Consider the following 72,089-nt stretch of genomic DNA (forward strand, 5'->3'; position numbering starts at 1 on the left):
CCCCGGCAAACTCATGTTTTTGGCTCTCTCAAGTACAAAACAACTAAGGCCCTGTTTGGGGGAGCTGTTGGCAGTAGAGCTGTTGGAAGTAGAGCTGTCTGAAGTAGAGCTGTTATAAAAAGCTGTTTGCTGTTTGGTAACCACAATCGTAAAGTGCTGTGGTACTTTGTTTTGTGTTTGGTAAACAAACTGAGAAAGTACTTTTATATGACAAAATTACCATAAAGGACATTGCATAGTATTATACAACACAACATAATAAAATATAACATAAATTAATACATAAATATACGATATAGTATAATATTATTGTAATACAAAATAATATTATGTTAATATAGCATAATAGTAATATAATTATTAGAGTAAATTAATATTTGGTAATATAACATAATATTAAATTATTTAACATAACATATTAATGTATTATAATGTAATGTAATATAATACAATATTTATAGTATAATACAATAATAAAGGTATAAAATATTATAATTATTAGTATAAATTAATTTTCCATAATATAACATAATATTAAATTATTTAACATAACATATTAATGTATTATGATATAATATAATATGATATTATATTTATAGTATAATACAAAAATAAAGGTATAAAATATTATAATTATTAGTATAAATTAATTTTCCATAATATAACATAATATTAAATTATTTAACATAACATATTAATGTATTATGATATAATATAATATGATATTATATTTATAGTATAATACAAAAATAAAGGTATAAAATATTATAATTATTAGTATAAAATAATTTTCCACAATAATTTTTCATAATTTTTCTAAAATTAATTTCCTACGGTCCAGGGGTAATATATATTATATTTATAGTATAATACAATAATAAAAGTATAAAATATTATAATTATTAGTATAAATTAATTTCTCATAATATAACATAATATTAAATTATTTAAAATAACATATTAATGTATTATAATGTAATGTGATATAATACAATATTTATAGTATAATACAATAATAAAGGTATAAAATATTATAATTATTAGTATAAATTAATTTTCCATAATATAACATAATATTAAATTATTTAACATAACATATTAATGTATTATGATATAATATAATATGATATTATATTTATAGTATAATACAAAAATAAAGGTATAAAATATTATAATTATTAGTATAAATTAATTTTTCATAATATAACATAATATTAAATTATTTAACATAATATATTAATGTATTATGATATAATATAATGTGATATTATATTTATAGTATAATACAAAAATAAAGGTATAAAATATTATAATTATTAGTATAAAATAATTTTCCATAATAATTTTTTATAATTTTTCTAAAATTAATTTTCTGCGGTCCAGGGGCTCTTCTTTGTGGTCCACGCTCGAGGAGGACCTCAGCGTGGGCCGCGAGGTTGATGATAAAAAAAAAACAATAGATTGATTTTGGAAGGTATGGAAGAGGATTAAAATTTTTTTTTTCTAAAATATGGTTCAAGAGATGCATACAAAAATTGAAAAGAAAAATACCTTTCTTACGGAAGGGAGTCTGACGGCTTGGGTTCTTGGCTCCAGCAGATTTTTAGGTTCATACAGGGATAAACTATGTAATTATATTATTTTAATATGGGCATTTTTGTCAAAAATACAGTTCTCCGAAAAAGCTGAAACAGCTTCCTCCCAAAAGCTCCAAATTGGAGCTTCCTCCCAAAAGCTGTTTTCAGCTTCCCGCAAAAGCTGAAACAGTTTTTTGAAAAATTTACCAAACACAGTTTTTCATCTAAAAGTACTTTTGGAGGGCCAGAAAGTGCTTTCTGGCCCTTCAAAAGCTCTCCCAAACAGGGCCTAATTAGTTGAAGAGTACTAAGGCTAAGAAGTGTGGTGTGGGCAACATCTTTCAGCACATTGAGATAATTGAGTAGGAGATGGATGCCTTACAAAGAGGTTAAGGAGGAAGGGTTAAGCCCAACTGAATTACAGCTTTAAGAACCAAAATGGACAAATATTACAAGCTACTTAAAAAACAAGAGGTATTTGTAACCAAAAAAAAAAAAAAAGATAAGAATTCAAGGTTCCTTCACAAGAGTACTGTCATCAGGAGATGTAACCAAATTACTTAATTAATAGGCTATGGTGGTGAAACACTAGAATCAGATAGGGACATATGAATTGAAGAGCTTTTCTCAGGGCCGGTGGACTCAATTAAGTCAATGTAAGCCTCCTAACTTATCTCCAGCCAGAAATATATGGAATGCAGAGGATAGGACTCAGCCAATTGCGAAAGTGATTAGTAAAGAGATCTTGGCAGCTCTCTGCTCCAGATGGTTTTCACCAACTTTTTATAAAGGTTATTGGGATATTATTGGAGATCACATCTATAGGGCTATGAAGCAAGTCCTTGAGTGTGTTCAAATGGCACATGCATGGAAAGAAACCTTTATCATGTTAATTCCCAAATGGGGCTAATATTAGCCTGCCATCTCATTATAGACCTATAAGTTTGTGTGATACAATCTGTAAACTTTTTGCAAAGATTCCTAGGCTGTGCATCTGAAAGGTGACAAGTAGCCTGATGAGAGCATAAAAGTGCGATCTACACGCTACTTAAATTAGTATTACTGCTAACATATAACGATAAAATCGCTAAGTTAATATTATATTTTTGTTTGGCACAGGTTAGTATAAATTAAAGTTACAATACGCATTTAGTACAGATTGGGTGTAGAAAGATGCACAACCCAAGCCGCGCACACTCAACTTCGCCATGGTATGATCGAACCTACCATTCATCAAGCACACTTGCACTCGAGGGATACATAGCAGTCATCCGGCGACAGTTCCAAGTCCGTGATCCCGCGCCTCGTTGATCGTGATCTCCTAACGCTCCTAACCTGTCATAGCCCAAAGAAGGAAGCAGAGTCCGCATTCATCTTCCGCGTTCCAGCTTCCTTCCCAAATCAGCATCGCGTGATCCGTCTTCTTCCATCCGACTGCAAGCGTGATCCCAGCCTTCCGGATTCCCTCCGCGTCTTAGCCACTCGTGAAGCCCCGTTGATCGCGATCTCCCTGCATCGCGTCTGCCCTCTTCCTCCTTCTAGCGATCCCGAGAGATCACACGTGATCTCAGTATCCAACCTTCAACATCTCAGCAAGGCATGATCCCAGACACTATCCCCAGCTCCTTCCATTTTCGCATCCAAGCATCCGCGGCATCTTCTTCTTCCGCTCGTCCCAGTGCATTCACAGCAGTGGAACGGCAGCCCAATCATCTGGATCCACGTTTCAGCCTTCCCACGGATCCCGCGTCCGTTCCGAGTCCGTGTCCCAGTTAGCTTTCGGAGCTCCCGTAATCCAGTGATTCCGTGGCCAGCCGGATGGGCATTCTGCATCTCCTCCCTTCCCGGATCAGCCTCTCAGCATTCCGTAGCCAGCCAGATGGGCATCCACATTCTTCCTCCCGTCAACCTGCGATCAACTCTCCTCCGCATTCCCAGCCTCCCGCGCGTGATTCTAGCGCTCGTTCCCCCTCCTCTCCATGCGAAATCAAGGGACCCATGGTTGGCTTCAAGTGATGCGGGATGAAGGCGAGGAATTTAAACATAAGGATTATCAGTAAGTTATGTTGATTAACTAGCCTAATAGCAGCAGGAAATTCAGTCACATATGGGATAAGAAAACATTAACATGAGCATAGTAATTTCAAGACTAGTTACCCGCATGTACTAATTCATTTAGGACTTAGAAGAATGGACCGTTGTGGTTGAGAAACCACTTGATTAGGACACTTCCTTCAATAAATCAGACCTAGAGTTGAGGTTTACCAAACATTGAACTTCTGGAATTTTTTTGGAGGAGGATCCTTGATCTCACTCTCGAAGGTTGATGATTGGATGACCAAGCTTCATCTTCCGTTGCAACAGAGCCCTTTTGCTATTGGTTTGGAAGGATAATTGACCCAATGACATGGAGTACTTTAAGGATCTACAAAGAAACAGGGATTAGAATTTTGGCGTAAGAGGGGAATGGAAATCACAAAAGAAAAAGGAGGCAAGAGGAGGTAGGGCAGTGGTGGATGTGGTAGTGGCTTTAGGGCCTCACGCCCAACTTGGAACAAGGGCCTCACGCCCGACCTTCTCTCAAGGTGACGAAGCAAGATTGCTAAGGAAGAAAGAAGCACTTTTTATTCATTCATCAATTGACATTACAAGATGTCATGAGGAGGTATTTATAGACTTTCCTCATGATTTGAAATTTAAACACATAATGAATGGCGCCCCACATTTGAAGGCTTGATTGCTAGAGAAAAGGAAGAAAAGTTGGCCAGCTTTAAGGGGAAGGTTTGAAGAGTTGTTGACTCCCATTTGAAATTTTCTTGCATTTGAATTGTGGCCGACCTCTTGGACTTTGAATTTGGGTGACGTGTCAACTTGTATGAGGTGGCGTCCCAATAGGTGGCACATAGCATGTTGCATAGGGATTGGTTCTTCTGACGAGGTGGCGTGACGTTGCATTGGTTCCTTTGATGAGATGGCATGATGTGGTCGGCTCCTTATGCTTGACTTCATCCTAGTTGGCGTGCTTCCATTGGTTGGAGTAGTGGTGAGGTGGCTAGCTGATGTTGATGTGGATGCCGAGGTGGTGCTCCAAGGGTGTGCAAAGGTGGTGGTAGAAACCTGACTTGGCTTGCTTTCTGACTCAATGATTTTATTTACAGGACTCTATCAAATTTAAATTAGCCACAGTGACCTTGAGTTAATTGATAGGAGTCTTTTCCGAATTCTGGTGCCCGCACCAATTCTCCCGGGGTGGGAAGAATTCGACTCTGTCGAACAGGGGTTGGTTTGGCTGTGGTACTTTTCTAGTAGATCTGGGTTGAGTCTCTGTAGGTCCTCTCGAGTAATCCATGAATCATCATATTCTGGTCGACCCTCCCAGTGAACCAAATAGCGTTGGTACCCTTTGTTCCGGGTGGTGATAGCTTGATCATCCAAGACATGTTCAACCCTATCTCTCGGTTCTAGAAATGTGGCTGGAGGGCACTCAGGTGTGGGTTCACTCTCAATGGGAACATGATCAAAAGGCTCACTAGGTATCAATGTTGGTCCCTTATACTCTATAAGGTCTGAGATGTTGAAGGTTGAGCTAATACCAAAATCAAGGGGTAAGTCAACCACATAAGCGTTAGGTTTAATTTTCTTTAATATCCTAAATGGACCTGCACTGCGGGCATGCAATTTTTTCATAGTTCCCGGGGGAAACCTTTCAAGTTTTAGTCTAATCATTACATAGTCTCCTTCAATGAATTCCTTAGCCCGTTTGTGACGATTAGCTGCTTGCGCATAAGCTTTGTTACTCATGTCAATTTTTTTACTGATTTCCTTATGTAAATTCCTGACATGTTGTGCATATGATTCTGCTGTCTCTGAGACTCGTGCATGTGATGGTAATGGAATAAGATCTACAGGTTTCCTAGGTTTATATCCATGGACAATCTCAAAAGGACTCTTTCCTGTGGATCTATTGACTGGCTGTTATAAGCGAATTCAGCGCGTGATAATAAGAGATCCCAGTTTCCTAGGTTGTCACCGACAAGGCATCTCAATAAGTTCCCTAGACTCCGATTAACGACTTCGGTCTGACCATCAGTTTGAGGGTGGTAGGCAGTGGAGAATTTGAGTTTGGTTCCTAGCATATGCCAAAGGGTCTTCCAGAAATAGCTAGTGAACTTAACGTCTCTATCTAATACGATGGTCTTGGGTAAACCATGTAGCCTAACCACTTCATTTAGAAAAAGTTTAGCTATTTTTGAGGCATTATAAGTTTGGGAACAAGGTATGAAGTGTGCCATTTTGGAGAATCGGTCTACCACGACATATACTGAATCATGTTTTCTCAGGGTTTTGGGTAATCCTAACACAAAGTCCATGCTAATATCTTGCCAAGGGCATTCGGGGACTGGTAGGGGAGTGTATATACCGGTGTTTTGTCGTTGTTGCTTTGCTGTGGTGCAGGTTCGACATCGGGCTACTATTTGGGCAACGTTTTTCTTTAGACCTGGCCAAAAGAACTGGTCTTCGACTTCTAAGATGGTTTTGTTCCTACCAAAATGACCAGCTAGGCCTCCTGCGTGGATTTCCCAAACTAGAAAGTCTCGGGTGGAGGTGCGGGGAATGCACAACTTATTTCCTTTGAAGAGGAATCCGTCGTGAATGGTAAAATCGAGAAATTGGCTCGAGGGTCCTTGACGGATTGATTGGTAGGTTTCCTTAAAGTCGGGGCAATGTTCATACTCCTCCTTGAGCCTTTCAAAACCTATGACTTCGGTACTAACAGAAGTGAGGAGCATAGATCGTCTACTAAGGGCATCGGCAACACGATTTTCTTTTCCAGCCTTATGTTTCAGGACGAAGGTATAGGCCTGGATGTACTCTACCCATTTCGCATGTCTAGGGTTCAACTTTTTCTGAGAATTGAGGAAACGTAGAGCTTCATGATCGGAGTATAGGACAAACTCTAGTGGCAGAAGGTAGTGTCTCCAGTACCTTAGGGCTTGGACCACTGCATACAACTCTCTATCGTAGGTAGAATACCTTAGCTTGGCGTCGTTTAATTTCTCACTAAAGAATGCTACTGGGTGGTTTTTCTGACTTAGAATGCCTCCAATCCCGACTCCTGATGCGTCACAGGCAACCTCAAAAACTTTGGAAAAGTCGGGTAATCTCAATATAGGTGCTTGTGTCATCTTGTCTTTAATCTCTCTAAAGGCTTTCTCAGCTGCCTTGGTCCACTCAAAATTTCCTCTCTTAAGGCAATCAGTAATGGGGGTGACAATTGTGCTGAATCCTCTAATGAATCTCCTGTAGAATGTGGCTAGACCATGAAAGCTACGAACGTCATGAATGTTTTTAGGTACTGGCCACTCAACTATGGATTTGACCTTTTCGGGATCGGCAGATACTCCTTCAGTGGTCATGACAAATCCTAAAAAGATAATCCTAGGTGTCATGAATTCACATTTCTTTCGATTAGCATAGAGGCTATCTTGTCTAAGTGATTGACAAACTTGTCTAAGGTGATTCAAGTGGTCATCTTTTGTCTTGCTATATATGAGAATGTCATCAAAATAGACTACTACAAACTTTCCAATGAATGTCCTTAAAATTTGGGTCATGATCCTCATAAAGGTACTAGGTGCGTTGGATAAACCGAAAGGCATCACTACCCATTCAAATAAGCCGTCTTTAGTCTTAAAGGCAGTTTTCCATTCATCCCCCGGCCTAATTCTTACTTGATGATAGCCACTCTTAAGATCGATTTTGGAGAATACCGTGGCTCCGGCCATCATATCTAACATGTCGTCTAGACGGGGAATAGGGAAACGGTATTTGACGGTAATTTTATTGATGGCACGACTATCTACACACATTCTCCAAGTGCCATCTTTCTTAGGGGTCAGAAGGGCAGGTACTGCACAAGGACTTAAACTCTCCCTAATGAATCCTTTCCTAAGTAACTCGCCAACTTGCTTTTGCAATTCTTAGTGCTCCGAAGGATTCATCCTATAATGGGGTAGATTGGGCAAGGTGGCTCCTGGAACTAGGTCTATGGCATGCTGAATGTCCCTTAAAGGTGGTAGGTTGTCAGGAAGGTCTTTAGGAAATACATCTTTAAACTCTTCTAAGATTTCAACCACTTCTTGAGGCTGTGCTACTGGAATTTGGTACTGGGTCTCCTTAACAGTCAACATCCAAATGGGTGAACCGTTATTGATCTCTTGCTCTAATTCCTTAGCATTGATTAGGTTCAATCCAAGTTTCGTTTCCTTCAGACTACTACTAGCTCCCCTCTTAACGTTGTCCTTAGGTGGGGTAGGGTGAACTACAATTTTCTTTCCACTATGATTGAAGGAACATGAATTTGATCGTCCAAACAGGGTAGCATCATGATCGTATAGCCATGGTCTGCCTAGGATAATGCTGCTTACTCCCATAGGAAGGACATCACACCATACCTTCTCCTGATAGGATTGGAATTGTATCTGGACTTGGCATCTAAGTTTAATGGGTAGTGAGGTCGAATTTATCCAAGATACTTTATAGGGATGGGGATGGGGTACGGTAGGCAACCCTAAACTCTTGATGGTGTTGGTTGATATGACATTGACACAACTTCCACTATCTAAGATGATTTTGCAGGCTTTTTCTCTTATTTTGATAAAGGTTTGTAGGATGTTGGTCCTACGCCAATCTTCTTGTTCTTTAGCCTGGGTCAATATACATCTCACAACTCCTAGAAATTCAGACGTCTCAATGATTTCTTTCTTCTTCATATTCATCTACCAAATTGGTCTCTGCTTCGTAGACTTCTTCTCCATAATTCTCTAGAGTCTCAGGATCTTGTTCTTCTACTTCTCCTATGTGTAATGCTCTAGTGGGGCATTGGCTTGCATAATGTCCTATTTTATGACACCTAAAACAAGGGACATTGTTTTCCTTTCTACCTTCAAGGGCATTTCCTTTGTCGTCCCTACGAGCCTGTGGAGTGATAGGATTGGGTCTGTGTGATGGATTTGAACTTGGGTTTGGCCTGCTTCCAGGGTTGCTAATCTTATTGGGTTCAGGTCGTCGAAAAATGGGTCCCCTCTGGAATCGTTCGCAGTCTCTGGCAATCTGGTAGGCTTGGTCTAAATCATGAATTTCCCTTAAGAACAATTCCCTTTGAATGTCCTCCTTAAGACCAGCTCTAAACCTAGATAGGGTTACGGCTTCTGACTCGACTATGTTGCACCTCATAGCGAACTCATCAAATTTGGCAATGTACTCAGATACAGTTTTTCCTCCTTGATTTAATCTTTGCCATTGATCTAGTAATCTCTGTTCGTAGGATAATGGGACGTATTTCTCTCTTAGCTTAATTTTCATCTGTCTCCATGTATTGATAGGTAGTTCTTCTCTTTGCCTAGTGATCCTCTCAATATTTCTCCAGTATAACCTTGCATGTCGTGTCAACCTAAGCTTGGCAAATTTGAATTTTCTTTCTTCCGACATTTCATACCACTCAAAATATTGACCCATGTCATTTTCCCAATCAATGTATACCTTAGGGTCTAGACATCCTTCGAAGGAGGGTGCATCAAGTCTGATACTCCTAAGGGCTCGTTCATCCTGGTCTACATGATCCTGATGTGGTCGTCGCTGATTATGTTCAGGAGTGAAAAGGTGGCGATGGGTTGGGGTGTCAATTCAGGTTCCACGTGGGTCTGTTGATTTTCCTCTAGGGTTCCTAGCCTCTCCTCAACTTGATCAAACCTATTGTTCAATTGTTTGAACTGCTTAGTCATAGTCCTTAGGATGGTCTCAAGATTGGGGTCCATGGCTTCAATGGGTTGTGTATGTGATGGGTTGTAGGGTGATCCTGATCTAGTTGTCATACAAGGCTCAAGACAAAACAAAATGACTAGCCTATGCTAGGGTTTGCTAAATCTAAATCAAAGACTTATCTAATCAAAATTGGTTCACCACTTGCCCAGGCCAGTTAGACCAAGAGTTCGTGTAATCGCCATTAACCATACTTAGCTGACACCAACTGCTTAACGGGGCTTGGCAGATAAGATGGTAGCCACGACCCTGATCGAAACTTTTCTAGACAGTAAGGAATTAGCCAAATTCAATTAGCCTAAAGACTCGTTGTGGTTTCTAAGTTAAGTTGGCTAGTTGAGTTTTAAATTAGGCTTGGGTTCTACATTTATGAGGGTAGTTGTTTTGGGCTAAGGAAAGGTGATGAAATCCTTCCCTTATGTTGCAATTAGAGTGCCCTTAATATGATTTATGACGGATGCAACTATTTTAAATGTCCACACAAGTTGAGATTTAAAATTTCAAATTTCAAATTTCGAATTTAAACTTTTGAATTTTGAATTTCAGATTTGAATTTTAGTTTTCGGCTATTGAATTTCAAATTTCAAATTTCAAGTTTAAATTTCAAATTTAAATTTTGAATCTCAAATTTTTTTTCGGTTTCAATTTAAGTTCCCATTTTTAATTTTGAATTTCAAATTTGGATTTCAGATCTAATGTTTCAAAATTTCAAGTTTTGAAATTCGAATGCAAAATTCATATTGGAAATTTCAGATTTGGAAATTTTAGATTTGGAAATTTCAGATTTGGAGCCCAAACCTAGAATTTCAAATTTAACTTTGAAATTGTTAACTTCAAATCCTAAATTTGTGGAGATCAGATCTTAACTTTAATAACTAAAATTCGAAATTAAAATTTGAAATATTCAGATTTAATTCATAAACTTAATAAGGCATGCAAATTAGGATTTTGGCATCAATGGATTTCAGGAAAGTGCAGAAATTTCAGCAAGTGCAGAATTTCAGCATAATCAATGTGCGTGTCCTAGTTAACCTTGCTCTGATACCAAAAATGATGCGGGATGAATGCGAGGGATTTAAACATAAGGATTATCAGTAAGTTATGTTGATTAACTAGCCTAATAGCAGCAGAAAATTCAGTCACATATGGGATAAGAAAACATTAACATGAGCATAGTAATTTCAAGACTAGTTACCCGCATGTACTAATTCATTTAGGACTTAGAAGAATGGACCGTTGTGGTTGAGAAACCACTTGATTAGGACACTTCCTTCAATAAATCAGACCTAGAGTTGAGGTTTACCAAACATTGAACTTCTGGAATTTTTTTGGAGGAGGATCCTTGATCTCACTCTCGAAGGTTGATGATTGGATGACCAAGCTTCATCTTCCGTTGCAACAGAGCCCTTTTGCTATTGGTTTGGAAGGATAATTGACCCAATGACATGGAGTACTTTAAGGATCTACAAAGAAACAGGGATTAGAATTTTGGCGTAAGAGGGGAATGGAAATCACAAAAGAAAAAGGAGGCGAGAGGAGGTAGGGCAGTGGTGGATGTGGTAGTGGCTTTAGGGCCTCACGCCCAACTTGGAACAAGGGCCTCACGCCCGACCTTCTCTCAAGGTGACGAAGCAAGATTGCTAAGGAAGAAAGAAGCACTTTTTATTCATTCATCAATTGACATTACAAGATGTCATGAGGAGGTATTTATAGACTTTCCTCATGATTTGAAATTTAAACACATAATGAATGGCGCCCCACATTTGAAGGCTTGATTGCTAGAGAAAAGGAAGAAAAGTTGGCCAGCTTTAAGGGGAAGGTTTGAAGAGTTGTTGACTCCCATTTGAAATTTTCTTGCATTTGAATTGTGGCCGACCTCTTGGACTTTGAATTTGGGTGACGTGTCAACTTGTATGAGGTGGCGTCCCAATAGGTGGCACATAGCATGTTGCATAGGGATTGGTTCTTCTGACGAGGTGGCGTGACGTTGCATTGGTTCCTTTGATGAGATGGCATGATGTGGTCGGCTCCTTATGCTTGACTTCATCCTGGTTGGCGTGCTTCCATTGGTTGGAGTAGTGGTGAGGTGGCTAGCTGATGTTGATGTGGATGCCGAGGTGGTGCTCCAAGGGTGTGCAAAGGTGGTGGTAGAAACCTGACTTGGCTTGCTTTCTGACTCAATGATTTTATTTACAGGACTCGATCAAATTTAAATTAGCCACAGTGACCTTGAGTTAATTGATTGGAGTCTTTTCCGGATTCTGGTGCCCGCACCATCAAGACTTTGGCGATCTATAAGAGGACGGAAGGAGAAGGGGAGAAGGGGAGAAGGGGAGAAGGGAGAGAAGCTCACAGCCGGGGAAAAAAAAAATAGAGCCATGCTCTATTTTTGAAAGAAGGAAAAGAAAATCCGAGAAGAATAAAAAAAAAGAAAAAGAAAAAAATAATTTATTTTTTTTAGTTTTCCACCGTGAGGGGTTACTTGTTCCCTTGTTTTCTATTTTTTTTCCTTCTTACTTTTGTAAGTATTTTTCTTTTTATGCAATCTATTAAATTTTCTTTTATGCAATCCATGTTATAGGTTTTGTTAATTTCTGTTTTTTTTGCAATCTATCAATTTTTCTTTTATGCAATATGTGTCTGAATCTTAATTTAATATTCTGCAATTTATTTTATGCATTTTGAAATTCTTATTTTAATTGCAAAGTTTTCTTTCTTCCTTTTGTTTATCTTTGAATAGAAAACTAGATCTGGTTGGTTAGAAATTAATCAAATATCCTCAAGCAATTGTTTTAAAAAAAAGAAAAAAATATATCTTGCCATGAATCTTAATGGAGTTTATATTTTTTATTTGTGTGCTCCAATCGCCTTCCTGTGGATCGACCTCCTACAACTACTATTCATCGAATAGAGGATGGTAAGAGTAAAAAAAATAATATTTGTTTGTTGGTTAAGATTTTGACAACGACATCCTTTTTAAGTCATCCTCAAGTCTACAAGAGAATAACCGACAACATAGCCTTTCTTGCTGGTCGGAGTATATCAGTTAATATTATACTTGCATAAGAGACTATCCATTCCATGCATAAAGTGAATTCAACAAGTTCTTTGATGGCCATAAAGTAGATATGGAGCCTGCCTATGATCTGCTCAACCGAAATTGTGTTCGGACAGTTCTTCACTACTTTGAATTCTCGAGCAGGATGATTAAATCGATTAAAGGATGCATCCATAATCCATCATTTGCTATTAGTGAATGGAACTCCAACTGAATTCTTTCAATCTAAAATGGCCTTCGGCAAGGCTGTCCATTCTTCTCTTATTTATCCACAGAAGGGCTTATCTGTGGATGCAAACCTAACAGAAGATTCCCCCTTGTTGGTCATTTACTCTTCGCTAGCCATTGTTTGTTGCTATCCATGGCCCGAGCTAGAGACTATAATACCTTCTAGAAAGCAATATTAAACTACTGTGCTCAATTTGACCAAGCTATCAATCTCCGCAAAACAGTGGTCCTCTTCGGCCCCAAGATGTCAAAGGGGCTAGCTGTTGAGCTTATCTCAATCCTAGGTACCAGAGGAGTAGATAATTTGAAGCTGTATTTGCGAGAACCTAGACGAGATACAAGGTTGAAGCCCCTGACTTGATGCATGGAAGTGAAGGTCTCTATCCTTTGTAGGTAGAACCACTCATTGAATTCTATCTAGGCAACTAAGGATGAAGGTGGATTGGGCATCCTTAACGAGCACCTAATACTGATGAGAACAGCAATTTTAACAGCACATCCTAAGGAGTTTGGAATCTAAAGGCTCATTACCGAGCCCTATATTTCATATGAAAAATTGCGCAAAATGGCTTGTCTACTTCACACCTTTGCAAGGCGGATCCTCTCCATCACACCCCATTTTTGCTCGGTGTAACCTTGATGCTGAAACTGTGGACCATTTATTCTTTTAATGTTGCAGAATTAGGTTAGTATGATTGCCGATCCTTTCATTACTAGTCTTGGAATTGTTCAAGCTTTTAAATTTCTTATGTCTGCACCACATTCGAACGAAATGAGGCCGTCTCAAGCTTCACTAATCTATATATGAGGATCCATACAAGCATGTATTTAGTCTTATATTAATTATTCGCTGAGTAAATCTTGGATACTTATATAGGATCAAGAAAACTAAATAATACCTTCTAGCTAGCTATTTTGGATGAGATCCTAGATTGTTAAAAATGGTATTAGAGCAGACCCGGCCCACAACCTATAGGAACTAGGAAAACTGCCGCACGAATCCATGGGGGCTAACCACGGACAGATCGTGGTGCTTATGATTAGATTTGAATGGATTTAAACTTTTAGCTTGATGAGGACGTTAAGGCTTAAACAAAGAGAGCAAGTGAGGACCCGTATAGGCGTATGTTTAATCCCACATCGGTTATTCGCTAAGTAGATCCTGAGTGGTTATATAAAATCTAGAGGTTAACTTAGGTCTTATGATATGTTGTGATTGTCTACCTCTGGCATCTAGAATTACCTTGCAATTATGAGCTCTTCTTATCAAACAATAGTTTTTTGGCCTGTCCCACCAACTAGGGTCTATCAAACTCACTTTTGATGAATCTGTACATTTTGATTCTATAGAGCAAATTTTGTGATCCAAGATTGCCGGGTCAGGGCAGCGTATGCTGCAACGATTCCACAATCTTCGAGCTCTATTCCAAGGGTTGAGTTAACTGCTGCTGCATGACACGGCCTAAAGACTGCAACCGCCCTATTTCAAACCAGCAACATTATTTTGGAGGGTGAATCCTTGATGGTGGTGTCTTGGGTTCATGGGCACGATAGTTCCCAACGCCCCATCTTAAGAAGCGTCAGAATACCGTCTAGAGACTCCTATTATTTTCACCAACAGTATATCTACAGAGAAGACAATTAAGTTGCTGACTACTTGACTAACTTTGCCACTACACTCTCTGCTCCTCCTATTGGCCCATATATTGGAAGCCAATGTGAGAGGTGTCTCCTTTCTAAGGATCTAAAGGGCCCAAGGCTGCCAAAATATAATACAACTTATCAACCCGATCCATATTCGATCTGCCATAAGCAGGTTTGGGTTCGGGCTAAATATGTTCGGATCGAAAATAGATCGACCCATTTAACCTGTTTAATATTTAGGTCAGCTTTGAATTTCAGAAATCATGCAACTTATTTAACTTATTTAAGACCAGTTTAACATGCTTAACCTGTTTTTGTCATATTTAACCCGACCCACTGAAGCTGTTTAAATCTATTTAATTCGTTAAAAAATATTTAATCTAACTTTATCTGTTTAATAAATGAGTTATGCGTATCAGATCAGTTACCAGTATAATAAATAGGTTGAGTTCAAATATAAATTTTTAATCCGATCCACATTCAACCCAATCTATATCCAATCCGACTCGTTTTGGCCTGATTGCTACCTCTAAAAAGGCTTTTTGTTGTTAACAAGAAAATTTTTTAAAAAAATACCAAACATCAAAAATTCAAACTCACACTCCATATAATATATAAACTCTTCTCTCTTGTATTTTAAAATAATTATATAAAAAATAAATTCACCCTCCAAAGGTTCTTTTCTTTTTTAGTTAAAAAAAATTGATCTAGAGATGAAGAATACTCTCTATATATTTTTCTCCATCTCTCGCATGTCACAACTATTCAGCCAAACAACTTGGCAGCGAGGGTTCACCAAAATCATGGTTCTCTCTGTTTCTATCCTATGCACCGTTCTGATTAAAAGAGATCAATCAATATGATGAACGTTACACGTAATAATAAATCTTCCATACACCGAATCCGGATCTCGTCACCATTCACAACAGCGTAAGCGCCTCTTGTTTCTACGTGGCCGGCAGCGGAAGTGGCATATCCGCGTTGGCCTGGAGATTGGGCGGTGACGGGATCCACTCATCTAAATTTTGTGCCATTAGCTTCCCTTTTCCTCCATTTCCAAAAAGAGGAGAGCTTCTCGAAACACCACTGAGAATTTTAGGGCGCCCCCAAAAAGTCATTTCCCTCAATATTTCTTGCCTTAATCTCACTCATAGAGATCGAAAGGGAGGTACTATTTTCTCCATATGAGATCGAATCTCGTCTCTGTTTCCTACTCCATGATGCATTTTTTATGTTTTTAGGCTTATTTTCACTATATTTCTCCGATTCGTTTTCGGTTTTGGAAATCTCGAGTTGCAGAGCCGCAGAGGTGTGGATTTATAATCTCTTTAAAAAAATATTTCTGTTGTTATATATCCATGAAAGAATCTGAATGGGATGAAATATGGTTATTCTTTTTTATTTTTTTTCGAATGAGGATTAAGGTTTTGATATGGGTTCGTTGATGGTTTCGTTTCTTGTTATTCGAAATTGGGCGCCGATAGAAACTTGATTCTGATTTTTTTTTTGGTTGTTTTTTTGAGTGATTTCGTCGATCTGGGATGTGAGTTTCTCCCCGATTTGAACTCTCATTTGACATGCATTCATGGTGTGTTGATTGGAGATAAGGGAATTCGTATTCAGATGGATGTTTGGTTTTGATTTGCAGCTGTCATGGTTTTCTTCTACCGCGGTGGAATTGAAATATCAGTGCTTTCCCTGATTAGGGTTACATTGGAGTATTTAGTGTAAAAGGTTTAGTTTTCTAGGGTAAAGTTGTGATCAGGTATTCATAGGAAGATTGCCTTATTCTTTCTGTGATCCTGAAGAAAGTGGGTGAAAGTTTTCGGTTGAACTCAGCTATGGATATCAGAATTTATAAATTGTAGAATTTTCGGGGCACGTTAGAAACTTTTGTGAGATTTATTGGTTTTTTAATTTTCCCAATTTATTACCTGTAACATTTGACGTATTAATTGAAGGGATTATTATTTTAAGGTGGTTTTCGTAGGCTACTAAGTTGCGAATGCCATTAAGATAGCATATTCTAGTTTTCCATTTTATTTTCATTTTTCTTTTGCTGATTTCAAAGAAAATCAGTGCTTGGAGTATTCCCAATTGGGACGGTGGTAAGGACTAGGGTGAATGTATTGCATACATAATGAGATTTTTGTTTTGGATTTTTTTTTTTTTGCAAGGTGAGGTTGCTCTTAGATCATTCTTTGTATAGATAATAGATCTTTGAGTTGGTAAGTATTTAGTGTGATTTCATAAGTTACCAGCAGCTTGGTTTTGAAACATCATTCGCCATTGATGTGTTTAATTCATGGTGGCAAGTTGAGCGGTTACATTTAGACTCTAGGAGTTGTGCAAAAGCAAAATGCATTGGCTGTTTAAGCTTATTTAAGGGTTTGGTGAAGAGTAAATGCTAGACCTTGGGGCAGGAAAAGCAGAGAACCTTTTTTTATAAAAAATGAGTTCTCTATTTTATAAGTGAAATAAATATTCTTTATGTAGATTCGGCTGTTTTTAGCAGTTCCACTAATGATTAATTAGAAAAAGGTTAGCTGGACTTTCTTTCTTAACTTCTTTTTCTTTTTTCATTCTTTTTTTTTTTTTTGGTCTAAATGTGCACTATTTTGCTATTTTATCTCCTTGAAGTTGACAAATTTTTAAATTTTGGGATGGGTGGGTAGGGTTTTGATGGTTGATTCCATATAATACAAGTCAAATGAGAAGTATGCATTAGTGTCATTTTCTCAAATGTAGACTGTAGAGAGTCAGAGACAGGTAGAATTTAGTTATATATTGTTATCATTTGATTACTTGACAAATAATTGCTTTATCTTGATTTTTCCGTCCTGTCCGGTATATTATGTAGGGATGGATTTTGGTTCACCCGATAAGAGTTTAGAAGAGACCAGCAAAGAGGAAGGGCCTCCATATATTGGAGAGCTAGACCTTAACTTACTTGGCAACAAGGATGAAAAGGGTGGAAAGAGTTTTCAAGATGAAACTGAAGCATTGGATGATAACATGCAAGGTCATGCATATCAGGAGCAAGCTGGATCACCTCTTTTACCTGGTAATTCAGCTGTTCTATCATCTTCCTCAAAGAAAGCTGAAGAATCTTGCTTGCCAATTGAGCCAGATATGCAAGATGACAACATGGAGAGGAAAATTTCAGACTATACTGATGAGGGATTGATGTCCACAGTTGAGGATTATGAAAACCATGATAAAATGCAAGGGGCTGACCATGTCGATATTTCAGGTGAACAGCTTGATACCAGTGTTAATAAACTATCAAATGAACCGGAACGTAGAGATTCTTATCCATGCTTTGATAAGCCTGTTTTATCAGCTGATCAAAATGATAATTCTTATGAAGAAGTAGATAATGGAACCTATGACTATCAAAGTGCAAAGTCACCATCTTTGATTGCCACAGAGAATGGAGATGTTGGAAACATATCGGGGGATTCTCAATCTGGAAAGTTTGAGCTTAGCAATGAGGAGATGGATCATGAGAACTTTAGTCATGATACTAAAATGAAGGAAGGCGACTACCCTGAGGAGATGGTAGCTTCCGATAATAGCGGGATGGTAAGAGAGTGCTCTGGTCTGCATTCTCCAAAAATGCGAAATGGTACATCATCACCAGAGAGAAATCTGTCTGATTCTATGGAAAGGTCTCCCTACAGCAAGCCATCAGCAAGGCAAGAGCCTCTCCCTCCTAAAAATAACGACAAGAAATCAACTCCTTCTCCAAGTCCATCTAAAAGGAAACATTCACCTTCTCCAGAAAAGCATGGTGTGGGTCCCAAGAGAGCTTCTTCACATGATTGTCTATCTCCACCTGTAAGACAGAGATCTCCTCCAGGAAGGCCAGCACGACGAGATTCTCATCACAGAGATGATTCTCCGAGAAAACGCTTGTCTGTGTCACCTCGAAGGCGAGATTCACAGCGAAGGAGGGATAGGTCTGCATCTCGATCGCCTGTGAGGAGGAGGGATTCTTCTCGATCCAGAAGAGACCACCATGGTAAATCTCGATCAAGGTCTCCCTATGCAAGGGATCGTTATCAAAGATCACCAAGGTGATATTCTTTTTATATTTTTAAAAAATATTTCTATTGCTCCAGTTTATGTGATCTACCTTCTTGAACATTTAAGGTTTTTGGCTTTTGAAAAGTCTCTCTCCCTCCCTTCCACCACCTCCCCTAGAAAAGGGACTGTGTGAGGAAACTAGTCTAAAACCAATAATAGTTAATTGATTAAACATTGTCTATCCTTTTTTTATAATTTGTTAAACCTCTTGGTTGCGGTGTGCTAGGAGAAGGCATTCTCCAAGGCGCAGATCTCCTCCACCAAGTTATTATTCTCGTCGTCGCTCTCCAAAGAGGCCTTGGTCGCCACCTCCAAACCGCAACACTGGAATTGGCAGGCCTGGAAGGAATTTATTTGTTGCAGGTTTCAGCTATGTCACTACTGAGAGAGATTTGGAGAAGAAATTCTCAAGGTTTGGACGCGTAACAGATGTTCGGATAGTTCGGGATAAAAGGTAACTTTGTTTTCTTTAAATTAGTTCTAGCTGTTCATAGCCATCTCTGTAGCAAAAGGTTTGCACTGGCATCAATGTCATTGTGGTCCCAACTCTTTGAGATGTGATTTTTTTTATACCACATCTACCCAAATTTGGCTATAAACTGTGGATATTGAAAGTAGGTTCTCATTTGTGATTCATCGTTGTTTCTATGTGCATAATTAGCACATGATTTAGTATGAAGGATAGAAGACATGGAGAGTGAGCAAAGAAAGGGCAGAAGAAAAGATTAAAGAGAAGACTAAGTGGCAGAAAGGCGAGATAATAATAACTTGAATTCCTGTTTAATATTTCAAATAAAAATGCATACACTGGAGCTCCACAAAACTTCTGTCACATAGACTGAAAACCACTCTAAATCATTCTCGTAATAAACATAGGATGTTTCCAAGTAGTTGGGTCAAGGTTGATGCTTTTTGTTAGGAAATCTAGGACTTCCTCAGATCAACCTCTCACTAAAAAAATCATACAAAAACCTATTACCTCCTTATTGAGTCAATAGCCAAAATAGGACTGCTTCTTTCTAAAAGAAAATTATTCCAATACAAAATTAAATATCAAAGGTTGCTGAAACTCATCTATGGACCACTAAAACTATCCATCAAATTAAAATCTTAAACTTCAATTTAAAGACTCCGAATCTACCTTGAATCTTCAATATTTGTCATGATTTCTTTCTCCTCATAATTAAAAAAAATGAAAACTAAAAAATATATGTTCCTGCTATATTTTATTTTTTAAAAAAATATTCTGTGCATGCACAGCAAAGGCATATATTATGTGCTGGAACTTGAAGTAGGTATTCTTAGCAGTTGCTATTTATATTCTTGGGAATCTAAACCTTCAAATCAAGCTTTTGAATTTTGCTTTCCTTTCATTGACGCTGAAACTTGTCTGACATGTTACATTTGTTTTTAGCATTTTGTTGAGCAATCTTCAATTTTGTCAGTATTCAGGCTTGTGCTGTTTTGTACTTCTGTTGCTTAAATGTTTTCCTTCTGTATATAGATCAGGGGATTCTCGTGGCTTTGGATTTTTGTCCTTGGAAAGGGATGAGGATGCTGATGCTGCAATACGTGCTCTTGATCAGACAGAGTGGAATGGTAGAATTGTTCTGGTGGAGAAATCAAAGACATCTGCTCGTTAAACCTTCCATCTTGGATTTTACCATACTTGGAGAGAGAGGGAGATAGCTGTTTGTCAGCTCTATGTCATACCAATATTCCTTTCAGCCATATGACATTGATTGTAAGGATACGGCAAGTATTACTTGAAACTAGACTCTTGATGCTGTATAAGGTCTATCTTTGCTTGATTAATATAGACTAATTTCGACAGATTTCAAATAATCTTGGTTGTTTTGCGTATCTGTTTACAAAAGTGAATTATGTGTATAAATGAGGGCACTTGTTTCCTTCAGATGGTAGCTCATGTAAAATCTTCTTTCAGGGTTCAGCAGCAGTTAGAAATGAAAGTTATTGTACCTTTCTTGTTTGTCTGGGAACCTCTTCCTTAAACAGTACCATGCATTACAAACATTGTACATGATTTGAACTGCCAACTCGAAACAGATTATCGTGGGGCATCCTGCTTCTATAATATAATATCCAGTGCTTCTGTCATCACTTGCGTGAATTGGCTTGAAGAGTGTATTGGTGAAGACATACATTTTTGCAGCATGAATTTCTAATCAATATTTATGTGACTCATCCTATGTTTTAGTAGATATTTCTTTTGTTCTTCAGGTTATGTTTAAATTAGTCAAGTCAAGCTTGGTGTCTTGTACCCTTCTTTGTTTTGGGCACACAAATGCACCCCAAATGTTTTATCTCAACCATGGTGTCTTCCCCCACCTGACCGTGGTCAAGTTTGTGTGCACTTTCGGTTCCCTAGCATGGTTTCTGAAGCTTGCCTGCATGAAACATCAGCTAACTCAGTTATCCGAGCTTATGGTGAAGATATGCTTTTCTGCATCTTGATTCTTTAACATCTATTGGTTTTTGTAAGCACATCACATATTTTGGAGATTTTCTTTTGCTGCAGGGTTGTACTCGTACATAACAATACCATATTATCAAGCCTGATGACCCGAACCTTACTTTTGTTCAAGCACCGTTATCATCTCGAAATATCAGTATTATGTAGTACCAGTCATGGTTTCAAAACCAAGCATTGTGGAGATAAGTTACCATTTTAATCTGGATAGCTAATCTTGTAAACTGGCATGAGAATGTGTCAGTTGGTTGAGCAGTGCTTGGTCCAAACATTTTTTAGGATCTTAAGCCCAACAAGTATATCTTCTGAGGGTTTCTTTAGAATGGAACGGTACCTTGTAGAGCTTGGCAGAGCTAAACTCATTTTAAGAGATAATTTCTGATATTCATGGTGACAGCTAGGCTGCTTTTGCTAGGTGATTGAAGATGCTGCCACTATTGTTCTCTCTCGGATGTTGCATGAATGCTTTTGTCTATACAAAGAATGCAAAATTAGCATGACTGGGTTTTGTATCTTTTAAATTGTTTAAAATGTGATGTGAATCGTTCTTTTACTATGAATGAATGGATCAGTGTTCCTCTTGGTAGCATGTTTTGCTACCATTGCTGTGCTTAAGGTCATCGCAACATTTCAATAAGCCTTATATTATTACATCGAGCTGTAAAATAAGTGCATGCAGAAAAAGGTTTGCTTTAAATTTGATGTTGGGATTTTTATTGTTAACCAGAGAGGTAGCTTATTTTGGATGCAGTTCTTTATTTTATTGATTTCATATGACCTTCCATGCAAAATTAGTTTGCCAAATAAGCCATCTTCCTGGCATTTGTCAAAATGATTTAAATAAATCATGGGGTTTGTGTCTGAGAATGCAATCTTATTTGTCATGAATCCTGGGCGGCGCTGAATTTCTGTCCGATATTTTGGGCTTTGGCTGTATCTAGTGGCTAAGTTAACAAAGAATTAAGGTTTTTCTTACAATGATGCTTTGAGCTACAAGCAATATGCATTCTTGATGTGAAACAATATTATCATGAGATTTTAAAGAAGGATAGTGTGCTAATTTAGACTCCAAACTTATCTTAACTTGTAAGAAGAAACTATAGAAGATACTTTTTGTGGTTGGCCGGTGAAAGGCAAGAATCTCAAAAAGTTTGAGAAAAGTTGGAATTTGCCTTGTAGTTCTGCTCTCTTGACAACACGAAATGAAGATCTTTTATGGTTCCCTTGATGGTTCTATGTTCCATTTATAATTTTGTTTTTTTGAGAACTTTCAACTGCGGTATAGGCTTGAATATTTGATAAATTGTGGTTATCAAGGGAAGTATAGAATGATTAGATATCCATACAATGGCTATTTTGTGGTTTACAGGAATAATGAACTATGTCATCTGCAGTCTCTTATTTAACATCATCTGTTATGTAGCTATATCATTAATGTTCATCAAATTTGAACGTCAAATATCCATGGATGGTTAACAGATGACCCTGATGCTTTAGGCAGGCCATTCTGAGGAATTGTTGAAGATCTGTTTATACTGCAGGTAAATGCTCAAATCAGCTTTCAGGCTGACCTCCTGGGGTGCAGTTAATGCAGCCTCTGATCCTGGAGAGGAATCAAGTTTAATTCTCGTCACCTATCCGTAAATTCTTCTAACTAAACTAATTTCCCCTTGCTCCCTCTCTCCTTCTATGTACAACTTGTTTTGCTATCGAATCTTGTTCTGTCTTACTATTCCATCTCTCTGAAAACTCTTAATTCTTGTTTTGTGTTCTTTTTTCACAAACTGTAGACCCTTCTTTTCTCCCGCTACTGTTCAACTTGTCTTGCTATAAATCTAGTTCTCTTACATTGCTGAAAACTCTTAATTGTTTGTTTTTCTTATTATTTCTTTTCTTAACAAACCTGATCATATTGTTGTAACTTTATTAAAGAAGGTGGTTGATTTCTTTACCAGACAAATTGAACTGTATCTTCTTCATGGAGCTGCTCATCAATGTGCTTTGCTTTGGGTATATGTCGGGGTAATACTAGCAGCTCAGTGTCTTCATTGTAAAAATGTCGCACCACCAGGTGCACCTGCTCTCATTTTTGGGCTTATAATCTAATTTAGTTTGTATGAATTTTATGTTTCCTCCTAGCCACCGAAGTGCTTGAAAAGGTCATCAACAATTGCTTTTAGTTTATGCAACACCAAGCATGCATGCTAAAGCTTCTTTTCAGTTTCTTCTGCTTGACTGGTGTGAGTGCACTTCTTTATAGGAAAGCTTGCAGGGCTCTGCAGGCTACCATTAGCTTAATGTCAACCTTGTGAGCTTTTACCTTAAGATTGTGAGCTTTTACCCTCTCCTGTTGGTACAACTTTAAGGGCACTCCTTAAATGCATGGGATGAATGGTCTTTTTATACATACAATTTGATGGTGAGGAATAGGTCCCAGAAGCTGTCAAATGCCAGACTTTGTGATGTTGCAGTGCTATTTTGTTCTGGGCAAATAGTTTTGTTTCTGTACAACTTTCTTTCATTTTCTTCAGTGATTTTAAAGATTTTATTTTTCAGATAATTTTCAAAATATTTTTTTACAAATATCTAAAATCTATCTAATACATAGCCGATATGGAATCTGGATGGTTCATGAGAAAATATCATTTTTTATTATTTAAAGCACTAAAGTCAAAGATTATTATTATCAAAAACAAGTCTAAGATCTAGAAATAAATTTGTCTTTCATAATTGTTTCTTGCGGTTTCTCCAGGACTCAAACACTTCATTAATAAATTTATTTAAGAGAGAGAACCCCTTTTCCTAAAAATCCCTCTGAAACTACACTTACGCATAAAGGCCCCTCCAGAATTGCTCCAACGATCTGTGAACTTTCTTTGTTTGAAGGACTGCATTGATGTCCGTAGAAAACCTCTACGATTGGTTATATTGTTGAATCTGACCGTTGAAGGATGGAAGGCTACTAGAGTGAAGGAGCAAGGGAGGAGGTGATGCAGTCATAGGTCTAAGAGGCAGAGGATAGAAATGGAGGTTGGACTAGACCTGACCACGGTTCTGGAACCGCCGGTTCCGGTTCCACAAAAACCTAGAACCTCAATCGTAACCGAAAATAGTCGGTTCGATGCCGGTTCTAGAACCGCCGGTTCTGGTTTCGGTTCTAGACGGTTCCGGTTCCGATTTTAGACGGTTTCGGTTCCGGCTCTGATTTTTCAACATAAATTATAAAATTTTGAAAAAAAATAGATTGTGTAATTATTTTGGGGAAAAAATAGATTGTATAATTAATTTGAAAAAAAATAGATTGAAAAAGAAATTTAGATTGGTCATCATGACCATTTGAATTTTAAGGGAGAAGGCGCCATGTCTTTCATTTCTTTTTTTTTCGGGTTCGAATCGGAACCGAACCGCTGGTTCCGGTTCCGGTTCGGTTCCATCAAACCTGGAACCTTAACCGAACCATATTGCTCAAGGTTCCGGTTCGGTTAAGAACCGTGAGACACGGTTCCGGTTCCGGTCCGGTTCTTGCCGGTTCGGTTCCGGTCCGGTTTCTCGGTTAGAACGGGACCGTGATCAGGTCTAGGTTGGACAGAGGTGTGGTGGGATTGGGGTCGAATGCCAAGGGCTAGTCCAATGGCTTGGAGCGATAATCATGGCTCGAGGGTCATCGGCATCATGGAAGGGGAGAGAAAGAAAGAATGGACCTATAATTAGGGTCACCATCAAGGTCTCCATTTTCGAGGTCACCACCATCTAGGTCATTACCCATCAAGGTCATCACTAGCTTCTCCTCTGAGGTTACGATTTCAAGTGTTGGAAATAGGCTATACTCTAAAAATCATTTGATTATTTTAACAAAAAGAATAGTTGAGAAATTCTACCTAAAGGAAATTGTATAACAAAGACACTACAATAATGGAGGATTGAGTTGTAGGACATATCTTGTGCAGTAACAAAAAGACCAACTGACTTCATCCTACTTACGAAGATATTCGGTAATGCAATATGTGTTCAATATTCCCATGCTAGACCATATAGCTAATATGTGACTAAGAGGACCTAAAGAAGTAGTCTTTGGCAAGCGAAAACTTGAATTGACATATTCCAGCAAGATGCATCTAGTATGTTTTATTTATTTCCAAATTAATCGGAATAGAATTTCAATTGATTATTCTCTCACAAACTGAACCAATAAAGAATCAGATTTCATTAAAGAAGAAGATTGGGTCAGAAAAATAGTCTGCATATAAAGATTGGAGTAGGTCAGATCAAGCGAGACCGAACCTAAGCTACCCCAAGGTCCGCTTGGATGACCTTCAAATGGGTAGGGCCAACCAATTAGGAGACTAATGCCTTTGCCTTATATGCGCCTATGAGAAGGCACACCCATCAAGGCACATGCTTCTAGAAAGGGGTGGCCCCTAGGATTGACGCCCCTTAGTCCTTTTAAAATGAAGTCCAATTAGGACTCCTAGTAGGTGCCATCGACGAACATGCCACCACCTCAGTTTTATCTTTCTCAATATAGAGTCCGACTAGGACTCTTGGTCACTATCCAAGGAAACCTTAGCATCTCCCCTCCATAAATAGAGGAGGCGCCTTAGGGTTTCTTCACATAATTCACACATCACATAAAGAGAGAGAGAGAGAGAGGTGCAGAGCTAGGTTTTTCCATTTCTCGCAAAGAAGAGTGTGTGAGAAAGAGAGAAAGCTTATGAAATAAGCTTTTCTTACGAAGCATCCCCATGGCTTACTATTGCTGAAAACTCAAAGATACGCCAAGGTCAAGATAAGCATGTAGACTGAAGTGGCTGAGAATAGTAACTCAAAGGGTCTTGGGCTTTCATGGCTTTAGTATCTCCTAGTAGATATATTTCACTTCTATTATGGATGTATTCTATATATTCATGATGATTTATTAAAAAAAAGCAATCATGTTCAATGCTTATTGATGGGAGGCAAAATGGATCGTTCTATTTCTCGGCATAAGTCACCTAATTTTGACCAAGCCCACCTTAGAAGGCCGAGCTCAGAAGACCAACTCCAGAAGGCCGACTCCAGGAGGCCGAGCTTAGGAGGCCGACCCCAGGAGGTCGAGCTCACAAAGCCAACCCAGAAGTCCGAACTCCAGAAGACCGAGCTCAGAAGGCCAAACCTAGAAGGCCGAGCTCATAGGGTCGACCCCAGAAGAAAGCCGACCTCAGAAGAAGGCCGACCTCAGAAGGCCGATCTCGTCATCCACATGCTGCAGCCATGCCCTGCAGCAGCCTCACCACACTATGTTTTGCTTGCCGGCCATGTCACGACATATCAACCAAGAACCATACCCTGCAATGACTGTCAACGCCTCACCATTTCCAAGAATGGACTGCACTGCGTGCCACAAGTAAGCTCTGACTGCGCGCCATTTCCTCCCATGATGGGAACGGGCTATACTTCCGCCATCTGGATACCTCTACAGGGACTATAAATAGCCCCATAAGGTAACGTAAGAGGGACCTTTCTTGGCTGGACTAAATATATCCCACTCTAATTTGAGTGTCGGAGGGCCCTCACTGGAACCCCACCGATGAGGCTTTGTGCAGGTCCACCGCCATGCGGGAGGTGGCGCTCGTCCTCTTCTTCCACTCACCGGCAGCTCCCTCGACTCCTCCGGCATGGTCACCCTTGGGCCAAATTTGAACCACAACATATTTGGCGCTAGAGGAAGGGCCTGAGTCGTGATCATGAAGTTGAGAGGTCAAGGAGCTTCAAATGCATTGAGGAACCAAGCACTAGCTCTCGACAACTCACTCCAAAGTCCACCCCTTGCAGAACCGGCGGACCAAATTTTTCAAGTCCAATCAGAGCAATTCAACCTACTTGTCCAACAAGTCCAAGCACTCACTGTGGCTGTTCAAGGCCTACAACAAGTAGAAGACCAGCCTCTACTCCCTCTTCACGAGTATAAGTCCTCAGGACGCCACTCGAGACGTCATTTTTTATAGAGCGTTGCCACCACCGAAGCTCCCACCGAGCTCGACGTCATTTTTCTGTAGAGTGTCGCCATCACCGAAGTTCCCACCAAGCTCGACCCCCAAGCCGAGAGGCTTGTTGCGCATCCATTATCATGAGAGCTCGTATCGAAGCCTAACGCCTCGAGCACGGGAGCACCCATCTGTGGCAGGGTCTGCCCCATGCCGAGCTGCAACATGAGCCCGACCCGAGCTTGGCAGAAAAGTCAAGGACTTGGAGCGGCAGATACAGATATTTCGGGACCGAGCCTCGAAGCGAGATGCCGACCTCGACTTTACAACAGAGTCTCCATTCCCTCAATGGATCATGGATGAGTCAATCCCCCAGAGGTTCAAGATGCCACAGATTGAGCAATATGATGGCTCATCCGATCCTTTGGATCATTTGGAGAGCTACAAGGCCCTTATGACACTCCAAGGAGCCATAGACGCTCTACTCTGCAGAGCCTTCCCAACGACTCTCTGCAAGGCAGCTCATCTTTGATTCTCCAGAGTAAAGCCCAGCTTGATTCTCTCCTTCGAACAACTAGGCAGGCAGCTCGCCACCTATTTTGCCGCTAGCCGGCATCAGCGCCGGACCTCAAACTCCCTCTTTGCCATCAAGTAGAAGGAGGGAGAATCCTTAAAAGACTACATCAATCGCTTTACCTCGGCCACATGGGAGGTTCGCGATCTCGACCAGTCAATCGCCATGTCAGCATTGAAGACTGGAGCTCGGTCCTACAAATTTCTCTTCTCCATCAAGAAAAGCTTCCCCGCCGACTTTGTTGAAATGTTGGCCTGAGCTCGCAAGTACGCCAAGACTGAGGAAGCCATGGCCTCTCGGCGGGAGGCAACCGAACGACCTACCAAGATGCAGAAGAAGCGCCATGAGGAGCGCTCCCAACTAAGCAGCAAATTTTTCTAGCATGAGAAAGAGCCTAGCTCGCCCGAGGTCTTCCCTCCAAAAGTTTCAGACATACACTCCCCTCACATCCACCCGAGCAGAGATCCTCATAGAGATTGAGGGTCAGGGCTATCTCCGACCTCCATTGAGGATGTGACCGATAGAGTTGCGGCAGTGCTCGAAAAAGTACTGCCACTTCCACCAAGATCGCGGCCATGATACAGAGGATTGCTACGAGCTCCATGATGAGATCGAGGCACTTATCCACCGAGGTCGGTTGAGTTGTTTTATCCGTGATCATGCCTACAGGAGAGAGCTCGAGGAACAAAATCCAATGCTGCGTGAGGAGCAAAATAACAACTGACCTCTCGCAAGCATCATCAATACCATCAGAGGGAGGGCGAGTAAATACACTTGAAGCATCGAGCTCGGAAGAAGGAGCTCCCTCAAAACATCCGTGCACTGCAGAAGTCATCTCCCTTTCCAATGAAGACCAAAAGGGCGTTGAGCCCTCTTTATGATGACGTTGTAGCTATTTTCTTTATCATTGCAAAGCTTTAAAAAGGATTTTAGTACATAATGGGAGCTCGGCTGACGCCTTATTTTATAATGCCTTCCGAAGGATAAGCGCTCCTCTGGCCAGATTCACAGGATATTCCATCCCAAGAAAGTACTATGAAGTTAAACCTTCTCGTGGCCCAGGTCAGTTCGGCTTACAACACTATTCTTGGCCAACCAAGGCAACAACAAGATCGGTCCAGCCTGGCAAAAGAAAATGCTCTTGGGTAGCCATGGATCCTGCATGATCATGGCTCCTCGACCTCGGGGGGCAGTGACGCGGCCCAAAGCTCAATGCCTGCCGCCTAACGGCCTCCAACGACTCCCAGCCGGTGCTGAGCTAAGTCCTGAGGGATCTCGAAGCTTGGGAGCTGTCAATATGTCTCCAAAAGGTATCTCCATCCCCAACGTTGCCCCCCTTATTTGTATTCTCGAGCTCGTCTAAGTACTCGAGCTCTTCTACCCTCGAGCTCATTTAAGTGCTCGAGCTCTTATGCCTTCGAGCTCATCTAAGTGATCGAGCTCTTCGGTCCTTGAGCTCATTTAAGTGCTTGAGCTCTTCCGCCCTCGGGCTCATCTAAGTTCTTGAGCACTTCTGTCCTCGGGCTCATCTAAGTGCTCGAGCTCTTCTGTCCTTGAGCTCATCCAAGTGATCGACGCCATTTCAATGCTAATTCGACGCTAATTCGATGCCAATTCGACGCCAATTCGACGCCATTTGACGACATTCAACGCCAATTCGACACCAATTCAACGACATTCGACGACATTCGAGGCCATTTCGACGCCAATACGACGACATTGGATGCCAATTCGATGCCAACTCGACGACATTTGACGCCATTTTGACGCCAACTCGACGACATTTGACGCCATTTTGACGCCAACTCGACGACATTTGACGCCAATTCGACGCCAACTCGACGACATTCGACGCCAATTCGATGCCATTTTGACGCCAATTCAATGACATTCAACTTCATTTCGACGCCATTTGATGCCAATTCGACGCCAATTCGACGACATTCGATGCCATTTTGACGCCTTCTGCGACAACGCGCCCCGATCTGAGTGGGGGCACCCTGCTGAGTTTACGACAAGCCAAAGAAGGCCGTTGAAGTTGACCTCGGAGCAGAGTCACTTAGCTCGGCTTGAACAACTCGACCTAAAGCCCTTAGCTCCAACTACACGAGAGGTACACCTACTCGGCACATACTTCTCTAAAGATACTTGGCTATATTACAGGACAATTAGTGATTGGACTACTTCCTTCGCCCAAGACAAAAGAAACCTTGGACTCGGAAGTCGGGGGGCAAATGATAGGGGGCAAAATGGATCATCCTATTTTTCGGCATAAGTCACCCAATTTTGGCCAAGCCCACCTCAGAAGGTCGAGCTCAGAAGGCCAAATCCAGAAGGCCAAACCCAGAAGGCCGAGCTCAGAAGGCCAAACCCAGAAGGCCGAGCTCAGAAGGCCAAACACAAAAGGCCAACTCCAGAAGGCTGAGCTCAGAAGGCCAAACCCAGAAGGCCGAGCTCAGGGGACCGACCCCAGAAGGCCGAGCTTAGAAGGCCAACTCTAGAAGGCCAAGCTCAGAAGGCTGAGCTTAGGAGGCTGACCCTAGGAGGCCGAGTTCAGAAGGCTAACCCAGAAGTACGAACTCCAGAAGGCTGAGCTCAGAAGGCCAAACCCAGAAGGCCGAGCTTAGGGGGCTGACCCCAGAAGGCTGAGCTCAGAAGGCCAACCTCGTCATCCACATGCTGCAACCATGCCCTGCAGCAGCCTCACCACACCATGCTTTGCTTGGCGGCCACGCCATGACATATCAACCAGGAACCATACCCTGCAACGACTATCAACGCCTCACTATTTTCAAGAACGGACTGCACTACACGCCACAAGCAAGCTCTGACTGTGCGCTATCTCCTCCTATGATGGGAACGGGCTATACCTCCGCCATCTGGATACTTCTACAGGGACTATAAATAGCCCCGTAAGGTAACGTAAGAGGGATTTTTCTTGGCTGGACCAAATATACCCCACTCTAACTTGAGTGTCGGAGGGCCCTCACCAGAACCCCACCGGTGAGGCTTTGTGCAGGTCCGTCGCTGTGCGGGAGGTGGCACTCGTCCTCTTCTTCCACTCACCGGCAGCTCCCTCGACTCCTCCGGCATGGTCACCCTCGGGCCAGATTTGAACCACAAAGCTTATTATTTTATTACACTGCACAAAACCATGCTAGACGGCTTACCACAACCTTCATCGAGAGTGGAGAGGGAGCAAAGAAGAGAGGAGTTTTGAGAGAGTTAGGGCATCTAGTTTCCCTACGAGGCAGAGGAACAGGGAAAGTGGGGGCATATAAATGAAATTTATGCCCTCATTCAAAAGTTAATTCATAAGCTAAGTCTTGCGGCGCAAAAAAATCTTTTCATGATGTCAAAAGCTACTCTCAATGCCATTTCAAGATAATGGCATCCAATGTATAGGGCGATGGCAAGGATAAATCTGCAAAATACATCAGCACTGAACGTAAATATGCAAATTATAACTTCTTAAGGATAAACATAGAATTTTTTATAGTATGTGTGTGTGTGTGTGTGTGTGTTCCTTAATTGTTTCTATATGGTGACCACAAAAATGGCTCAATCAGCTATTAAAAATTGAGAAAAGAGTCCCCACGTAAAAAAAATAAATAATATGTTTGGATCCATATTTTTTCTCTCTTTTCGAATAGATCCACTTCGTTTAAAATACATAGTGATTGTAGAATGGTTCCATGGCCGCTATACATGAAAACACGCGCATCTCCCTCATGTCAGTTCTTAACATGTTTAGATCCATGCTTTGCATCTTCATATAAGTAAGAAATGGAAAGGAGAAAAAAAAATTGGACCTTCTTCAATGGCATGAGAAACAAATGATAGATTTTTAACCTGTTCCTTAACCATGTTCAGATCTACTTTATGTACAAATGAACAATTTTCGCAAATTCCTTGATACATCTTGCTCCCAAACTATTTCTGAAGTAGGCAAAATGGTCCACAACATGTCCAATGATCCTCTTGAATCACATGATACTAATGAGAAGCTACGCTTGATTTTGAGGCTGGCTCATTAATCAACTGCTGAAGTAATTAGTGATCCGAATCACTTAAAAGCTTTTTCTTTTTTAGAACCAGCGAAAACCCACCCAATTCACTGAGAAAAAAACTTTTAAGAATTAAATATATGTTTGAATGCATTAATGTTTTCAGATTTAATCAAAATATACCATCTTTACCCAAAGGACTGTCCAGCTATAGAGTTGGCTGACACACAGAAGCTGCCAAAACATTCACCCAGATACTGAGCACAGCAAATGAGATACTAGCTTGTAACCAACTCTGTTGCCACTCCTTCGTTATGCTGAACTGAACTGTATCATAGTCGAAAACAGCTTTTGTTTATATTGATTACTTAGAGCCTTTTGGTATCGTCATTGCTTTGGTGTTTTTCTCTCTCTACGAAATAGTGAAATACCAATAGATTGATATTGAAGTTAGGATTAGTACAAAACTTCTGCTGCGCTTTGCTTTTATTTTCTCTCCTTTTTGGAAGTAATAAATCTGTGCTTCCAAAAACTCGTAAAAAAAATAATTTAAAAAACCAGAAGGGTTTCATGGTGCAGATCATGCTGTCTAGTTCTTTTCCACTCTTGGCTTTTTAAAACAAAAACAGAGAACAAAGCAATACCAAGCAGGTCCTTAATTTTTATGATGTTGGCCAAGCATTAGATATCCCGTAGGACCAAATGAAGTTGTCAAAAATATCAGAAGCATTTCAAACCCAAGAGAAACTTCATTAGTTTCTGATGAACAAAGCTTGATTTGACATCATCTGTTGAACAGGTCCACAAGTACAGATTATGCCTTGATACAATAGTAGAACTAAAAACTTACTTCCAACCAGAACATCATGAAATCTTGTTCGAGTCACAAGTTATACCTGGCTGAAGGAAGGGTAATTCAGTTGTATTCCAACAAACACTTCTTGGAGCAGTGGATTTCTGTCTAATTCTGTCATCAGAACCTTTGCATGATGTGCATTTTTTTATACAAGTAAGTTTTCATATTCTAAGGAGATACTTTCAGAAGCTGCTTGTCACAGCAAATCTTCCTATAGTCCGCTGCTGCTAAAAGCACAGGAAGAATTATCAGTTTCTGCCTGTTTAGTTCCAGTACTTTCTCCTTCAGCCTCTCGGCCACATTTGAGATGTATCTCATAACCACATCCAAGGCACTGGTATGCCCAACCCAAGCCCTGCTCCTCACACTCACAGCATATATAAGGGCCACCCCCTCTGTTCTCTGAGACCAAATTAAGTATGTGACGGTGACCCACATGGTGAAAAGTGCTCGGGTAGCCCTTGGCTTCTTCATCCAACTTCTCTTGAAGCAGCCTGATCTGAGCTTCAGTGAATGGAAATGCCATTTCCAAGTGCAAGTTTATCAGATTTCTTCCCTCCTTCGTAACGGTCTTTCCATCAGGACCAATTATGATCAGAGCAGGAATTCCTTGGAGATCGAAGTAACGAGCTAGTGCTCTGGAGGACTCATCATTGTATGGCAATGCAAGCCAAGGCATTTCACTGTAACATTGCAAGTACCCTGCTTCATCTTTGTCCATTGAAACAAACACTATTTCAAACTCCTCATTCTTTTCTTTCAGGTTGTCATATATCGATGCCAACTTTGAAGTAAACTTTGTACACGGAAGGCACTCCTGAGCCGAGAAGTACAATCCTACTGTCTTCCCTACCAACTTTGAAATAGGTACCTGCAACTTTTATCTACAGTGAGCATCGATCCTACCAAAGGAAAGCACAACTCAATCCTAGGTTGCGATACTTTTACCTGCTGCTCATGACTAATCACGCAATCTCTACCATGCAATGAAAGAAGCTTCTCTAAAGTTTGAGATGCATGCTTTGCTTTCTCGTCAGCCTCCAACTCCGCCATCCTCTCTGAAGTGAAAGGGAAAGCCCGGCATTCGTAGCGGTTGACAAGCTCCACGCCGTCAGTCCTTATCAGCTCCCCTTTTGAATTCAGAATTATTAGAGATGGAATACCCTCAATTTGGAATCTTTGTGTCAGACTTCTCCTAGATTTCAGGTCACTGAATGGTATTGCAGGCCATAGCATTAAGCTATGAAACCGCTCAAAGGAGGCATGATCTTCGTCAGATGAAACATATACAACTTCAAATTCGGACCCCAGTTCTTTCAGCTGATGATACACACGGGCCAAGACTGGGGTGAAGGTCTCGCATTTCGAATACCAGTTCGCGGCGAAGTACAAACCTATAGTCTTTCCTTCTAATTCTTTAAGATCAACCTGTGGATTCTCATCATTGTCAAAGATCAGACCAATAAAAAAAAGAGATTTCAAAAGTAAATCCATGGATGATATGATTGCAATTTCTTTGTTTACAAAGCCCAAAAAAAAGGGACAAAAAGTTGGATCTGATCGATTTTTTTTTTTTTGATTTAGGTCTGATGTTCATGGTTGCCTTAAATGGTTTACCACATGAATCCTTAGAGCACAGAACCATAAGGGAGCTAGAAGGCATGCAGCTAGATATTCCAAGAACCACAGAGTGCCAAAGAAATAAAGCAAAACCGATTTAATCATAAATTAGGAGAGAATTAACAAAGATTTCTATAAAGAATAGCAAACACTATTTAAGTATTCAATATCCTAAGAAGAGAGAACAAATTTATGATCTAAGAGCAACCCTTTCTTTCTAACTTGGCGTAAGTCCATGACCAAGGCTACATACACCAGTGTGGCTCGAGATATCAAAAAAAAAAAGCTTACAAAGATAAATCCTGTGGAGTTCAACTTTGAGTCCTGAGCATATCAACTTTTGACAAAAACCAGAGGGTGATTGCAACAAAAGACTATAGAAAGGAATCCATCACAAACTCTCTTATATATTTGGAAACCAGAACAATGAATCGGCAGTGAGAGACTCTAATTAGATAAGAAGAAGTGATACCACTAGAAAGAGCAAACAAGCAATCATACAGACCTTGTTTCCAGAGGGAGAGAGCAGGAAATCTGTGGACAAGACAGTGAAGAGGTCTATCCCATCTTCAGTAGCAGCGGCCAAACCAGTTTTTGGAGCGGCCATGTCCTCTGTCTCCCTCTGTACCTCTTCCCCACCTCTCGACCTCTCTCTTTCACAACTGTACGTGCTTTATCGGCAAGGGGCAAGATATGGTCACCTGCGGTGAGGGCAGAGATAAAATTTAGACACTAATTTCTATTTTTTATCTGAAAATAGAACATGGAGATCCCACCTTCTCTCAGGTTCTAGTTTTACTTCTTTTTCATTGGATAAACTTTTTTTTTATTTTCAATTTTTCTTGAAAAGTAATTTCTAGATTTTTCTAATTATGCTACTTTAAAAATAAAATGCAAAAATAGATCGTAAACAATAATGCTAACTCATTCATCACCGCTCACCATAGCAACCGCTATGCTTATTTGTTACTGTTCATCACCGACTACTACCACCTTCACCATTATTACTTATTACCGTAACCACTACTATAATCATTATAGTCGCTATCAACACATTATAAAGAAATATCATTTTAAATTTTAAAATTTTAAAATAAAATAAAAATATAATTTGAAAACTAGATGTGATGCCAAATGCTATTTCATTAGCCCAAGATATGGATATTGCTGCTTTCGAGGAGTATTGAGATAAAATTTAGATACTAACTTCTGACTTGTTAATATTAAAATTAGCATGAAGATTCAAAAATAATAAATATATAAAAAAGGGTAAATGAAAATAACAATAAGGAAGCTTGTAAGTGGCCAAAAGTAGTAAGAAAAAATTAAAGATACTGAGAAACAATAATATATCAGTAGAGATTGGGCTTGGATTTCTTGCAAATATAGAAGAATGCCAATAACGTGAGTTTGGATTAGCTAGTCAAATTATGTAAATAATTTATGATATTGCAGTAGCTTTACCAAGGATGTTGTTTTCGTTCTAATATTGAAATATAGTTTAAATTTATATAAATAAAATATTATTTGTTTATATGCAAAATATTCATACTAATTAATAAATTTTGGCATACAATTTATCCATGTTTGCCACCTTAAAATTGAGAAAGCAATACATTCTTGGGCAAAAACTTTTCAAAATCTATATAATTTTATTATTTATCAGTACTATGCATTTGATGTCCGCTGAGTTGCTAAATCGTCATTGGATTTTCATTTCTATGCCTTTACTATGGTACCATAAGTAGCATTAAGCCTTTGTTGGCTATGAAACACTGCCTTCTATTTTGGAGAAGCTATTTATATATTTCTTAATAATAATGATTTTTTTTTTTATTGTAGCTACACGAACAAAAGAAATGTGTAGGCTACAATTGAGATAGGGATCGGAGCCATCAATCCTTCATCTCATTATCATAATTGGCCATACTTCTAGTCACATGCTTTATGCATGACCATCCCTTTTGGGGATGAAGTTATGGTCTCCTCACCATTTCACGACATTCTATGCAATTATAAAACTCGTAATGCATATGAGTTTGAAATGTTTTCTTTTCAGGTCATTAAAAAGGTAGTTGTGACCTCAAATCTTGCATATGCATTAGTAGTCGTATCAATTAGCAATCTTTTGGTGAACATTTTGACATGAAACTTTTGTTGATATATTACATTCGAATCAAAAGAAAAACAAAAGAAGATTTTAAACTTAACAATCGATAATTGGTATCCTCACATAATGGGTTCGTTTTATGATAAAGTTCTTCTAGATTTTCTTATTTACATGGTCGTATCACAATATTTATATAGTGTTATTTAAGATCCAATACCACATACTCAAATGACATAATGATGCTGCCTTAGTTTTTTTTGATAAAAATCAGATTTATTATGCCAATCTACTGTAAATACATTTATAAAAATCAAAAGAAATATCTTGCATAGTGGCTCATAATATAATTTTTCTGTGATCAACTATATATATTATCTAGTCTATAGCACTATTAGCTTTCTGATAGACATATATCACCTCATAAGCCAATAAATTAGTCATCATTTTCAATAATTTTGTCTCCAAAAATAAGTACTAAATTCTGATATGCAAAGCATTCAGAATATTTACCTTCAAATATTTCTATATAAATTCAATCATGGAACCGTAGCATTGGATAGACAAATATCTCCAGCTATAATTAGCACACTACTGGTGCTTCCAATGACAAAGCCTTTTCTACCCATCTTTTCCTCATTTTGAATAATACCATTAAAATTAATTAAAAAACTAAAAAAGGTTGATGTTCAACAGAAATAAATTATATATGGGAACGTAGAATTTACGGCAAAGAAACTACAGATATTCTCAGCTATCAAAGATTCGTTTAATAGCTGAAACCTGTATAACTTTCTCTTTCTTAAAGTTAAAAGGGTCAAAATTGACAATTAATTAGACGTCGAAAACCGGGTGGCTTGGTGACCACGTGGCAACCACACATTTTTGACCTCGTTGGCTGCACGGCGATGGGTCAAGTCATCTTTATCTCTGGCCCGGCTCTTTTAGCTTTTTCTTTTTTTCTTGCTATGATTGCCTTAAAAAAAAAAGGAGCACATAGGCAATTAGAAAAATGGAACTTTTCCACCAATTCTACCCGTTACCCTGTTAATTGTTATCTAGCGACATTTACCAGCAACCTTATTAAAAAACAATTATTCAAAAACTATAAGATATATTTAATGCATCATCAAAATTAAAATAGATGAAAATAAAAATCGAAATGGATATATTCTCCGACACCTTTGGTTCATAACTGAAATCAGAATCGAAATTTGAATACCATTTTTCTCTCCAATTGAAGGGTTCAACCAAATAGTTGGAACAAAAAATTTTTTATGTTTATTTTTATTTTTTTAAAGCCCAACTTTCTTGGACCAAATATATTCTAAGTTTCTTAGAATCTATGTTAGAACTCGTTCACATCTGTTGATTTCTTCTTATCCTTTTTTTTTTTAGCATTCTGGTCCCCTTCCACTCCACTATGGATGGATCCATGAGCATCCCAAGAGGCCATTAGAGAGTGGTCCCTGTCCCGTGTCCCTGTGTTCGCCCGAACGCGCGACCACCACCCCTTGGAGGAGGAGAAACGACTTTTTTGTGCAACCGAGCATTTCTTTTCCTCCAAGAACTTATGGTCTTGGAGGAAAAGAAATGGAGTCGAACAAATGTTCCAACAACAGAAGTCTATAAAGCACGCACTTGTGGTGTTTCAGACGTCTGAAAGAAAATGACTCGAGAAACGTTTTAGAGAAGCCATCAGAACATGGAAATACTTTTTAAAGGCACCTTGAGATGCAAATCTAATATCTTGGGCTCCTTTTTATAAACAGAGAGTTCTTTTTATCCGAATGAGCCTGAAAATGAGACTCCCGTTGAAATTGGCCCCCTACTATACCATGTACCAGTCTATGATAGGTAGATCAATTTTAGGCCACATTAAGAGAATTTATTCATCATTTTCATATGAAGAAAATACAATGAGAGCATTTCAATGAGATAAAAAAAATAGTATTTTATATATATAGAAAGAGAATGAGAGATAGAAATAAGGATTAAATATCTGCAGCAAAACCATAAACAAATCTAACTATGCATTTCCCATTAGATGCATACCAAAAAAGTACTATTTCAATCTTGGTTACATCAACATTGGAAACATTGCTAAGTTGCAATACTAAAATTTTTAGAAATTTCATGAAAAAATCATCAAAATTTTATTTAAAAAACATTAAAAAATTATTAAAAGAAAATATTATTAAAAATAATTAACAAAACTCATCATTGATCCATTCCTAGCAATCAAGCCCTTATCTTCTATCCAACTCCTTATAAAATCTATTAATAATAGAAATCCGGGGTGAGTTTGGTTCACGATCGGAGTTGGAATCAGAATGACCACATTCGTCGATACGTTTAGTTCATGATTAAAATCAAAATTGGAATCAGAATTAACTCTTGCAATCTCAACAGGCAGCCATTTCATCTACACATGTTTAGTTTGCTTTCAACCCTTCCCTCTAGGCCCCTACCCTCCTCAATGCAAGCCATTTTGCCAATCAGCAGTCTACAGTCTACAGTCTACTTTGCCAGCACACCAAATCTCATATGTGTGGGACCCATTATAGACAACCAACTCAAATCACTAAAGAATGCCCAATAATGTCTTGCTGTAGATCTCATGCCACTACAGGACACAAGCCTTCAGTTTGTACTCTGTAGACTGTAGCGTTGTGCTGGCTCCTTTATCTACTCTCAAAAAGAATAGCCTTGTACCTCTTTCTCCCCAAAACTCCAGTGAAATCCAAATTTGATACGTCTGCTTTGCTTTCACCGGCGTCGTGCTGGCTCCTTATCTACTCTCAAAAAGAATTTCAATACTGCAAAAGAGTTGTAATTGAATTCTGAGGGCATTTTCATTTTTTTCTGAAATTTAAAAGAAATAAAAGAGTTATTTATTATCTTTTTTTTCCTTTTTAGGGTTCAACTCTCTCTGCAAGCCCTGGACTATGGCCGAGGAGGGAAGTGAGAAGACTTTAAAATGGAGACATGCAGGACACGTGCACGCCTTCCACACAAAAGGAGATTCCAAACGCAACAGCCCTGGGGACAGGACAGCCTGGGAGCCCTCACAGCGCAGCACGTCGCGCGCCGGGCCACAGCACGAGACACGCGCGGCCGCTTTGATGTCGTCGAGCTGCTCCCCCCAAGAAAGGGAGGGAGCCAAAGAAAGCCAGCCTCAAGTCCTGGAGACACGTAATCTAGTGTTAGGTTTAGGTCTGCCTCAAGCAAGCATCAAAGGAATAGTTCTCAATAGCAGAGGATGGGCACCAACCATTCAACCAAGTTGGTTTTATCCACAAACCATGGGTTAGGTGCCATGCACTGGCTCTTTTTGTGCCCGCCAAGGAAGCTTGTTGTGATATTCTTGTAACATTTGTTCCTAGGCATCCCTAACCATAACATGACATGGCTAGAATTTATTCTCCATTGATTTGAAAAAGGGCATCACCACATCTTAATCATCATCCTTTTATCTCTAGAGAATGAGTTTTCGTCCATCAGTGAGCAACTGCTTGGTTGGTTTATCTTCAATCTTCGAAGGATTTGAGCGATCAAATCTAGTAAAGTTGCAGGAGTTGTATCTTTAGTTGTCTCGATCATTGCCCACTATTTTGGAATTTTGCTAACTTCTGCCTGTCTTATTCTAATAATTGATGGAAGAACTAACAAATCTAAAGAGTTAAGTTTTTACCTCACCTCTTGATTTCTTTTTTTTGGATGATTTCGTCACAATTTGCCTCGCAAGTAAAATATATATAAAAAAAGAATCTTGAACTACCACAACATATCTCATAAAATTAGATCCTAGAGAATCTTAAAGCTGAAACATCAGTTAGGAACTTGGCACGCGTGCACTTGAAGATCTTTAAAAGGACAATAATATCTTTGTCATGGATAACTTATAGGGTGTGATTTTTCATTCACAGCAATTGCATGGTTGATTGATTTTTTTCAATGTTGGAGAATTCGAATCAAACAATGATATGAGTCATAATTATCAAATCTCATACGGTGTAGGTGTTACCTCTTTAGATGTTATCTCAAACATCCACTGACACTTTATTCTGGTGTGACTGCCACCTGTCTTATTCCGGTAACCAATGAAAGAAACCATCTTATCTTGAGAATAGAATTTTCCCTAAGAAAATTCAACAAGCAACTTAAAAATATACCCTGATCAACTCTAGAGCCCTATCGTAAAAGAAGATCCTCGAACATCTTCAAGCTAAAACATAAGTTGAGAACCAAGCATCCAATCACTTGAAGGCACTTCTCTTTTCTTTATTTTCTTTTTGTTTTTGGGATGTCACTTGAAGGCACTTGAAAAAAAAAAAGTCAAGCTCATTAAATAACAATAGTCATACTTTAAATACTATTGATCAAAGACAATAGCAATGGTAGTAGTTAACAATAATAATCAGAATATAAGCTTTGCTATAATCTAAAGTCATTGGGTGTTAATATCAGTGATCTGGGTTCGAATCTCATCTTACCTAATTTCAACCAGGCTTTCAGCCATTCTAGTTCCTTTTTTTTTTTTTTTTTTGAAAAAAAAACTCTACTGTATTATAAATCAAACTTTTTTGGTAATTCAACAGCTATACACCTTTTTGAGAGTATTTTTGCGGCCGTAACTTTTATGTTGCATGCAACCATCTTCTCTTAGCTTTTCCTTCTCTCTTTGCATAAGAGACAAGCAAGAGAACTCCAAGTGGATCCCATTTATCATGTAAAATGGATCCTCAAAAGTTCTAATTTTGATATTATAATATCATGAAATTTGCTCTTCTTGTGTATCCTTTGTGACCCGTGCTAGTAACAAAGCAATGTCGACATGAATAATAGCAACCACAACATAATGAGGTAAAACAATATATTTCCATCTATTAGTTTCTACTACCATTCAGATAAAACAATCTATTTCCTTCTGTTAATTTTCACTACATCTAATGTTGATCAAGTCATGACTAATATCTCTTACTCTCCTTCATACACACAAAGATGCCTAATTTTCTTTTATTTAGGTCCGGGTTTCATAACCTCGGACCAGAATGGCTTGTGTCTTGGTTTGGCCTGAGCCTCAGCTTTTCTAGGCCAGGCTTCAGGTTGGATATATAGCCGACCTTTCACAATCCAAGTTAAGGACGAGACAGTGTCACCAAACAGTAGACAGCAGGTGTAGCCAAAACATTGTGACACGCTACGTAAAGTTGGGTACGTGTCGAAGACCTCGGGCATCCATAATTGAAGGGGTGGGTGGGGACGGTGCCGAGCTTTTAGCCCATCTCCCCCATCTATCGCCAGAAACTATCAGGTACTGTAGCCAAAATAACCATATCTCGCTATCTGGAACACTGCAAAGACTCAACCAAAGAATCATGGAGGCAGGTCATTTCTCCACTGTTAATTACTCTAATTGTTCTAGTTTTCCATAGCTTCTTTGTGAATGTTTTTGCTGTCTTATGGCTGGTATGGTGATCCGTAAAATACACAACTTTCGACCAAGTACGATTTGATAAAATTTTGGCTCATGGCATGCACTTCTACTATAACTTAGTTGGACAAATTGTAAGAAAAGAAAAAGAAAATCACTATGTTTGACCTCGGAGGGTGACAAAAACCGCTGTCAGCATCTGAGAATACTCCGTATGGCGTACTCAACCGATCTCCATCGTGATTATGAAAGCTTCTTTGTTGGAGGATGGCACGTAATTTGCTTTTTTTCTGAAGTATCTCCGGACAGCTAACAATATATTAAATTAGATGGCATCTCATGTAGTTAATTATACAGAAATTATTTTATGAAATTTTACGGCTGATCTACTATTTTGATTTTTGAATATCTTGTTTTCTGATTTCCATGGATATATTTACAGTAGAATGATGTAACTCTTTTTCTGATGTACCAAAAGAAATAAAAATGCTTTCTGATAGAAACTCTTGGTAGTCTCCATTCTCTTTAGTAACAAATTGAGACGAAGTATCTCGGTCATCTCAAGCTTATTATTATTTTTATTATTTCTGAGAAAGACCTATATAGTCTTTCTCATTGCTGCTCTCTGGAGATTAGAGGTGGGCAACGGGCCGTGCCGGGCCGGCCCGGCCCAGGCCCCCCGGGCCCAAAGACTAAACGGGCCGTGCCTGGCACGGCCCATCCAGCACGGAAGGCCAGCCCGGCCCGGCCCCAGGCCCCTCTATTGGTGGGCCGGGCCGGGCACGGCACGCCACGGGCCGTGCCAGGCACGGCCCGTAACGGGCGCAAACTGGCCGTGCCAGGCACGGCCCGCAACGTCTCCAAACGGGCCGTGCCTGGCACGGCCCGTAACGGCTCCAGACGGGCCGTGCCAGGCACGGCCCGTCTGGAGAGGGGGGAGGAAAATAGCCGTTTCCAACGGCTATTTTCGTGAAAATGACCCTTTTACCCCTCCCAACAGTCCAATAACGGCTGAATTGAGGGGTATTTTGGGAAAAAAATTTTTTTTGGCTTCTATAAATAGCCCATTCCTCCCTCATTCTCACCACACCAAACCTCTCATTCTCTCCTTCTCTACTGCTATTATTTCTCTCTTCTAAAGTGCTCTTCTAGCAATTTAATTTTTAGTTTGTTCAAGTGCTACACAAGAGGAGGTTCCTGTTGAGAAGAGAAGGTCGCTTCTGTTGAGAGCACAAGAGGAAGCTCGGAATCTCGACTCTGCCTCTGCCCTCCGACCCTCTACTCAATTCCTCCTTGCGGTTAGTTTTTATTTTTTGAATTAATCATAGATATGTCATCTTTTGAGGAAAGTCAGTTTGGCATTCCTGTTTCTGAGGGAGAAGAAACTAATCCCCAACCCCCTGTTCCTAGTTCCTCTAGAACTGGTGAACCGAGTGAAGGTCAAACCTCTTCTCGTAAGAGGACTAGTACTTATGGAATGAATTTGATAGAGTTATGGTTGAGGGAGTCTGGAAAGCTAAATGTAAAAAATGTGCCAAACTTTATAGTTGTAGTAGTAGTGGGGGAACAGGGCATTTAAAAAGACATCAAGAGAGTCATAGGATGCATGATTCTCATGCTCAAACTCAAAGTACCCTTAATATACAAGGGGGATTACTAGTAGGTAATTTTGCATATAATCATGAAAATCAAAGAAAAGCACTTGTAAAATGGATAGTTAAGGATGAATTACCTTTTAGTTTATGTGAATCTTTTAATTTTGAAGAATATGTTCAATTAAACCTACAACCTGCTTACAAAAGAACTAGTAGGCGTACATTTAGAAGAGTAGCTATGACCAATTTTTTAGCAATGAAACAAAATTTAATTGAAACACTTTCTACTTTAAATGTAAAAATTTCATTAACTTCTGATATTTGGTCAGCATCTGTAGGTAGTAATTGTTTTATTGCCATTACTGCTCATTATATTGATAATGATTGGCAATTAAATAAACGTATTCTTGCTTTTCGTGCTTTTGATTTTCCACATTCTGGGCAACAAATTTCAAATATAATTTATCAAACTGCATGTTCATATAATATTAATGATAAAATTATGTCTATTACTTTTGATAATGCATCTAATAATAATTCTGCTGTTGTATTATTAAAAGACTCATTGCATCCCATATTAGATGGAAATTTACTGCATATTAGATGTGCATGTCATATCTTAAATCTTTCTGTTCAAGCTGGCATGGGCATGATTCAAGATGTGATTTCAAAAATTAGAAATGCAGTTTCTTTTATTCATGCTTCTAGATCAAGACTTCAAGAATTTAAGGAATTATGCATAAATCATGGTAAACGTTTTAAAAAATTTAAACTTGATGTAATTACTCGTTGGAACTCCACATATAGCATGATACATGATGCATACCCATATAAAAATTTATTAAGTGCATATATTAATGATCGTGGATTAGGATTTACATTGACTGAAACTGATTGGAATAAAGGAAAAATTTTGGAAGATTTTTTGCTTAGTTTTTATAATGCTACCAATGTTCTTTCTGGTATTTATTACCCTACTTCATGTTCATTTTTACAACAAGCATATATAATTAGTCAAAAATTTGCAGAACATAGATATGATGATGTTTTAATGCCTATTATTGACCTAATGGAATCTAAATGGAATGAGTATTGGGACAGGATATGTCCTATGCATAACTTAGCTGCTGTATTTGATCCTAGAGTTAAATTAAATGGCGTGCTAATTTTACTTGATGCATACTCTGAAAATATGAATCAAGATGCTGAATCTGCTAAAGATGAGGTAAAAAAACTTCTTTATGATATTTATGCTATATATGATGAAAAAATTCGTGGATCTAGAACACATACAAACCTCTATTTCTCCTTCTAGTAGTTCTCGTTCGTCATCTATTTTTTCATTCATTGCACAGAGAAGACACACACATGCTTCAAGTTCCTCTTCATCTTCTTCATCTTTAAGTAGTGAACTAGAATTTTATTTACGAAATGATCTTCATTCTGCATATGATGAAAATCAAATAGAGAATCTAGATGTATTATCTTGGTGGAAGAGTGTTAGAAATCAATATCCTGTTATGTCTGCAATTGCACGCGATATTTTAGCTGTGCCGATGTCCACGGTAGCATCGGAATCCGCTTTTAGTGCAGGTCGGCGTGTTCTTGACGAAAAGAGAAGTAGGATGATGGGCGAAACGGTGGAGATGCTTCTCTGCTTCAAGGATTGGCTGGATGCTGAGGCAAGACTTCAAGATAAAGGTGGACATAATACAACATCCTCTGATGATAATGATACAAACACTACTGAAGACTGAAGAGTGAATACTGATTCACTGAATCACTGATGATTAGTAGGATTTCTTATTTTTTTATAATTGTACATTTTTATTGTATTCTGGAGGTCAGACCAAGGTCCAAACCTCGGCCCTTTCTTAGTTTCTTATTGTATTCTAGAGGTCAGACCAAGGTCCAAACCTCCCTTCATGTACCATTTTGATTTAAATTAATAAACTGGTAGGGGTCTATGCCAAACCCCCCACCATTAAGGTGGCTTTATATTCATAAATCATAAATTCTTAGTGTTCAATATTTATTAATTTATTAAAAAAATTTATGAAGCATTAATTTTTATCGGGCCGAGCCGGGCCCAGGCCCGGACCGTGCCAGGCCCGCGTGCCAGCCCGGCCCAGGCCCTTATGGGCCGTGCCGTGCTGGCCCTTATGGGCCGTGCCGTGCTGGCCCGCGGGCCATGCCGTGCTTGGCCCGCGGGCCTAGACTGGGCTGTGCCGGCCCAGGCCCGCTGGCCAGGACCCTCTAGCCCAGCACGGCCCTCTCAAAGGGGCCGTGCCAGGCACGGCCCGGCACTGTAGCTGGCGGGCCGTGCCCGCTTCGTGCCGTGCCGTGCCGGGCCGTGGGCGGCCCGGCCCAGTGCCCATCTCTACTGGAGATATCGAAGATTTCTGCTATTATTAATTTAACTTTGAATTCTTTTTGAAAGTTTTGAAAGCTTTCCTAAATCTTCTCTCAACGTTAATTTATCACCATGAGGCTACTAATTATGAGCCCAGGCTGGCTATTATTAATGTGGAACGTATACTTAGTTCACTAGTGCTCTGCAAGTGTCCCATCATTTACTTCTGAACAGCTTTGGCACAAAAAGCCTCCATATTCTAACCTTTGATGTCTCTGTTTGGTGGCAACTCTGCATGATTCATCAGTATGCGACACTGGAAAAGGCAAGAGCAAATCATCTATTAGAAAGGTCACATATGGCTTCCACTTGGTCGAGGGAAAGCAAGGTCATGCCATGGAAGACTACCATGCTGCTGAATTCAAGCAGGTGGATGGCTACGAAGTTGGCCTGTTTGCCATATTTGATGGCCATTCAGGTCAAGATGTTGCAAGTTACCTCCGTAACCATTTGTTCGACAATATCCTTCACGAAGTAAATTTAGTTTCCTCCTTTTCGCTCTCTTGTTCCCAAGGTTTATTGAACTATTCAAAGGAAGAAAATAAAAGGACAATTGGATACTTCATACTTTGTAAGAGATCTATGTTGTTGATCTTTTTGTGAACAGCCAGACTTTTGGACTGACACAATGAGTGCAATAAGAAGGACATATCATCGAACCGATCGTAAGATTTTGAAGAGGAAAGCAAATGATGTAAGGAGAAGGGGAGGTTCTACTGCAGTCACAGTGATACTGATCAATGGTGAGAAGCTGGTGGTTGCAAATATCGGCGATTCTCGTGCGGTCATATGCGAGGAAGGCGTTGCCAGACAATTATCAGTGGACCATGAACCACTAAAGGAGCGGCATGTAATAGAAAGCAAAGGTGGATTTGTCACTAATGAGATAGGTACCATATTGTTGCTCAATATTACGTTCAGATTTATGCATAAATAATCTTGCCTTGAAATTTGCTCAATATTACGTTCAGATCAGATTCATATACTATTTTCAACAATTATGTTTTCTTTCTTTCTATCAATTACTACACTTCTTTCTCATCTTTGAGTACATTCTTTTTTACCAATTACCACACTTTTTTTTTGTTCTCATCTTTGAGTAGGAAATGTGCCACGAGTCGACGGGCAACTGGCGATGTCAAGGTCATTTGGGGACAGGACCTTAAAGGAACATATCAGCTCGGATCCTGATGTTGTAATAGAGGATATAGATGAAGATGCCGAGTTCATTATTTTGGCTAGTGATGGTTTGTGGAAGGTAAGATGCAGCTATTGTTAATTGCCCAACAGTTCCATTTGGATAGCAACCTTTGGGTTCCTCATATGGCCCAAGAAATCTTTTCGTGGCACTCCACCATTAGTTTTCCAACAGAATATGGATGATGGGGTCCCTTCAGACATTGTTCGACACTATCAAATGGGCTTGTAGAGGGCAATAGGCGCCCTCCTGATGTTGTCCAATACTATTAAGTGGCTGTATAAAGGGCCACATGAAAACTAGTCATCCACAACACAAGGTAGACAAGAACATATAATTGGAGATGCACCATCTAAAAATCGAACCTGAAGCCACATGTGGCTAAGTGAGGAAATGCAATGTGACTAGCTAAGAAGATGATGCCATGATATACCACATTGTTGATGGTTTATCTATATATTAAATGCCCAGGCATAGCATCTTTTGCAGGAAACATTCTTATGATGTGCCTAGAGTTTACAAGAACCAATCTCCAAGGTAGTGATCCTTGGTGTTCTCTCTGTTCAGGTGATGTCCAACCAAGAGGCAGTGGACACGATCAAGGACATCAAGGATGCTCAGAGGGCAGCAATGGAGCTAATTGAGGAGGCACTTCCAAGGAAAAGCAAGGACGACATCTCCTGTATTGTTGTGCGCCTACACTAGGTACTCTTTTAAGTGCTCCTGGATTTGTTCTCTGAGTAGCTAGAGACAGTACTACTAAAATTTACTAGAATTCTAGTATGCATGTTATTCTGTATGAAAGTAGGAGAGAACTTGTTTAATATGCTGTGCTTGCTTTGATAATGTCGTTGTCGGCCAAGTTCTAAACACAGAAATTAAGCAGCTGTGATGAATGATATAAAGGCTCAAATGGTTCAGAATCTTTCGTTGTTAAGGACTTGATTAGCATCAAGCATGGTGAAAAGAGCTGAAAGGAAAAAGATAAAGCCGGCCAGTCCAGGATAACAATAACAAAGTAGGAAACTGAGGGCCAGTTTGTTGCTATTTTCAGACGACACTAATATATAATATGAGAACTTAACAGATCAGCTAGTCTATCTACGAATGATTACAAAAGATAATGACCACCAAAACTAAAAGCAGTACATTTTTTTTTCTTATAGTTTTAATAGTTGGACGGCCGTGGAATCATTCCTGACGTACAGCATCCGGTGATGGTACTCCAAAACTCCATCTGCTTTAATGTAAAGAAAAGGCCACGAAGACACCCCACTCGGATCTGTTGCGTATAAGAAAATAAGTAGGAGCTTCGTTTGCTTCATCACCCCTGCTTCATAATAATCCCCAACTCCTCACCAAAGAACAAACAACCCAATCAACCTATCCCCATCTCCAAAGACCCGAAGACTCCGTGTCCTTCCACCAAATCTTGTTCTTATCACTCTCCCACCTTCTTCATATATAGACCCCACAAGAGACAACGTCCGTGTTCCCTTGATGTAGATGTATATAACCTCAAAACACCTAGTAATATTCTTGCACCACCATGGAGAGAGCTCCCTTGGACATCTTTAGCGACGCCGAGGTATCGTTCTCATGCATGGCCAGTGGCCAGCTTCAAAACTCTCCCACCGAACCACGCCTTTCAACCGATCCCAACTTCGAATTCCGTAGCTCCGGTCCATCGTCCCCGTCCCCAGCCGACGTCTTATTCTCCGACGGCCACCTCATGCCGCACTCGTACCCTATGAACAAACCCACCAAAACTAGCAGGAGCTCACCAACATCAAATGCTACTAGTAGGAGCAGCAGCGCTAGTAGTAGTTCTGGCAGTAGTGGCGGCAGTGCGCGGAGGTGTTTGAGGAAGAGCGGCGAGAGGGTGCCGGCGGCGGAGCCAAAGCGAGTGTCGTTTCAGCTAAGTTCGGGGGTGGATGGCGGGTGGCAGTTGCCTGGGGCAAGCTTGGGCACGACAAGCTCTATTAGGAGTGGCTCGGGAAGGTATCGAGCGGTGGGTGGGCGAGGGGAGGCAAGAAACAGGAAGGAAGCAGGGAAGCAGCAAAGAGGTTTGTTTGGGTGCATCGTCTCGGCGTGCCGGGAGTGCCATGCGCTGGAGCCATCCAAGGTTGTGGATACTAATAACAATAAGATCATTCCAACCTAGATGAGGAATTTGTGTAAGCAAATCGTTATGGCTTCAACTCTCTCTTCTTGGAAGAATATTAGCATGAAGAGTTGTATCTTGAAACTTCATAGTTTGAGTCTCTATATCAGTGGTTTGTGTTGCCTAATTTTACCTTTAAGAGGTTAGCAAGGGATTGAATTGCATGGTCCCTAGTATATTTCAAGGACCTAAAGCTTTCTAATTGCCTGTCATCATCCTGAGGGGTATATATATCTACAAATTTATAATTGGTGAATGTGTTGAATCAACCGAAATAATCATTAAAAGAAGTATGTGGTTGAGAGATTATGCCTTGACGAATTAGGAAAGGATTAGATGGCCACTTACATGCATGCCATTCTTAAGGTCCTGGAGCTTGCTACCTGTCTCTGTTCAACTTAAGGAGGGTCTCTGGAAACTTACAATAGATGAATATTTTGCAGCGTAAAGGGACCAAGATATATGTAGTCATTAAACGTACGTGATTGAGAGAGAGAGAGAGATGCGCTGCAGGAGTCTGTCAGTTTAGTGTATGCGTACCTTGATAACCAGAACTGGACTTCTTGTTCCAAACACGCGCGCACGCGTGCACACAAAAAAGGACAGGATGTTTTCCAGCTTTGCCACGGACAGATGTGTATCTTTCGCGAGGAAGAAGGATTCACCTTCCCTTCCTCGAATCACTGTCGGGTTGGATTATGCAATATCCACTTCGAGATCCGCAAAGATGGATGCATAAAAAAGTTCGGAACACTTTGAGATATGTGGAGAGCATAATTGAATGATCAATGTCGTGGAAGAAGATCAATTATTCTTTCATGCGATATGACCTGAATCCGATTGTCACTAGAGGTACAAATGGGTCGGGTTGATCCGTGACCCAACCCAACACGTCACGATTAAATCCGATCTAACCTATTTTAAAGGACCGATGGGGCTGGGTTAGATTGTAAAATTGAACCGGTTTTATTTTTGGGGTTGGATATGAGTTTTCTGAATTTTGGCTCAATCCAACCTAATCCACTTGAAATTTAAGTAATTTTGGGTTTCCAACTCTACGTCTCGACTCGACCCGAACCTGCTAAACCATTTGCGCCTGTGGGCCGCATGAGTGTAAGCCTTAGCGCCCAGCTAATGCTTAAGGCCCGACCCAAAGCTCTATGACTCTTAAGTCTTCTCTCTGATCTCTACTTTCTACCATTTCGTTTACCAATTTTGTGATTACTCAATTCCTCGTCATTTTGATTTTCCACTAAGCTTCATCTCTTCCCCTCTTCTCTTCAGCCATCTCGAGTCCCAACCCGTCCGGCCATCCTAGATCAGCAAATTCCCATCAGCCATCGTTGTCTCTCCCAGACGACAGACCCTAGTCATAGTAGATTCGCCAATTCTTCTTTCCCATCGCATATCATAGTCGATCTCAATACCCTTTGGTCGTGCAAAACCATAGATTCTGCATCTCTTTAGCGCCGAGTGACTTCGGCATCCTGTGACTTCGTCTTTCGATGACTTTGGCGTGCTTCATTCTGACTCTCAAGGTATCCGCCTCCTTCGAAACCCTAGAACTACATATTTAAGGAGAGTTGGGGGAGAAGCAGAGAGAGAGAGAAGCGATCGGCTCTATTTCCCTATCATATCTCGAGGTGACTTCGGTAAATCTCTCATCTTTCTTACTTTCTTCTTTGTTTTCTCGATTTCTATCAGTGCGTGAATCGTTGGATCGACGACGAATTAGGGTTCCAAGAATTGAATGTACGTGCCCTCCCACTGCGTTTCGGCTTCCCCATTTTTTCATTTATAGAGGTTTTGAGGCTTTGAGCTGCTTTCTGGTTTTGTTTTGGAGTGGGGAGGCGGAGGGGGGGAATGGTGAGGGGAGAGTTTGATGGTGATGCTTGGTGATTTCTTTTGTTTGATTTGATTTGTGGAGTTTTGATCGGAGGAAGATTCGGGTTGGGAGTCGGAATTTAGGTTATTTTTTGAATGTTTTGGTTGTTTTTTGGTGAACCACAGAATCAGGGTTGGCCGGTTGTTTTGCTTGAGGTATTTTGGTGGAATTTTTCATCGACATTTTATTTTAAATTTTTTTGTCTGGTTGTGTTTGGGGAATTTGGAGAAGTGGGTTAGGGTTAGAGGAGTTTGGCTTGAGTTTTCTTGGTGGTTTTTGGGAGCAAAGCTAAAATTTTTGGTAAGGTTATCCGTATTCTTTTGATTTTTTACTTCTTATATGGATTGTCTTACATGATGAACTGTTTTGGTTTCTTATATGATCAGTAGTTTCTCCCATTTCTGAATTGGACCAAAAGCATATCCCTTTGCACTATCATGTGCCAATAGTCAACACAACATGACATGCAAAACATATAGTGCTAGCAATTCACCAGCATAAGCACAACGCATGATAGTTTGCTACATCCCATAATGATGATTATACTTCAGTAACTTCTTGCAATACAAATATGAAACAAGCTCTCAATCATTTAGTTGCATTTCATGCTTATACATTTTTATTGAATTATGTGGAAAATAGGTTAATGTCCATAATGAGTTTTAATGAAAACACGGCTGAGTTTCAAGTATAGTTCGTTGTAGTAGTTCTCAAGCTATGGAGACCTCTAATATAGATAGCTCCAAAGCAAGCGAAAAAAAGAGGTCGAAGATATGGAAGCATTATAGTGAGGTAAAAAACCAAAAGGACAAGGCTAAATATAATTACTGCCATTTTATTTTTTTCAGCCGATCCTAAAAATGGAACAAGTCATTTTCACAAACATACAAAACATCGTAAGTCTAAAAAAATTTTTGATAGGAGTCAGAAATAGTTAATAGATATTGTGACTTCAAAAGATGGTGTTGCATTGAATGAGTTGATTCCCTATTCTTTTGATCAAGAGCGAAGCTGCGAGGATCTTATAAGAATGGCAATTCTATATGAGTTTCCATATACAACAGTTGAGCGCTTAGATTTTTAGAAATTTGTTAGAAATCTTAGACCTAAATTTTATGTTGTTTCAAGGACAATATTGGCATCTGATTGCTTTATAGCATATGAAAAAAAAAAAAGAAGACTTGATGATTTGTTTAAGGCAAACTGTGGAAGAATTAGCTTAACATCTGATATATGGATATCAAAATTAGATATTGGAATGCATGTGTCTCACTGCATATTACATTGCTAATGATTAGAAACTTAAAAACCATCTTATCAATTTTAAGATGGTTCCTTCACCATATACAGGTTTAGTCGCTAGTAATTGTATAACTAGCTGCAGTTTATCTTGGAATATCGAGAAAAAATTGGGTTCAATCATCCTTGATAATTTGTCAGAAAATACAATTATGGCCATGGAACTTCAAAGACAATTTAGAAGAGATCTACTTTTGGATGGTAAGTTCTTTTATGTGCGTTGTTGTGCACATATTCTTAATTTGATTGTAAAGGATGGGTTGAAGATAGTGGAGGGTGCTATTCATAGGATTCACGAGGCTGTTAAATATGTAAAATAATCTCAAGCAAGATTAGAAATTTTATGGAAATTGTGAAACAATTAAATATGAATGGTAAGAAAAGGATATGCATAGATGTACATACTCGTTGGAATTTTATGTATCTCATAATAGATGATGCTATACAATTCAAAGATATGTTTATGCAACTTGAGGCACGAGATCCTAATTTTGAAGATGCGCCAATTGAGGAAGATTGGTCTAAAAGCACTATTATTTGTAACTTCTTAAAGGTTTTTCATCATATAACTGATTTTTTTCACAAACAAAATGTCCAACTACAAATTTGTATTTCTATAAAATTTGGAGAATTCAGATGCTATTAATTCAAGAATCTAGGAGTTCAAATATAGTTGTGACAATGATGGTCTTAAAGATGCAAGAAAAATTTGACAAATATTGGAAGGAATGCTCTCACATTCTTACCGTAGGGGTTGTTCTTAATCCAAGACATAAGATGAAGCTTATTAGGTATTGTTTCAGAAAATCTATGGTAATGTTGACTATGTTTCATGTGAGATCAAGAAAGTGTATGATGTTCTTGAAAATCTTTATGATCATTATACAATATTATACGGTGCAAATGTCTCTCATGTTCGAGTGGAGGAGATGGTGTCTACATCTCATGGTAGAGGAGATGAGATTCTTTTTTTTGCAAGACTATGAAGAATTTATCCAAGAAGAAGAAGTTGCCCAACCATCCAAGTCATAAAATAGAGATTTACTTGGAAGAGAAGATATTTTATGATCTCTAATTTGGATGTTTGCATTAAAACATAAATCAATATTACTAATAAAAATGACTTGCAATGTTCTTTTTTTGAGCAGGTTCATTTATTAGGAAATCAAAATTTTGACATTTTAGACTATTGGAGATTCAATGAATCAAAATATTTAATATTATCTAAGATGGTACATGATATCTTGGCAATTTCTGTGTCTATCGTTGCATCTGAGTCTGTATTAATTCAGCATTGCTAGCAAGGTTTTGGATGATTTCTGTAGTAGTCTATCCCTGGATACGGTTAAAGCATTATATAATATACACACAAGATTGGCTTTGAGACATCTTGCCTTATCTTGCAGGTTCAATTTTTTAAAAAATCCATAAACTTTATCATATACTAGTGGTTTAAAACTTTTCTTTTTTTTTTTTGGTACAACGGCTGCTCATACTGCTCTAGCATGAGTACAACTAGCACAGTAGAGAAAAAAGAGATGGCATAAGGGTGGAGGGGCGGCCACAAAATATGTCCAAAGAACCTCTCCTGAGTAGTGAGGAATGAAGGAGGCGACCAAATCTGCCACCTTGTTTGCCTTCCAATACATATAAGTAGCCTGAAATGAGCCACAATCTCTTACCATCTTGTGGATATCCCAGAGTAGTGGGTTGCCATCGCCCTACCGATCCTCATTCTGAAACCACTCAATCACCATAGCCGAGTCCCCTTACAAAAAGATGTTGTCAGCCCCTAGAATATGCCTCGCGTAGGTGATGCCCTCTCAAGCTATCCTGAGCTCCGCCCCTATAGCTATCATGTCATAGCTACGACGCCCTCCACCAGCAATCAGTCTGGAGTTATGATCCCTGATTATAAAACCCATACCTCCTCTGTCTCCACCAATGGACACACTGCCGTCGAAATTCACCTTAAGATGGCCAAGGGGCGGGGGCTCCCAAGAGACAAGAGTAAATCTAGGCGCAGCAGCAGCAAAGTGGGAGTTCTAAATGTCCCTAGCTATCTCGGATGAAGTTGTCATGGTAGTATTAATGAACTCAATAGCATGAAGGAGAGCTCTATCCATCACAAACCTCGGGGATGTCTTCCTACCTTCAAAGAAGCGGGTGTTTTTGTCCAAACAGATGGGATAGGTCAAATAAGCACAAGTGATGCCCCGCTCAATAGAACTCGATCTCCACAAGAAATCCCTTAGATGGCGTAGAAGCTCCTCATCCAACCCCACAGACCACAGTATAAAAAATGAAGCCCTCCTCCAAACCTGCACTGCCCGAGGGCAACCGAGAAGAACATGGTTGATAAACTCCTCCATGTCAGGGCACTCCTCACACATCGGAGTAGTCCTCACGGCCCTCCTGGCCACCACTGATGCAGCACAACTGCGGGGAAAGAGGAGAAGAAGGAAGAACAAGAGAGGGAGAAGGAAGAAGAGGTTCTAAGGACGCAGGAAGAAGAGAAGGGGAGGAGGAGGAAGAAGAAGATAAGATGTGGGGGAAAAGAAAGTTCTTAATCATTCATTCATTAAAACCCTAATCATGAAAATAGTTCCCTATATATAGGGCCAAATAAACACAATTAACATAAAACCCCCTTACACAAAAATAAATCCTAATAAGCCTACAAATAACATAAATAAGCCCTAAAATGCAAATAAACTCAGAAATAAAAATAAAACAAATGTGCAAATAAAATGGTCCCTAGCTGATGTCCCCATCAACTCCTCTTGGATGGGAAAAACTGGACCCCGTCGAGTACAGGTTTGGCCGGCTATCGTACTGCTCCAGAAGATCGGGGTCAAGGCGCTGCAACTGTGCTCTGGAAATCTACGTCACATCAGACTTTGATCGACCTTTCTACCGAACAAGGTAATGTTGGTAACCACCATTCCTGGTTGAAATAACCTGCTCATCCAATATATGTTCTATTTGTTCTCTGCGTGCATGAAATTTGGGAGGTGGTGGTTCAACAGCAGGTAATAGGTCAGGGTGTCCAACATGGGCAGGTATATCAATAAAGGGGTCAGAAGGCATGAATATTATCTTTTTGTATGGGACTAAATCTTCAATATTAAATATCGCACTAATTTCATAGTATTCAGGAAGATCCACAACATATGCATTCGAACTGATTTTCTTTAAGATTTTGAACGGTTCTGCACTCCAAGTTTGCAATTTCTTAAACGTATCTGAAGAAAATCGTTCAAGCCTAATTCTTATCATGACGTAATCTTTTTCACTTAGCTCTTTATAACGTCTGCGTAAATCAGCAAGAAATTTATATTTTAAGTTATTAAAGTGACTACAATTGCTGATTTCTTGATGCAATAAATGTGGATGTGATGCAATTGATTGTGCAGACTCAAAGACTCTATACTGATGAGACATGAAAAACAGGTCTATGGGTTGCTTAGGTTTGTAATCATGCACCACTTTGAATGGACTCATACCTATGGACTTGTTAACCAAACTATTACATGCAAACTCAACTGTCGGTAACATTAAATTTTAGGTCATAGCATATGCATTCGAACTACCAGAAAACACGCATATAGTGACGGAGATTCCCGTCACTATACCGTGTTTCCAGTTACTAATACGGAATTTGTGACCGGAGCTCTCGTCACTGAATTGGTTACAAAAACATGTGTCACTAAATTCTCAGTGACGACGGCGATTCTTGTCACTAACCTTTGTGACAGAATCGCCGTCACTAAGCCGTTACAAATTCAAGAATTAAATATTTAAGAAATTACATATTTTCTGTCACTATCCAGTTGCGACGTTAGTGACGGAGGTAACTTGGTCACTGATTTTGTCACAGAATGCGGTCACAAGTTTGGTCACTGACCCTCAAGACAAGGTTACCGTCACTAATTTGTTACAAACGTTCTGAGCAAAATCAATTTTTATTAACCAAAATTCTGTCACTAAGTTTATGACTGCTCGTTACAATACTTGGTAAACAATTTCGTAACCAAAATTTGGTCACTGATTACAATCTAATAACCTGGTATATTTGGTACATTGATTGGCTCATAATAATAATAATAATAATAATATCATTAACAGCAAAGGCATTCAATATTACGCAAAAGTCATTTAAAATATCATTCAAAATAGGCATCAACATGTCCTAAATCCATCAAAATCAAAGTCTAAAAATATGTCATAGAGATCAACAGAGATTTCATTCCTCCTAGGAATGCAAAGACCTATCATCTAAGGCAAAAGCAATCATAATGAAGCATGATCAGCAGAACCAGATTCACCATTACTCCCCTGATCTACATGCCTTGGTCCAAAGCCAATCTCTTCTCTCATCTTTTGAAGAACCTCCTCTTGCCATTTTTTCTTTTCCTGCTCAAGAATACGTAGAAGGTCTTCACGTGTGTACAGCTCTGGAGCTTGACTTGTAGAGGTGGAAGAGGATGATGATTGCCCAATAATTCTAGTGAGATCCTCTAGGGGACTAAAGCCATAGACATGGCCATGAGTTGGGACACCAGTTGCCTCAAACCACAAGTCATAATCATGTGGAGGAGCATCTGAGGTAGAGGCATCACCATAATTTTTGGAGTATTCAGCTGAATACTTTGCCTTCCAGTTGATTTAAAAGAAGAGAAAAATATTATGGTGGATCAAACAAGAGATAAACATGAGCAAGCTCAATAATATTTATGAATCATAAAAAAATTATACTTACCATGATAGCTTCACTTCTCTTATCTACATATCCTCCCATGCCTTGCTTTGTCTTATGCGTCCGATTAAAAGATTCAACTATTGTTGGCTCCCTACCTAACATTAATTTCTACAAAAGAGAAAAGAAAAAATTCATTAACATATAATGGGCTGATTGGAGATGATTGAACAATAATATAAAAATTATTATAGAAATCTAATTGAATAAAGATGTGTACCAGTCGTTCGTCATGATTGACAAATGCGATTGATCCTCCACAGTGTTTAGAGATGCTACCATTCTTCATGGTGTTTCTATTGTTTTTGTTGGCTTCTGATTTCTTCTTCCATTTTGGGGAGATCCAAATGTCAATTAGCTTATTCCAATTTTTTCTAGAGATCCAATTAGGGGGTTTATCACGAGCTCTATTTAAATCTCCTTTTGCTTCCAGAAGCTTTTGGCTTCTGACCCTCCCTAATGAGGTTATCAACCGTCGCTGACAATGCTTGTTCCAAACTTGATGCACATGAGGAATTAATCTTTACAAGTTATCTGTTCATTCATCTAATACCAGCAATATTCAAAAAGCATTTAATCTTTACAAAGACAAGGAATACAAGTCAAATCATCCAAATTTACATATGGAATACTATCTGCTTCACATAGAACAAATGTCAATATACATGATCGCCTCTGATGCTAGGAAAGCATGGTACTTCTTAGCAAGCTTTTTGACCAGCTTCTTGATTGCACACTGGAAATAAGTCACAATCATGATGCAACACCACTTTCCACCACTTTCCATTTTTCCTTGCAGATGAACAATGATTGTAGAAATGAATAACATGACGAAGAAATTAAAATTCATGAACTTTACAGAGTCCCAACCCATCAACCCTCAAAATTACAACAGCTTATTTTTCAACAAAGCTTATTTTAAGATTACAACAGAGCTGCAAATGGGTTTATTTTAGACATCAAAGGTCTAAAATCCATGAGCTTATTTTAAGATTACAACAGAACTGGCAGAAGAAACTATCAAAGGTCTAAAATCCATGAGCTTATTTTCATATGAAATTACAACAGAGCTGGCAAATGGGTTTAAGATTTTTTAAACAGAGCTTATTTTAGACAAGTCTCTCCACTCACTATAATAATCTACTGATTCAACATGTAAGGTTGCAAGCAAGTTGGGCTGCAAATGGGTTTAAGATTATTTTTTTTTTGTTAAATAATTCATTGGGTTTTCAACTCGAGTTGCATCAAGAATAATCCCAGCATATTAAATGAGAGGGGGGCGTCGACGGATCCACAGGCGAAGATGACACATATAGTCTTTCTTTGTACGCTATGCCAGATAATGACTAGATGAAGATGAACACAAAGAGATGCAAACACAGGATCATGTATATAATCGAAAAGCGCGGCGCCGGATCCACAGGCGGAGACCCTCGGTAGGTTCCTTCCCCCTTCCTCTTCCTCTTCTTCGTTTCTTTTATTTTGTTATCATGGGGTAAAAGGAAATGGGGTTAGGGTTTACCTCCAGGAAGAACCAGTCGTGGGTTCTGAAAACCCTAGCCGACGAGCAAGAAGGAGGGGGGCGTCGACGGGGTGATGTAGCCGTGATGATCTCGTCCCGGGTGAGAAGGAGATGAACACAGGTGCCGAGCAAAGAGATAATGAAACCCTTGGTAGGTTAGGGTTTACCTCCGGGAAGAACCAATTGTGGGTTCTGAAAACCCTAGACGACGAGCACGAAGGAGGGGGGCGTCGACGAGGTGATGTAGCCGCGATCGGGAGGCGTGATGTAGCCGTGGTCGCCGTCGACGGGGAGGCAAAAATGGTCGGCAAGGGGGAGCCGGAGAGGAGAGGCCGGAGGTGGAGGAGAGGAGAGGAGATGGGAAGCTGCGATGCCAAATCCCTAACCCTCCAATCGGGACGACGCCAAACTTTTAATCGAGACCGGGGATAGGGAAGTACTTCGAGTCACAGCTCCAAATCGGGACTCGACTAAGTCGGTCCGCAAGCCAAATTTCATTTCAAACTATTTTTTATCTATAAGGCTGATTGGACGGAACTTGCAGGAAAAAATATTTTTGAACTATAAAGCATGGTAGAAAAATCCCAGACCTTCTTTCAAAATCCAACCCCATTGCAGGAAAGTAGCAATAGGGGTGCAAATGGGTCATAGCTGTAATAACCCCAAAATATTTTTTTTTATATAAAAAGGGATAGAATAGTCCTTTTCAATTAATATAAGGGGTAAAATTGGAAGGAATCAAAAGATAATGGCATAGTTGTAGATCCGTTGAAGTGGTAAGGGCAAAATGGGAAATTTTAGAGTTTGATTTGACTTAAATGGGGGTTGTCTGGCGGTGGGTTGGCTGAGAAGAGGGAATTGAGACAGAGAGGGAGAGGAGGTCTCAGGCGTGGAAACACAGAGAGAGGGAAAAAGAGAAGAAGAAGAAGAAGAAAGAGGGAGGGGATTCGAGGTGCAAGGAAGCTCCGGTTGCGCTTCTAGCTGAAGGAAAAAGTATAGATCTCCTTCCCCTCTACGCAAGGACCTCGATTTTCAAAAAGAAAAAGGTAAATATCCGTCCCTATCTAGTCTTTTGGTGACATTAGGCTATACAAAGGGTGGATGTAGTCTAGAGGAGTCAGATAAGGGTTGTAGAGGTGGTTAAAAGAGAAAGAATCGGATTTCGACAAATTTTTCTGGCACTACGGAAAAACTGTGTCGAAGTCCCAAATTCGGCGAATTATTTAGGGGGTCAAACGACCTCCGATAGCAATGCATGTTACCTCTTTAGAATTCCCTATGAGTGTAGAATGTTAGGTAAAAATTTCATCAAATTTGGAGTTTGGAAAGTGGATCAAACCCGGGATGAAGTAACCGGCTGTCAGTCCGGGTTACTGTTCATCCGGGTGGGAAAATAAGAAATTTTATGCCAAAATAGGGTATTAAGCCTAGATTAGGCTAAGGGAGACCTTGTACTCGTGCAAGGGAGTCCCTAATACACATAAATGATGAGTTAATTAATAGAAAAAGAAAAAGAGAAAGAAAAGAAAAGATTTAGGGAACGGGGAAGTTGAATCAATTAAAGTTCCCTATGTTATAATTGGCACGTAGATTATAGCCCTTGATACAAGACTAAATGTATTGTAAATGCATGTCACAGTTGGGCAAGAAGCTAGGGAACAGGAGGAAGAAGTTTTCCACTGCCTGCTGTAGAATTCTAGAGGCGTATCGAGGCCGTGCCGGATTGGCAGGTGAGTGGGAGTCATGTACTTTGCACCATGAGCATCCTTAATTCATTTTCATGAATGTCGCCAAGTGCGAATTGATTCCACTTGAGCATATTGATTGATATTCTAGTAGATTCCTCTATAATCTTGATTCTCCATGCTTGATTATTCTGTACATGCATTTGAGGGAACATTGAGAGGAATTACGAGGGGTTGATGAGTAATCAAATTGATTCCGAATTGTGAAATAACTTCTTTTGTAAATTGATTTCATTTTCTCTATTTCAAAGACTTGTAGAGCCCTTCTCATGGTATATTGAGTTGCATTGTACTCCCGTGATTCCTCACTCCCAACCCTGATGTTAGTTATAATTGGGTCGTGGCCGAGTGAGTGGTAGTCTTGATTATGCTCCTTTTTAGTAGAGTATTGGGAGGGTGCATTATGGCATTTATGCATGGCTTGGCAGTATCTGCAGGACACCTATAGTCGATGGGGTTGAACATCGGCCTTTGTGCACATAGTAGCCTTCTGGGTGGGCGGAGCCCAGTCCCTTCCTAGGGGGGACACGGCCCTAGGCGTAGGATCGGCCGGTCCTACGACTTATATTCTGCTTGCCGCCGGGCATAGTAAGACCCCGCGAGGTGCAGTATGGCTTTCCGCGGATGTAGAATTCCCGCGAGGTGCCGTTTAGTATGTAGATGTGAGATGGATTTCTGTTCTGGATACTGGCCTGCATTTATATGATCAATGTGGTGTCTTATCCTGCATATGCATGTGACAGTGGGGAGTTGTTGCTGGTTCGCCTGGGGCGTAAAACCCACCTCCCGACAGCTGTCTAGTGGTGATTTATATATTGGTGTGGTGTCATATTCGATGTATGCATATGGCAGTAGGGAGTTGTTGCTGGTTCGCCTGGGGCGTAAAACCCACCTCCCGATAGCTGTCTTGTTGATGATTCAGCCTATTGACACCTGATTTATATGATTCAGTACTATGACCTGTTGAACATATTCATGAGTAGCATATATGTTGACTTGATTATTCCATATATGCTTCAGATGAGTTGATATTGATTGTGGTGATATTGATGATTTACTCCATATTCTTTATGTTGAGTTCATGTTCATCTTGTTATTGATCTTGAGATTTTACCTCGAGCCATGATTATATCTTGTCTCATGTGCATAGTACTCTCTACTCCACTCACTGAGTATTTATATACTCACTCCCCAGTTTGATGTTTTTGATTGCAGGAAAGGTATTGTATAGAGAGGAGCAGGATTAGTGGTTGCCTGCTAGCTGTGCCGCTCCATAGTATAGTATAGTATAATGTAAATAGAGGTTTATACCTTTTGGTGTATTATAAACCTTCTATTGTATATAGTGCATAGTTACAGTCATAGATCTTGTTGTGGATATGGGTTTGACCATGGATGGAATGGGAACCAGATTTTTATACAGATGAGTTATATGCCTGAGATAATGTATTAATATATATTGTCCAGGTTCATTATGTGACGGATTATGTGATTGCTGCTCTGACAGGTAGTGTGTTGTATGTATTGAGATAATCCTGACAGGTCACTATAGAAAAAGTGATCATTTTGTGCATGCATCATGCCAAATTTTTCAAGATTTATTGATGATTGATAGGTAGTAGGGTTCTACGCGGTGGCTGGTGGCCTTATGCCTACCCGCACCCTAGGACCGTCGCGGCGGCCCGCCGGGAACGGGGCGGGGGTCGTGACAAAGCTTGGTATCAGAGCAAAGGTTAAGAAAAGTCCTGTCAGAGCAATAGGATGAGTCAGGATTAAGTATAGGATTATACTATGGAGCATAGAATTTTTCTGTATGTTATTTTATGAGTCATTTACAACTCAGTAAAATATATCATGACTCAGTGTGTAACGACCATCCTCTCTTTTTGACTTTTTTAGAGAGATATAAAGAATACCTCCAAGGAGAGGACCTACTCGTCCTGGAAAGAGGATGGAGCCAGATATAGCATTGGATGTGGGTTCTGCACATGTCGAGCCCCAAAGAGAAAAATCTCCTCCTGCTGATAGACGGAGGGTTGATGATCAAGGAGAGGTAGGAAGTAGAGATGCATTGATGGAACAGTTACTGGCGGAGAATCAGGCTCTGAAGGAGCAGATTGCTCGGGGGAAATCTCCTGCCCCGTCAGTAGTATCCATCCCACCTCCTGTAGTTGTGCCAAGAAGTTTGGCCAGGCGGGCTCTAGATGATGAGGGGATTACTGTACAGGAATTTCTGAGGCTCAGAACCCCGGAGTTTAAGGGGGAAGAAGGTGAAGATCCTCAGAGATTTCTGGAGGAGACTGAAAAGATGATACGGAGACTGCCCTGTTCTGATGCAAGAGTTATAGAACTTGTAGGGCTTACAATGAAGGAAGATGCCTGGGACTGGTACCAGAGACAAGTGGAGGACAGATTGTACAGTAGGAATCCTCCAACCTGGGAAGAGTTCAGGCAAGCAGTGATGGATGAGTTTTTGTCTCCGGCTGAGAGGCAAAATCGGGCTCTTCAGTTTGAGAGGCTGAAGCAGATGCCCGGAATGAGCGTATCTGAGTACGCTCGTGAGTTCACTAGATTGGGGAAGTATGCTCCTTACATCATCCCCACTGAAGCTGCCAGGATAGAAAGATTCAGACGGGGTCTGATTTTTCCGCTTTATAATGCGGTGTTGGCTGTAGAGGTCCCCACCTTGTCGAGGCTGATAGATAAAGCAAAATAGTGGGAGACCAGAAACAAAGAGGAAAGAGCTGAAAGAGAACAGAGAAAAATGAGTGTGGGGAAGGAGCAAAGCAGAAGAGGTAGATCTGAGGGAGTAGATCTCTCGGAGGGCCCGACGGAGCAGTCTGTATGCTCAACTCCACCTGCCCCACGTAAGAGGAAATGGAGGGAAAGAGGTCAATCACAAGATACTTTTCTACCATCAGTACCTCGTCCTCCGGTCACTATGGCCAGAACTGAATCTAAGTTTCAATCATGGCCAGTGTGTGGCATATGTGGGAAGCAGCACCCTGACAGATGCAGAATGGGTCAGGGAGTGTGCTACAGATGTGGACAGCCGGGTCATTTTGTCAGAGAATGCCCGCAGGGTGCCACCCAGCAGTTTGTGCCTTTAACATCCTACCCTTCTGTGCAGATGGACAGGCCTAGTAGTAGGGGGCCTGTAGGCAGAGGCAGAGGTCAGACACCAGCGTCACAGCAGAGTGCCGGACCATCTCAGCCATTAGCTCCAGCAGGCAGAGGGCAAGGAAGGGTGTTTACGGTAAATCCACAAGAGGCACAGGCATCGAATGCAGCTGTGACAGGTATGCTCCTCATTGATAAGATTAAAGCTAGAGTGTTGTTTGATTTTGGAGCTACCCATTCATTTGTGTCCCCTTATTTTGCTAAGAAGTTAGCTAAGGATAAGATATTAATGCATATTCCCTTAGCTATTAGTACATCTGTAGGGGATAGTATAAAAGCGAAGTATGTGTATATTACCTGTGTGGTAGAGATAGAAGGTAAAACACTTCTAATTGATTTGATTTCCAATACCACATCGAGCAGAATATGAAAAGCAGATACACTCACCCCTTTGAGTAATCAGGTAATTTACTCTTTTAAATTCGAGGACGAATTTTATATAAGGGGGGGAGGATGTAATAACCCCAAAATATTTTTTTTATATAAAAAGGGATAGAATAGTCCTTTTCAATTAATATAAGGGGTAAAATTGGAAGGAATCAAAAGATAATGGCATAGTTGTAGATCCGTTGAAGTGGTAAGGCCAAAATGGGAAATTTTAGAGTTTGATTTGACTTAAATGGGGGTTGTCTGGCGGTGGGTTGGCTGAGAAGAGGGAATTGAGACAGAGAGGGAGAGGAGGTCTCAGGCGTGGAAACACAGAGAGAGGGAAAAAGAGAAGAAGAAGAAGAAGAAAGAGGGAGGGGATTCGAGGTGCAAGGAAGCTCCGGTTGCGCTTCTAGCTGAAGGAAAAAGTATAGATCTCCTTCCCCTCTACGCAAGGACCTCGATTTCCAAAAAGAAAAAGGTAAATATCCGTCCCTATCTAGTCTTTTGGTGACATTAGGCTATACAAAGGGTGGATGTAGTCTAGAGGAGTCAGATAAGGGTTGTAGAGGTGGTTAAAAGAGAAAGAATCGGATTTCGACAAATTTTTCTGGCACTACGGAAAAACTGTGTCGAAGTCCCAAATTCGGCGAATTATTTAGGGGGTCAAACGACCTCCGATAGCAATGCATGTTACCTCTTTAGAATTCCCTATGAGTGTAGAATGTTAGGTAAAAATTTCATCAAATTTGGAGTTTGGAAAGTGGATCAAACCCGGGATGAAGTAACCGGCTGTCAGTCCGGGTTACTGTTCATCCGGGTGGGAAAATAAGAAATTTTATGCCAAAATAGGGTATTAAGCCTAGATTAGGCTAAGGGAGACCTTGTACTCGTGCAAGGGAGTCCCTAATACACATAAATGATGAGTTAATTAATAGAAAAAGAAAAAGAGAAAGAAAAGAAAAGATTTAGGGAACGGGGAAGTTGAATCAATTAAAGTTCCCTATGTTATAATTGGCACGTAGATTATAGCCCTTGATACAAGACTAAATGTATTGTAAATGCATGTCACAGTTGGGCAAGAAGCTAGGGAACAGGAGGAAGAAGTTTTCCACTGCCTGCTGTAGAATTCTAGAGGCGTATCGAGGCCGTGCCGGATTGGCAGGTGAGTGGGAGTCATGTACTTTGCACCATGAGCATCCTTAATTCATTTTCATGAATGTCGCCAAGTGCGAATTGATTCCACTTGAGCATATTGATTGATATTCTAGTAGATTCCTCTATAATCTTGATTCTCCATGCTTGATTATTCTGTACATGCATTTGAGGGAACATTGAGAGGAATTACGAGGGGTTGATGAGTAATCAAATTGATTCCGAATTGTGAAATAACTTCTTTTGTAAATTGATTTCATTTTCTCTATTTCAAAGACTTGTAGAGCCCTTCTCATGGTATATTGAGTTGCATTGTACTCCCGTGATTCCTCACTCCCAACCCTGATGTTAGTTATAATTGGGTCGTGGCCGAGTGAGTGGTAGTCTTGACTATGCTCCTTTTTAGTAGAGTATTGGGAGGGTGCATTATGGCATTTATGCATGGCTTGGCAGTATCTGCAGGACACCTATAGTCGATGGGGTTGAACATCGGCCTTTGTGCACATAGTAGCCTTCTGGGTGGGCGGAGCCCAGTCCCTTCCTAGGGGGGGACACGGCCCTAGGCGTAGGATCGGCCGGTCCTACGACTTATATTCTGCTTGCCGCCGGGCATAGTAAGACCCCGCGAGGTGCAGTATGGCTTTCCGCGGATGTAGAATTCCCGCGAGGTGCCGTTTAGTATGTAGATGTGAGATGGATTTCTGTTCTGGATACTGGCCTGCATTTATATGATCAATGTGGTGTCTTATCCTGCATATGCATGTGACAGTGGGGAGTTGTTGCTGGTTCGCCTGGGGCGTAAAACCCACCTCCTGACAGCTGTCTAGTGGTGATTTACATATTGGTGTGGTGTCATATTCGATGTATGCATATGGCAGTAGGGAGTTGTTGCTGGTTCGCCTGGGGCGTAAAACCCACCTCCCGATAGCTGTCTTGTTGATGATTCAGCCTATTGACACCTGATTTATATGATTCAGTACTATGACCTGTTGAACATATTCATGAGTAGCATATATGTTGACTTGATTATTCCATATATGCTTCAGATGAGTTGATATTGATTGTGGTGATATTGATGATTTACTCCATATTCTTTATGTTGAGTTCATGTTCATCTTGTTATTGATCTTGAGATTTTACCTCGAGCCATGATTATATCTTGTCTCATGTGCATAGTACTCTCTACTCCACTCACTGAGTATTTATATACTCACTCCCCAGTTTGATGTTTTTGATTGCAGGAAAGGTATTGTATAGAGAGGAGCAGGATTAGTGGTTGCCTGCTAGCTGTGCCGCTCCATAGTATAGTATAGTATAATGTAAATAGAGGTTTATACCTTTTGGTGTATTATAAACCTTCTATTGTATATAGTGCATAGTTACAGTCATAGATCCTGTTGTGGATATGGGTTTGACCATGGATGGAATGGGAACCAGATTTTTATACAGATGAGTTATATGCCTGAGATAATGTATTAATATATATTGTCCAGGTTCATTATGTGACGGATTATGTGATTGCTGCTCTGACAGGTAGTGTGTTGTATGTATTGAGATAATCCTGACAGGTCACTATAGAAAAAGTGATCATTTTGTGCATGCATCATGCCAAATTTTTCAAGATTTATTGATAATTGATAGGTAGTAGGGTTCTACGCGGTGGCTGGTGGCCTTATGCCTACCCGCACCCTAGGACCGTCGCGGCGGCCCGCCGGGAACGGGGCGGGGGTCGTGACAATAGCCGACACCATGAGATTTGAAAATGAGAAGAAGAAATTTGAGTTTTCTGGAGAGCGATTGGAATTTGGGTTATCGAAGGAATTTGAGTTTTCTGGAGAGCGATTGGAATTTGGGTTATCGAAGGAATTTGGGCGGGACAGCGGGCACACTTAGTTTCATTTTGGATTTTCCTCCTTTTATCTTTTTTTTAATTTAGAATTACTCAAAAATAATATTTTTAATATTTTTGGAATTAAAAATTAAATTTGGTGATGGAAATTTTTGTCAATAACCTGTTACCGCCAAAAATAATCTTTTAAAAATTTATAAATACTTGGGTTACGATATTTGTGACGGCTGAATTTGTCACTATCTGTTTGCAATTTCGGTTATCATTTTGCTGACAGATACTCCGTCACTATGATGGTCACTAAGTTTTGGCGCCCATCCTACCCGCGCATTTTTTAACCGGTCTGTCACTAATCGGTCACTAAGTTTACACCACGGTCATCAAATTTCTGTCGGTCACTAATCAGTCACAAATAGTGACTGATAACGGTGCGTCACTATACACGTGTTTTCTGGTAGTGTCGGTCTGAGCCTATGATGTGGAAGGTTGGGCAGAAATGCTCCGGAAACTAGATCAATTGCACGTTGGATATCACGCATTGGAGAAAGTGCATCCGAAAGATCATCAGGGACTACATAATGAAACTCCTCTAGAAGGGAAACTACTATAGGGGAATATTCAAGATTGGACGCCACATGGGTATCTTTAGCTACAAGTGCCAATTCAGGTGACTGGCTCTCAATATCTGTCACTACCTCTTCGATAGTAGTGATGTGAAGTAGCTTGGTTGTACTTAGATCAATAGTCTCCCTTTGGGAATCATTTTAGATAAAGTCTAATTCTGTAGGTTCGTCTTCAAAGTCTTCTTCATAGTCTTCTATATTTGGTTCATAGACTTCTTCGACATATTCGACCTCTTGGCTCCTAACTTCTGGTTCAGTAATCAGGTAGGTCCTAATGGAACATTGGGATGCTATGTGGTCGAATTTGTTGACACCTTGAGCATTAGGTTTGGTGCCCAAGAAAATGGGGAAGGATTACAGGTGGTGCAACCAAACCGATTTTAGGTTGGGCTGCAATAAGAGTTGGCGGTGTAGGGGTCCTAGAAATTTTGCATGAGCTCACGGATCTCTTGTGTGAATTCTTTGTATCCAGCCCGCATGGCAACGATCTGTTCTAGGAGAGACCTCAAAATGTCGGAATTCATGGTCGCTACAGGGGTTTTAGGTTGATTGAAATAGTACTCCATATCACTACAGGTTGGCTTGCAATGATGACACTAGGTGATGATGTAAAATGCAGTGTCACTAATGAAACCCTTATAAGTATGATGCAGGACCAGATTTGATGCAGGACAACCTACTAATGCAATCTATTATGATTTCAGAGATCAGCAAGTCTTCACAAGAATAACTTAAAGTTTAAATGTTGCTGATTTTTACTTCGATTATTCAAAATTAAGGATTAAGATTATTCAATTTAAGAAATTAGATTGCAATCAAGTAGTACAGTTGTTCTGATCCTAAAGTAATCTGATCGGATAATATTGAGAAACGTCCTGTTACTAAGGTGTGCTAATTTAATATCAAGATTTAATGGGTAATAGGGCAGGTTCGGAAGTGAAAGGTTCAATGTTCTGAATTGTGACAGCAATATAAGTTTTCAAAATGTGGCTATCATGCAAGAGAACTAGAACATAATTAAATGAACAAACCCAATAAAAGTGGAAACCTATCACCTGTTGTGAAGTAGACGACCAGAGTCGTTCGCTCGTGGGCGATGATCAGGAGTGCGGTTGTAGCTGATGGACCCTTCAAAGAGCTCCAATTGGATTTCTGCGCAGCAACTCGTCGGGCTTGCTGTGAAAATGGGCCTGTCGAACCCAAAATAAAGAAGAACGGCTATGGTGGGGCCGGATGGGCTTGATGGGTCTTCGGCCCAACAAGAAAGAGGGAAGAGGGGGGGGGGGACCGGGGAATGAGCCAGTGGAGAGGGTTTCACCGTTGGAATCCTTGATGAAATAAAAGAGGGAGGGAGAGTTGATGGGCAAAGTGCCGTGAGGAGTGGTCGGGACAGATGAAGAAGGGGGGAAGAGAAGGCGGCGGCGGCGGGGTGGGGCGACGGGGCGATCGGACTCAGGCGGCAGCAGAGGAGACGGAAGTGGTGAGCGGCAATGGAGGAAGAGGAAGGGGCGGAGCGCGGCGGCGGAGAGACAAGGCGGCGCTGCAGTGGAGGCGGAGGCAGTTGGCGCAGACACGGCGACAGGCAGAAGGGGAAATCTTCCGGTGGAGCTCTTCCTTTGTTCTCTGTGACAACCGAGAGGGAGGGAGGAACCTTCTCTCTTATTTTTTTTTGAAGTGTGTGTGAGTTCTTCTGGTGAGCATCGAGGGGAAGAGACAGAGATGAAGTCTCGGGTGAGATTTTGGTGGAGTGAATGACTAGGGCAGTGGACCATGGGAGGTTGAGGGAGAAAATGCTCGATCGTGGCTTTGGCAACGGAGGTAAAGCCGGTGCTCTGATACCAAGTTGATGCAGCACAACTGCGGGGAAAGAGGAGAAGAAGGAAGAACAAGAGAGGGAGAAGGAAGAAGAGGTTCTAGGGACGCAGGAAGAAGAGAAGGGGAGGAGGAGGAAGAAGAAGAATAAGATGTGGGGGAAAAGAAAGTTCTTAATCATTCATTCATTAAAACCCTAATCATGAAAATAGTTCCCTATATATAGGGCCAAATAAACACAATTAATATAAAACTCCCTTACACAAAAATAAATTTTAATAAGCCCACAAATAACACAAATAAGCCCTAAAATGCAAATAAACCTAGAAATAAAAATAAAACAAATGTGCAAATAAAATGGTCCCTAGCTGATGTCCCCATCAACCACACTCTTGGTCAGTAATAGCCCCACGCCACCTTCCAGATGAATAAAGTCACATGATGATGGATGCGCATCCTCAAAATCCACCCACTATTGATCTGTCTGGTGGTTTCCCCTCCCATCAGTACCTATAGATCCTTGGCACGTACCTTCATCCTCCCTGTCGAAGTCCAAACCAATCTGTCCGTCGTCTCCCTAGCAAGAATCGGAAGTGCCAGAACCCTCTCAGCTAGCTATTCCCGGAATGCGTCCCGGATCAACACCTCATTCCATCTACCCACTCTTGGAGTGATCAGATCACTGATCACTGACTCTACAACCCGCCAGCCTCACCGAATCAACTATCGTCGGCACTCAACACAACGGCTGCTCGATCACCCAAATGCCCTCCAACGCATCATGGACTGCCCATTTCCGATGGTCCACCTGATCAGAGAGAGCATCGTCGAAGTACGGGCACAAATTTTCTTCCAAATGAAGGAGTAGTGACGCCCTACTCGAAAGTCAGCCGCCATAGTGTGTGCACCATACTTGCCTCTCATACGGGACACCACAAGCTGTTCAGTTCTAAGATGTACCTAGGGGTGCAAATGGGTCGGGTCGGGTCGGGTCCTAGGTGACCCCGATCCGACCCGATTTTTTGTTCGGGTCCCAATTTTGGACCCGGACCCGACCCGGTTGAAGATCGGGTTGGGTCGGGTCGGGTCGGGTCCGAGTCGGGTTCGGATCGGATCCGAGTCTGAGTCGAGTCGGGTCCGGGTCCATCAGGTCCCTTTTTTTGTGCTTTTGGGAAAAAATTTGGGCAAATCTAATTTTAGTCATATCATAATTATGAGGTGCTGGGTGACCCATGACTTGAAATACTCGCAATTGAGCTCCAGCCAGAACAGATGACTCATGACTAACAAACTAAGTCGGTCTACAAGCCAAATTTCATATCCCACTATTTTTTATCTATATGACTGATTGGACGGAACTCGGTGTCTCCCAGCTCCCCTCTCACGAGGACAAAAAAAATCCCAAACCTTCTTCCAAAATCCAATTCCATTACAGAAAACTGGCACATGACCCATATTCAGTTGCAGCGTTCCCTCACTTTCTCCCTTCAAAAGTTAAAAGAAACAAAAAACCAAAAAACAGAAGGAAAAAAAAAAAAGAGGCAGCTACCGAGACACCAGAGGTATCAACAGTGTAATAGATCGAGAGAGAATCCCGACAGGCCGACGTTCCTTTGGATTTTGTGAACCTATGCTTGTTGCTAACTTGCTATCCTCCCACGCTGACCAACAGAACCACAACCCACGCCAAAAAAAAAGAAAAAAAAGAAAAAAAAAAGAAAAAGAAAAGACTCTCTCTTGCTTTTCCTCTCTCTCTCCGGATCCATTCGGGTCGGGTCGGGTCCGTTTGGTAAACCCAGACCCGACCCAGAAAATGATTCGGGTTCAATTTTAGGACCCGACCCGGACCTGCGGGTCCTAAAATTCGGATCGGGTCGGGTCTATGCGGGTCGGGTCGGGTCACGGGTCGACCCGACCCATTTGCAGCCTTAGATGTATCTGGCCACATGTCTCGCCGCCAGAATCTCCCGCCTCACCGCTAATGAGTGTACACTTAATCTAGCAAACCTGACCGGCTGACAAATCACCTCCCATGCCACCAAGTGAATTTCGTATTTTTTTAATTTGTAGATGACCAACCTTCTCATACTAATTACATGGTGGAAGGTTACGAAACATCTATTGTTATTAGTATTGATGATTAGCTTATGCAGGTAACAATTATTTTTATTATTTTATTTATATTGTAAAGAATATTGTAATTTTTATGCATAGTTAACTATATATTTATTATCTAAGTGAAAAGGAGATTTTTTTTTAGCTCTTTTCTGTCAAGTCCAGACAACGTCAGAGTGTGAATTTGCGAACTGAAAAGTAGGAAATTCTTATGTGATTACTTCTCTCTCTCTCACTCTCCCTCCTCATGTGGTGAATGTTGATTTGTATGTCTCTCCATATGGGGGCTTTGACTATTGATATTAATCAAGATATATCTATAGACTGTAGTTAGAACCCAGTGGTTTCAAATTCTGCAGCTAGACCATTAGGAGTTGCCATCTTGAATTATGACCATTAGGTTTCAAACCAACAATCTAGGCTCTCTGTGTAATATTGCACCAACATTTTGAATGCTACCCATTGTTTTTTTTTATATTCTGGTACCTATTTCAAGTATCAGTTCACTTATTTCCACTTAAATCCTTGTGCTCCTTTTTTTTTTTTCCACTATATGACTGAAAATCAAAAATCTGGCTGGACGACCAAGGAAGCCCCCAGACTCTATTGGATGATTTAGATCTAACCCAGACCCGAATGACCTAGTAGGTCAAAAATTATAACTATGGATCCGATCCGATCATCTATTAGATTGAATATGAATCCAAAATTAGAACTCGAATAAAAAATCAGATTGGATCGAGAATCACTCATAACTCGGTCTGATCCGATCCATTTGCATCCCTAATTGCCACTCAAGAGACTTAAAATAAGAAATTATTATATCGGAGATGTCAATGGCCTTGCTAGCGCTATGAAGCAAGTAGTTGGTGAACTTGACCAAGGAAAACAAACAAAAAAATAGAAAAGGATGGCCCCTCAACACTTAAGGAACATG

At 40.3% G+C, this 72,089-nt stretch overlaps 4 protein-coding genes and 1 long non-coding RNA gene across 5 annotated transcripts in view; 4 read left to right on the forward strand and 1 right to left on the reverse strand.

The window, feature by feature from the left end:
- The first annotated feature begins 15,296 nt into the window (after positions 1–15,296).
- Positions 15,297–21,299, forward strand: LOC103719109 (serine/arginine repetitive matrix protein 1-like). Its single transcript, XM_008808185.3, has 4 exons — positions 15,297–15,496; positions 17,189–18,407; positions 18,644–18,871; positions 19,922–21,299. Exons 2-4 carry the CDS (start codon positions 17,191–17,193, stop codon positions 20,058–20,060), a joined length of 1,584 nt encoding a protein of 527 aa, XP_008806407.1. The 5' UTR covers positions 15,297–15,496; positions 17,189–17,190; the 3' UTR covers positions 20,061–21,299.
- A 10,873-nt stretch (positions 21,300–32,172) lies between these two features.
- On the reverse strand, positions 32,173–34,621 carry LOC103719108 (probable nucleoredoxin 2). The gene is made up of 3 exons (XM_008808184.3): positions 34,434–34,621; positions 33,257–33,736; positions 32,173–33,179 (listed from the first exon to the last, which is right to left on the reverse strand). The coding sequence occupies exons 1-3, from the start codon at positions 34,533–34,535 to the stop codon at positions 32,520–32,522; spliced, it is 1,242 nt and encodes a 413-aa protein (XP_008806406.1). The 5' UTR covers positions 34,536–34,621; the 3' UTR covers positions 32,173–32,519.
- An 11,093-nt stretch (positions 34,622–45,714) lies between these two features.
- LOC120112559 (probable protein phosphatase 2C 58) lies at positions 45,715–47,415 on the forward strand (the record flags this gene model as incomplete). The annotated part of the gene is made up of 4 exons (XM_039132139.1): positions 45,715–45,954; positions 46,088–46,370; positions 46,584–46,738; positions 47,246–47,415. Coding segments are annotated over 4 exons (816 nt in total), but the record flags the coding sequence as incomplete, so codon positions are not given.
- An 812-nt stretch (positions 47,416–48,227) lies between these two features.
- Positions 48,228–48,842, forward strand: LOC120112561. The gene has a single exon (XM_039132140.1). It carries the CDS (start codon positions 48,228–48,230, stop codon positions 48,840–48,842), a length of 615 nt encoding a protein of 204 aa, XP_038988068.1.
- A 1,134-nt stretch (positions 48,843–49,976) lies between these two features.
- The window catches only part of LOC120112428, a 28,261-nt gene continuing 6,148 nt past the window's right edge, over positions 49,977–72,089 (forward strand). The window contains exon 1 of the long non-coding RNA XR_005514057.1: positions 49,977–50,494. This is a non-coding gene — a long non-coding RNA (uncharacterized LOC120112428). The remainder of the gene's footprint in view (positions 50,495–72,089) is intronic.

The sequence above is a fragment of the Phoenix dactylifera genome, chromosome 11, assembly GCF_009389715.1.
Source record: "Phoenix dactylifera cultivar Barhee BC4 chromosome 11, palm_55x_up_171113_PBpolish2nd_filt_p, whole genome shotgun sequence".
Taxonomy (NCBI): Eukaryota; Viridiplantae; Streptophyta; class Magnoliopsida; order Arecales; family Arecaceae; genus Phoenix; species Phoenix dactylifera.

What these genes read in the sequence shown, in the direction of transcription:
- LOC103719108 (XM_008808184.3), bottom strand. Translation starts at nt 34,535, where the DNA reads ATGGCCGCTCCAAAAACTGGTTTGGCCGCTGCTACTGAAGATGGGATA. An exon ending in TCTCTCCCTCTGGAAACAAG is followed by an intron (nt 33,737 to 34,433) that starts GTCTGTATGATT and finishes GAGAATCCACAG; the next exon opens with GTTGATCTTAAAGAATTAGA. An exon ending in TGATTAGTCATGAGCAGCAG is followed by an intron (nt 33,180 to 33,256) that starts GTAAAAGTATCG and finishes TAAAAGTTGCAG; the next exon opens with GTACCTATTTCAAAGTTGGT.
- LOC120112561 (XM_039132140.1), top strand. Translation starts at nt 48,228, where the DNA reads ATGGAGAGAGCTCCCTTGGACATCTTTAGCGACGCCGAGGTATCGTTC.
- LOC103719109 (XM_008808185.3), top strand. Translation starts at nt 17,191, where the DNA reads ATGGATTTTGGTTCACCCGATAAGAGTTTAGAAGAGACCAGCAAAGAG. An exon ending in CGTTATCAAAGATCACCAAG is followed by an intron (nt 18,408 to 18,643) that starts GTGATATTCTTT and finishes GCGGTGTGCTAG; the next exon opens with GAGAAGGCATTCTCCAAGGC. An exon ending in CGGATAGTTCGGGATAAAAG is followed by an intron (nt 18,872 to 19,921) that starts GTAACTTTGTTT and finishes TTCTGTATATAG; the next exon opens with ATCAGGGGATTCTCGTGGCT.